Source organism: Homo sapiens, chromosome 22 (assembly GCF_000001405.40).
Source record: "Homo sapiens chromosome 22, GRCh38.p14 Primary Assembly".
Classification (NCBI taxonomy): Eukaryota; Metazoa; Chordata; class Mammalia; order Primates; family Hominidae; genus Homo; species Homo sapiens.
Genome location: NC_000022.11, coordinates 44,408,445 through 44,469,392, shown reverse-complemented (window position 1 = coordinate 44,469,392; position 60,948 = coordinate 44,408,445). Strand labels below are relative to the sequence as shown.

General features: G+C 49.7%; 1 long non-coding RNA gene and 1 pseudogene across 1 annotated transcript, besides 6 other annotated features; one reads left to right on the top strand and one right to left on the bottom strand.

Moving 5' to 3' along the window:
• Positions 13,657-13,806: an enhancer, noted in NCBI's record as "active region_19211". NCBI's record gives its function as "activates an Ori minimal core promoter by ATAC-STARR-seq in GM12878 lymphoblastoid cells {active_cell/tissue: GM12878}" and the evidence as "EXISTENCE:reporter gene assay evidence [ECO:0000049][PMID:35858748]".
• Positions 19,347-20,546: an enhancer, noted in NCBI's record as "MED14-independent group 3 enhancer chr22:44844727-44845926 (GRCh37/hg19 assembly coordinates)". NCBI's record gives its function as "activates an origin of replication core promoter dependent on BRD2, BRD4, P300/CBP and CDK7 cofactors, and independent of MED14, by STARR-seq in HCT116 cells {active_cell/tissue: HCT116}" and the evidence as "EXISTENCE:reporter gene assay evidence [ECO:0000049][PMID:35650434]".
• Positions 19,739-19,878: an enhancer, noted in NCBI's record as "active region_19210". NCBI's record gives its function as "activates an Ori minimal core promoter by ATAC-STARR-seq in GM12878 lymphoblastoid cells {active_cell/tissue: GM12878}" and the evidence as "EXISTENCE:reporter gene assay evidence [ECO:0000049][PMID:35858748]".
• Positions 20,726-21,389: an enhancer, noted in NCBI's record as "H3K4me1 hESC enhancer chr22:44843884-44844547 (GRCh37/hg19 assembly coordinates)". NCBI's record gives its function as "activates a minimal SCP1, AML or CMV promoter by ChIP-STARR-seq in naive H9 embryonic stem cells {active_cell/tissue: H9 hESC(naive)}" and the evidence as "EXISTENCE:reporter gene assay evidence [ECO:0000049][PMID:30033119]".
• Positions 24,007-24,736: an enhancer, noted in NCBI's record as "H3K4me1 hESC enhancer chr22:44840537-44841266 (GRCh37/hg19 assembly coordinates)". NCBI's record gives its function as "activates a minimal SCP1, AML or CMV promoter by ChIP-STARR-seq in primed H9 embryonic stem cells {active_cell/tissue: H9 hESC(primed)}" and the evidence as "EXISTENCE:reporter gene assay evidence [ECO:0000049][PMID:30033119]".
• Positions 24,605-26,066, bottom strand: LINC01656 (long intergenic non-protein coding RNA 1656). Its single transcript, NR_109966.1, has 3 exons — positions 25,992-26,066; positions 25,602-25,751; positions 24,605-25,009 (listed from the first exon to the last, which is right to left on the bottom strand). It is a non-coding gene; the product is annotated as a long intergenic non-protein coding RNA 1656 (long non-coding RNA).
• Positions 24,737-25,466: an enhancer, noted in NCBI's record as "H3K4me1 hESC enhancer chr22:44839807-44840536 (GRCh37/hg19 assembly coordinates)". NCBI's record gives its function as "activates a minimal SCP1, AML or CMV promoter by ChIP-STARR-seq in naive and primed H9 embryonic stem cells {active_cell/tissue: H9 hESC(naive and primed)}" and the evidence as "EXISTENCE:reporter gene assay evidence [ECO:0000049][PMID:30033119]".
• Positions 54,579-55,908, top strand: SKP1P4 (S-phase kinase associated protein 1 pseudogene 4; annotated as a pseudogene).

The window sequence follows — 60,948 nt, the reverse complement described above, 5'->3', positions numbered from 1 at the left end:
ACTCCGGCCTGGCTACAGAGCAAGACTCCGTCTCAAAAACAAACAAACAAACAAACAAACACCAAATAGAAAGGGGAAAATAATAAAGATGAGCTTAGAAATTAATGAAATAGAAAAAAGTAAGAGAAAATTAATGAAATCAGCAATTAATTCTTTGAAAACACTTAAGAGACAAGGAGTCACTTGTTTGAGTCTCTTTCCCTAGAGACTCTCAGCACAAATGATGATCTCATGCATGTATCTGTGATAGCCAGATAGAGTCAAGTGCTTAGGACAAGTATTCCAGGCCAGAGGAAGGTGGAGGGAGGTTTAACACTGGAAGAGAAGTCTGTGATGGAAGCAGAGCCTGGAGGGTTTATAATGGGTTCTGCAACCATCACCATAGTTAATTGGCATTTATAATACCAATTATAAATAATTGGTATTAATTCTTTCTTAAATGTTTGGAAGTGAAGCCATCTGGACCAAGGCTCGTCTTTGTGGGATTTTTTTTTAAATTACCAATTTAATCTCTTTATTTATTTGCTCAGATTTTCTATTTTTCCTTGAGTCAGTTTTGGTAGTTTGTGTCTTTCTAAGAAATTATCCATTTCATCTAAGTCATCTAATTTATTGGCATATGATTGTTCATAGTATTTAAATGGCATCTTTGAAGATAAGAGAAGTGGCTACGCACAAGCTAAGGAGTATAGGTGGCCTCTGGAAGCTGTGAAAAGCAAAGAAATGGGTGCATTTCTAGAGCCTCTGGAGGGAGCATGGCCCCGCTGACACCCTGATTCAGCCCAGTGTAACCCATTTTGGTCTTCTGGCCTCCAGATTGTAAAATAATAAATATGTGTTGTTTTAAGCCACCAAGTTGGTGATAAATGGTTGTAGCAGCTATAGGAAACTAAATAGAGGCTATCAGGAAAAACTGTAGCAATTTAATTGAAACTTTACATAAAATGGATAAACTTCTAGAAAAACACATGCTCCAAAATTGGCACAAGAAAAAGAAAATCTGGATAATCTTATAACCATTGACTTTTAACTAAAAACCTTCCCACAAAGAAAACTCCAAGTCCAGATGGCTTCACCAGAGAATCCTGCCCTGCAAATAACACTTCTAATACACAACCTCTTCTAGAGAAAGAAAAAAAGGGAAGATTACCTGATCCATTTTAGGAGGCCAATTTAATTTGATATGAAAAAGAGAAGAGGGTAGACAACACAAGAAAGAAAAATTACAGGCAACCTCACGCAAAACACAGATGCAAAAATTCTAAACAAAACATTAGAAAAGTGACCCACCTACAAGGTAGATTTAACATTGTAAACTCAAATGTTACTTGCCACATTAACAGTTGAAGGAGAAAAAGTAAATGTTCATTTCGATAGATGCAGAAAAAACATTTGACAAAGCCCAAACTCCATTTACGAAAAAAGAAACTCTTAGAAAACTAGAAATATAGGCTGAGCACAGTGGTTCACGCCTGTAATCCCAGCACTTTGGGAGGCCGAGACTTTGGGAGGCTGAGGCAAGTGGGTGACCTGAAGTCAGGAGTTAGAGACCAGCCTGGCCAACAGGCAAAACTCCGTCTGTATTAAAAATACAAAAATTAGCTGGGCTTGGGGGCGCGTGCTTATATTCCCAGCTAGTCAGGAGGCTGAGGCACGAGAATCGCTTGAACTGGAGAGGCAGAGGTTGCAGGGAGCCACGATCATGCCACTGCCCTCCAGTCTGGGTGACAGAGTGAGACCCTGTCTCAAAATGATAAAAAAATAAAGAAAAAGAAAAAAAAAGAAAAAATTTAATCTGATAAATGGTAGCTACAAAAACTATAGAAGACATGTATTTATTGGTAAAATGCTGAAAACCTTCCTTTTAAAATTGGCAGCTAGATAAAGATACCTGCTCCCCCACTTCTCTTCAGCATTGGACTGAAAATCAAGCCTTACTGTAAGGCAATACAAAGAAATGAGGTCATAAGGATTGGAAATGAGGAAACAGATTCATCATTATTTACAGAGAATTTGCTCATGCATGTAGCAAGTCTAGAGATTCTACAGGTACATTATTGGAATTCATTAGAGAGTCTAGTAAGTCAATATACAAAAGTGAGTTGTATTTTTGTATACTAGAAACAAACAGCAAATGGAAATTTAAAAGATGCCATTTAAATACTATGAACAATCATATGCCAGTAAATTCGATGACTTAGATGAAATGGATAATTTCTTAGAAAGACACAAACTACCAAAACTGACTCAAGGAGAAATAGAAAATCTGAACAGATAAATAAAGAGATTAAATTAGTAACTTTTTTTTTTTTTTTTAAAAGAAAACAACTTTCCACAAAGAAGAGCATTGGTCCAAATTGCTTCACTGCCAAACATTTAAGAAAGAATTAATATCAATTATTTATGAGTTATTCCAGAAAAATCAAAGAAGAGGGAAAACTTTCACAACTCATTCTATGAGGCTACTATTTTCCTGATGCCAAAACCAGACAAAGACATTACAAAACTACAGACTAATATCTTTTATGAATATAGATACAAAAAGTCTGCAATAAAATACTAGCAAATAGAATCCAACAAGGATTGTCCACCATGACCATTTGGAATTTATCCCTATAGGCAAGGTTGATTTAACACCCAGAAACAATTAGTATAATACACCATATCAGTACAGCAGTAAACCACATGACCATCTCAATAGATGCAGAAAAAGCATTTGACAGGCCTGGCGTGGTGGTTCACGTGTGTAATCGCAGCAATTTGGGAGGCCGAGGCGGGCGGATCATGAGGTCAGGAGATCGAGATCATCCTGGGTAACACGGTGAAACCCCATCTCTACCAAAAATACAAAAAATTAGCCGGGCGTGGTGGCGGGCGCCTGTAGTCCAGCTACTCGGGAGGCTGAGGCAGGAGAATGGCGTGAACCTGGGAGGCGGAGGTTGCAGTGAGCCGAGATCGTGCCACTGCACTCCAGCCTGGGTGACAGAGAGAGACTCCGTCTCAAAAAAAAAAAAAAAGCTTTTGACAAAATTCAACACTCTTTCATGATAAAAATACTCAGACTAGGATTAGAGTTCACCCTCACTGCTTCTGTTCAACATTGTACTGGGAGTTCTAGCCAGGACAGTTAGGCAATAAAAGAGGAATCTGCATTGGAAAGGAAAAGGTAAAATTATTTTTATTTGCAGATTACATAACCTTTTGTGCAGAAAATCCTAAGCAATTCACACACACGAAAAGTAGAACTAAGAAATGAGTTTAGAAAGTTTCAGAACACAAGATCAATATGCAAAAATATATTATATTTTTATACAATAGCAATGAGCAATCTGAAATGAAATTAAGAAAATTTACTTACAATAGCACTAAAAGGAACAAAATACTTACAGATACACTTAACAAAGAAGTAAAAAATATATATTCTGAAAGCTATAAAACATTGTTGAAAGAAATTAAAGAAAATCTAAATAAATGGAAACATATCCCATGTTCATGGATCAGAGTAATTAATATTGTTAATATAATTAATTTATATAATCACAATAATTTTTATTATTGTTTATATTTGCAATATTTATTATTAATAAATTAATAATTAATTTATATTAATAATTAATAATTAATTTAATTTATTATTTATATTTATATCTATATTTTTATATAATAATTTATATTGTTTTATACTCCCAAAATGATCTATAAATTCATTGTAATCACTGCCAAAATCCAGGCTTGCTTCTTTGCACAAATTGACAATCTGACCCAATAATTTATATAGACACTAAGGGATCCAGGATATGTAAAACACTCTTGGAAATAAAGAGCAGAGTTAGAGGATTCACACTTCCTTATTTCAAAATTTACTATAAAGCTACAGTACTCAAAGCAGTGTGGTATTGACATAAGAATAGACATATATATCAATGAAATAGAATTGAGAATCCAGAAATGAATCTTCACATTTATAGTCAATTGATTTTTGACAAAGATGTTAAGACCATTAAATGGGGAAAATAGTCTTTTCAACAAATGGTGCTAAGACACCTGACTATCTACATGCAAGGGAGTGAAGCTGGACCACTATTTCATGCCATATAAAAAATTAACTCAAAATGGGTCAGACCTAAGAGCTAAAACTATAAGTCTCTTAGAAGGAAATCTGGGGGTAAATCTTTGGTTTCTTAAATATTCAGGTAGAAGGCTGGACTCAACTCCAGAAGTGGGGCTTAGACTCTGGACCAGATTGAAGACTAGCTGAACCAAGGAAGAGGCAAAAGCACTCTTAAGTCTCCATAAGACACACCCACCAATGCCATGTCAGCTTACTATTGCCATGGCAAGACTGGAAGTTACTGCCCCTTTCTATGTCAATGATCCAGAAGTTACCATCCTTTTCCTAGAAATTTCTGCATAACCTGACCCTTAATTTGCATGTAATTAAAAGTGGGTATAACTATGACTGCAGAACTACACCTGAGCTGCTACTCTGGGCACATTGCCTATGGGGTGGTCCTGCTCCGCAGGGAGTAGTACCTCTGCTGCTGCCATACACTGCCACTTCAATAAGTGTTGATGTCTAACATCACTGGCTCACAGTTGAATTCTTTCTTAGGTGAAGTCAAGAACCCTCCCAGGCTAAGTCCCAATTTTAGAGCTTGCCTGCCCTGCATCACCAGCAGTTTGAGAGGCCAAGGTGGGAGGATCGCTTGAGGCTAGGTGTTCGAGACCAGCCTGGGCAACACAGAAAGACCGTACAGCTACCAAAAAAAAAAGTTATATATATAATATTTTTTAAAGAATAATGCTTCTATGTGGCCAGGCACAGTGACTCATGCCTGTAATCTCAGCACTTTGGGAGGCTGGGGTTGGCAGATTGCTTGAGCCTAGGAGTTCAAGACCAGCCTGGGCAACATGGTGAAACCCTGTCTCTACAAAAAATGCAATAATTAGCTAAGCATGGTGGTGTGTGCCTGTAGTCCAAGCTACTTGAGAGGCTGAGGAGGGAGAATCACTTGAGCCTGGGAGGTTGAGGCTGCAGTGAGCTGTGATCACGCCTCTGCACTCCAGCCTGGCTGATACAGCAAGACCTTGCCTCAAAAATAAAAGAATAATACTGCTAGGAACATTTGTGTACTAGTTTTTATGTGGACATGTTTTCACTGCTGTTAGGTGTATTCCTAGGAATGGAATTGCTGAGTCATATGGTAACTCTATGCTTAACCTTTTGAGGAACGATTAAATTGTCTTCCAAAGTGGCTGCACCATTTTACATTTTGCAGTGAATGAGGGTTCTAATTTCTCTACATCCTCACTAACACTTGTTATCTGTCTTTTGATGATAGCTATTCTATAGCTATTCTATAACCACATAGAAGCATTATTCTTTAAAAAATATTATATACATAACTTTTATAATATTATATATTAACATCTCATTGTATTTTGATTTATATTTCCTTGATGGCTAATAATGTTGAGCATCTTTTTGTATGCTTATTGGCTCTTCATATATTTTATTCAGAGAAATATCTATTCAAATCCTTTGCCTACTTTTAGTTGGTTTGTCTTTGTATTATTGAGTTGCAAGAGTTTTTTTATATGTTCTAGATACAAATCTCTTATCATATAGATGGTGTGCAAAAATTTTCTCCGATTCTGTGAGTTGTCTTTCCACTTTCTTGATGGTGTCCTTTGAAGCACAAACATTTTTCATCTTGCTGAAGTTCATTATATATATATGTCATGTGAGCAGTGTAGGAGAAATTGCCCCTGCTCAGATGCCCTGACTTACGTGCTCAGGACAAATTCCCAGAGGTAGACTTTCTGGGTTGAAAGGCATGCATGCTCCTACGAGTTTCTGCAGCTGTCATTAGTGTTCAGGAAGATGTGAATGGCTTTGTTTTCTACAGGCTGAAGGGGCACAGAATTGGCGTCCCATCCCAGTCTGATACTCTCTGAGCTTCTTGGGGCAGCTTCTGTCTGCCTCCAGGGCCTAGAGAGAGAAGGAACATGGCTGCATTTCTGTCCTGAGTTGAAGTTGTTTGCTGATGACCCCAGCTCCTGGGACCTGCCTCACTGCCCTATGCCAGTGCAGGGTCAACTCCACACGCAGGGGCCCAGGTGGGTGGTGGCCCAGGCATAGACCTTTTTCCAGCCCAGTTTTCCCTCCATATGAAACTGTCCCTTTCTCTAGGAATGTCCCAGAATCAAGGAGCATGCTGTGTTGAAGGAGAACTTCAGGGTGCAATTCATCCCTTTGGTGGCTTTAAAAATAGACCAGCCATTATGCAGGTAATATGTTAATGTCAGGATTAGCATAATATGGTAATTGGCTCAGAGGCCACCGGGCCCACCTCATCTTTGGAGAGTCAAACCGAAGTATATTTAAAGCAAAGAGTTTGCTCCCTGGCAAGGCTCTCCTTCAAGTAAACCCACAAGGAGGGAGGAAGAGCAGAGGTCCCAGAGATGGCTGAGAGAGAGCATCTCAGAGAGGAAGCCATGCAGGCAGAACAATCCAGCACCAGCTGCCGGTGCCAGAATTGTGCATTCATAAATGCAAATGGATCCGCCCGGGACCTGGAGTGGCGGGCAGGAGATAAATGGAAAATTTTGGAATATAATTAACGTAATGGTAGTCCTCCGGCCCCGCAGAGTTCAATTTGCAGAAGCAATGTTTCAATCCTGGGCTGTTTATCACACCATGGAGGCCGGTTACGCAGAGATAACAGAAAAGCTGTTGTGTGGTCTGAGCGGTGATTTGTCTTGGAGAGGATCCTGATGGTGATGTTTAAGGAAACGTTATTACCAAGACATGTTGGGGAAAATGAGCGGGTCCGGTTGGATGACTGGCCTCCAAGCACTCTTGATAAGACTGACAGTCTTGGTGAGCCTGTGAAATTGCCAGACCCCAGATTTCACCCCAGAAGCAGGAGTTGGTGGGCTGAGAAGCCCAGGCTGGGGATTCTGTGGCCTCCTCTCAGGTGACCCAGCTGCTGTATGCGACCCTGGGGGGGAAAGAACTCTGTGTCTTTGGAGGTAACCGAAGACAGAATAAAGGCTTGGAGGTGGTAGTGGATGCTGCCAGTTGCCTAACTAATAGCTACTCTCCCTGATTTTGGTCAGAGTTGCGATATGCCCATTTAGAGCACTGGTTCTCCCAGCCTCCTTTGCAGTTAGAGGTGGCCTGATGGCACTGTTACGGTAAAAAAGATGTGAGTGACAGTCACTAGGGATGGCTTTTAGAAAAGCTTTGTAAAAGGACCAGAGCCAGCTGCCATTTTCCTTTTTTGGAACTTTGTGTTATAAAAAAATTCCTGCCTGGAATGCAGAGGTAGTGTTTTGGTCTTAGCACCTATTTTGTGACCATGGGGATCAAAGTCACAGGCAGAGGATGATGGAGTGACAGGAGGGAGGGAGCCTTGGCACTGATGACATTGTTGGACTGAACCAGCTGAATGTGATCTCTGGGCTTTTCCATGAGACAAAACTCCTTACTTGCTTAAGCTGCTGGACTCTGTGATGCTAACTGGCCCAGCGTGATCCTGCATGTCTCTGGAGCTCAGGAGAGATGCTGGACGTGCCACTCTGGTAGTTATCCCCACGCAGGTAAGAAATGAAGCCCTGCCAAGCATGAGTCCTCCTGGGGTGAGGAGAAGGGCATCCAGAGAAAGCCCAGGACATCAGCATTAGAGAGAGGCAGGTTGAAGAACCAGAGCCCTCCTAAGAGTGAGGAGGGACAGAAGAATTTGGAGAACAAGGTGTTACAGAAGTCAAGGGTCTCCAGTTTTTTCAGCCACTCCTGGCATACTCTCCCAGATAAATAAAAGGTACTTCACCTGCAATGGCCCCTAAGTGGAATCCATCCTCTACCCTCAGACCTCCTCTTCCGCCTCTACTGTCCATCCAAGTAATGGCTTCGTCACGCACCTACATCCCTTCTCCCTCAAACACCCTCCCTTGTGAAGCTCTTCCCTCTCCCCTCCATTCTATCTCGATCTCTATCTCTAACTCTATCTCTGTCTCTGTCTCTGTGTCATAGTCTAAGCTTCTAGTATGTCCTGCCTAGACCATTTCATTGTGTCCTGCCTGGACCATCATGTCCTGCTTGGACCTTCATTGAATGTCAATACATGTTCCATCCAGCCTTTCTGTGCATGCCGACATGGCTTTCCAAAAATCTTTATGTTACTCCTTTGCTTAAAACCCTTCAGTGCCTTCCCTGCTGCCCCCACCACCCCCAATAATCTGCTTGGCATGGACTGAAGGCTCTTTATTATCTGGCCCCGCCCCATCCCTGTTTAGCTGATACTGTAGGCATTTCAGATGATTCTGTTGCCTAAGTGAGTCGTGTTCTTCTAGCATTCTGAGGCTTTGCTATTTCCTCTTCCTGGAATGCCTTTCCCCTGGCCCTAGTGGTGAGCTCCTGCTTATCCCTAGCGAGCCTTGTCAAGCTCTTCTTCTTTGAAGCCTGGGTTCTGGGGTCAGAATTAATTTCAATTTCACTTTCATTACTATGGCACTTCACTTGAACCCAGTGAATTGAGAAACTCAGCATACTGCACATCCACACCCACATCCCTCACCAGAATGTGGGCTCCTTGATATCAAGAACCATGTCTGAGTTAAAGTACTCAACACAAGGCTTGGCTTGGTGTTTCGTGAGTCATTGTGGGATGGTGGATGGATGGATGGTTGAGTGACTGGATGGATGGATGGATGGGTAGGTGGATGGATTGGTGAATGAATGAGTGGATGGATGAAAGATGAGTGGGTAGATGGATGGATGAGGGGGTGGGTGGATGTTTGAGTATGTGGGTGGGTGGATGAGTAGGTGGATGTATGGATGGGTGGGTGGATGAATGGATGAGTGGGTGGGTGATGAGTGGGTGGGTGAGTGGGTGGATAGACGGGTAGATGTATGAACGAGTGAAAGGGTGGATGAGTGGGTGGATGGGTGGATGAGGGGGTGGGTGGATGGTTGAGTAGGTGGATGTATGGGTGGGTGGGTGAATGGATGAGGGGGTGGGTAGATGGATGGATGAGTGAGTGGATGACTACATGGGTTGATGAGTCCAGTGGATTCATGAATGGACAGGTGGATGGATGGGTGGGTAGGTGGATGGGTGTGAGAATGGAAGGACAGATGGATGGATAGGTAGGTGGATGGAAGGATGGATGAGTGAGTAGCAGGGTAGATGGGTGGGTGGGCGAATGGATGGGTGGACGGCTGGATGGATAGATGGATGAATTACTGGGTGCATTCACTTGTTCTTTCCTCTGCCTTACCTGTCTTCATAGCCCTTAGCACCATCTGCATCATGAACATTTACTTATTTTTTTACATATTATCCACTTTACCAAACTAGAATGTGAATTTCATGAAGAGAGAAACTTGTTGAAGACTACTTTCTCAAAGCCGAAAATTGTTTCAGACACATAGCAACTGCTCAATAATAGCCAATTAACAAAGAAATGAGGCAGAGGCCTGGAAGGAGGGTCCAGGTCTTCTTTCACCACGCCCAGGCCACCTTACATGCTCTAATGTGGTGTCTTCTTCCATTGAAATAAAGGGACACAAAAAGGGATGCCTAGACTCAGGGCCAGTCCAGGTCCAAATGGGGAACAAGATTTGCCCTTGAGCGACCGGAATCTTGGGCAAGTGTGTTACATGCTGTATTTCTGACTCAGAGCATGAGGGAGAATAGAGGAACAAGAGGTGGGATGCAGCTTGTATGAAAGGAAACTTCTGAATGGGCACAGGGAAGGCTTCCTAAAGGAGGAGGTACCTGAATTGGGCTTGGAAGGATATTTAGGATGAAGATGGCAGATGCAGGCATGGAGGGACAGAGGTGAGTGGAGTTGGGAAAGAAGGCAGGGGCCAGTTTGGCCTTAGGGAAGGGTGCAGTGGATGGAGGGATGGGCAGGAAACAGTTGGGGAAAGTAGATTGGGAGCAAGCCTACTTGTAATATCTGAGAAATGACCTAGAAGAGGTATCTAGGGGCACTGAAAAAATAGGCCAACACAGGTGGTGCTCTTGGTAGGGCCTTGTATCATAGGGCTTGCAGATCCTAGCAGCAGGTGTGTGCCTGGGGCTGCCCACAGGGTGTAGCTCAGAGGCGGACATGTGACCCAAACTGGCCAATCAGGGTCTTCTCTGAGACACTCTCTCTCTCTCACTTCCTGGAGCAAGACAGTCTCTGAGCCTGTCAAGGGTGAGACGCCGTTGAACCAACTTCCCAGTCAGTGAAGATGAGAAGAAAAGCCAGGAAAGCCCACATGCCACATGGGGCACCTGGAAGACTGGCTTCGTGGGTGCAGAGGTAATGCCAGCTTCTGAGTTGTGGGCAAAAGCCAGAATGAGAGTGAGGTGCCTCTTGGGCTCGTGTGAAGGGAAATTTCTACAAGGTCACTGGGGAAGACTTCATAGAGGAGGTGGTGTCTGAACTGGGCCTGGAAGGATATGTAGGATGAAGATGGGCAGATGCAGGCATGGGGTCCACCAGCCCTCATCCCTTGGGAATAGAGCACCTGGCTGACGGTCCCTGGAGCTCATGCAGAAGCTGGAGCCTTTGGGGGCTTGGTAGGAAGACGTGAGCATGTGGGGCACACTGAACATGGAGAAGAGAAAATGCAGCAGCTTTGCTCAGAGAGGCTCTTTCCACCAGGGCCCGCGGGCCGATCGCCCAGGGCTTGGCAGAGCTGTGGCAGCACTCCTACGCCAGCTCAGGTGCAGGAGCAGGGCTGGGGGTGGAACCAGGAGAGTGAGGTCAAGGCTAGAGGGACGGTGCCTGGCCGTCCTCACACCTCAGCTGCCAGAGGTGGCCTGGGGACCCACTCCAAAGCCCCTGGGTGTAGCCCGCCTGGAGCAGAGCCCTGCAGCTGCCCTGGGCCCACATGGCTGGTTGCTAAGAGACCAGAGCCTGGAGGCCGACAGCCAAATTTCAGGCTGTGACTGAGTAAGGACCCTGGCTTTTGCCTGTGGCTCATGGAGTCTTTAGAAACTGAATTCTCAGACAGCCACCTGAGGTTGAGGGGAGCAGGGCCTAGAGAAATCCCACAGCTGGGAGATAGGGTAGCTCGAGCTCAGCCCTCCCATCCTGCCTTGGAGCCAGTCCAGATGGGCCCAGAGGAGGTGGCACAGGGAGATGCTCCCAGTGGGCACACTAGCTCCCCAGGGCTCCCTGAGCTGCAGGAGGGATGTCTCCGATGTCACCCGGACCGTGCTTATCCTCCTCCCACCATGCTTAACCTCCCTGTGTGCCAACACATGCACACACGTGCATGCACACACCCCACGCAGACACCAGACATACACACAGCACACTCGTCACTCACACGCCACACACCCATGCACACACACACGCCACACCACATACTACACGTGGTTGCAGTCACACCAGATATAGATGCATGTTCCAAGATATCACTTTTTCTCTCCTCCAGGCTTCCTTCTGCCTTTTTCTAGAAAATCTCTAAGGTCCTGCATTAAATGTCAGATCACGGGAAAGGCTGTCCCTGAACTCGTTCAGCCGGGGGACTCTGTGATCCCTTACAGAGCACGGCCTATGGTGCAATTGTTGGTTGAGGGACTGAATGCACCTTACACTGTAAACTCCTTCGGGTCAGGAGCTGAAGCTTCTTTGTGGATTATAGCCAGTACGTAACTCAAGACAGGCTTTCACCAAATGCTTATTAAATTAAGAGGCCAGGCATGGTGGCTCACGCCTGTAATCCTAGCACTTTGAGAGGCTGAGATGGGAGGATCACCTGAGGTCAGGATTTCAAGACCAGCCTGGCCAACATGGTAAAACCCCGTCTCTACTAAAAATACAAAAACTAGCCAGGCGTGGTGGCGGGCGCCTGTAATCCCAGCTACTCAGGAGGCTGAGGCAGGAGAATCACTTGAACGCAGGAGGCAGGGGTTGCAGTGAGCCGAGATTGTGGCACTTCACTCCACCCTGGGCGACAGAGCGAGACTCTGTCTCAAAAAAAAAAAAAAAAAAAAAAAAAAAGGAATGAAGAGTTGAATGAATGAGTGACAAAAAAACAGAACCAAGATTTGTTAAGTGCTGGGCCAGAGCCCTTTCTTCTGTCTCTCTCTTTTGAAAGGGTAAGGATATTTTACTCATTCTGCTTACGTTTAATGCATTTTGTTATTTTAGCTCAAACATAATTGCCTTTTCAGCATTTTTCTTCAAAATGATGATTTAGGGTCATCCAAATCTCAGTGCACATAGTGATAATATTTCTATATGATTTCCATTCAAAGTGAAGAATTTAAAATTTGGGGATGCTTTCAATAAGATCTAGTGAACAAAAGGAGCTTTTGCCCAAGATGATATCTTTTAAAATGTGCTCTATAAAGTTGCTTGGGGTCTAGGAGAACTAGATGATGGGGCTTTTCTAGGAACATCTGCGGACAGGCTTCCAGGCCCTTCCCAGAGTCTCTGCCCATCCAGGCCTTCTCCCCGGGTCCCTGAGGCCTCCACCACCTCCCCTCCAGCTTGCATCCCCCTCTACAACTATCTGAAGGGTCCCGACCAACATCTGCACCTCCCCTACCAGGCTTTACTCCCAGCCTTCTTTTTGAACAGGAAGGCATCTCGAAACTCAGTGTCCCAGGAATAAACTGTTCGTATGTACCCTCTGAGCCTCTGGAAAGAGGCTCATCTGAATCTTCAGGAGCAGGTTGAACAGCATCAGGAAGCAACAGATGTTTCAGCCCTGTCTAGGGCTCCATCATTCTAGGTGCAGAACATCTAGGCCCTCTCCAGCCAGGGTTTTTTCCTGGACTGAGAGCTGATTATTTTATTTTATTTTATTATTTTATTTTTTTGAGGCAGAGTCTCACTCTGTTGCCCAGTCTGGAGTGCAATGGTGCGATCTCGGCTCACTGCAGCCTCTGCCTCCCTGGTTCAAGTGATACTCCTGCCTCAGCCTCCTGAGTAGCTGGGATTACAGGCACCTGCCACCACGCCTGGCTAATTTTTTTGTATTTTTAGTAGAGACGGGGTTTCACCATGTTGGTCAGGCTGGTCTCGAACTCCTGACTTCAGGTGATCTGCCCATCTTGGTCTCCCAAAGTGCTGGGATTACAGGCATGAGCCACTGTGCCTGGACTGCTTATTTCTAAACCTAAATTTAAGCTTTCATTCTCTCCCTCCATTTCACTCTCTGCCCTGAGTGTGGGTCATGGTCGTCTTAAGATTAAAAACCAATGATCGAGTGGATGAGTCAAAAATGCTGGACTGATGTCTTGATTTGACTTCCCACTCTGCCACCAGTGGTAAGTCAGGTTTCTCATCTGAGCCTCTGTTTGCTCACCCTGTAAAGTGGGAAAATCCTATGACCCTATTTTTGTAAAGATAAGTCAAGAAAATGAACTGCTATTAGTGGAGGGCTTCATGACCATGAGAACTACAGAACCTGAAGAAAAGCATCCAAATAGTCCGGGTATTCATGCACGGTAAACCCCTGGAGGCACGTTCCTCTGTGACCGTGCATGCGTGTGCACACATACGAAGGTGACTGGCTCTCCCGCGACTCACAGAGGTGACTCCGGCAGAAACACAACGCCAGCACAGCAGGTCCTGGGGTGTGATGGTACCTCCTCCTGGGTGTCAAGTGGAGACCAGAAGTGCAGAGGACCAACCTCCTAAAGGCAGAAGAAAATGGCAAGTGGCCAATCGTTATATGTTGAGGCTACCATTGCATGTTCTGGGTTTACCACCTCTGTTTACCAGCCCGGTAGCCCTGGGCCTATCACTTAATATTCTTGTGCCACAGTTTCTTATCTTCAAAATCTGGATAATAATGGTAGCCACCTGCTCAGGATGTTTTCAGTTGCAAAGAACAGGAAACCACAAGAACCCAAATGGGCTTTTAAAGTAAATGTCAAGATGACATTCGTTTGCTAAACCGAAAGGCTCAGGTGAAGTGTGACTCAGCCGTTCAATGATGTAACAGAATATCTACTTTTGTTTTTTGCTTTCCCTCTACTTTCCTTTCTATGACATCAGATTCATCCTAAAGCTGGCTCCCTTTAGAGTCCAAAGAGGTCTGCCAGTGGCTCCCAGGCCTGCATGCCTCCTCATTAACATCCTTTGAGAGAGACAGAGTTTCGTTGTCTCATGCAAATATCACTACAGGTCCAAGTCATTCCTCAGAGGCTGGTATTACTCTTATCGGACCAATCTCAGTCCACCCCCAAATTGGAACCAATTACTAGGCCAGGGGATGGAATACACTGACTGGTTCAGATCAGATCACATGCTCCAGCCCTGGGACTGAGAGTAGAGCCAGTTTACTTGGACATCGAAACGGACATAGGGGACGGTGGGAAGGGAGAATAATGCTAGGAGGTGACGATTATTTATTATAGTCCTCACAGCCCTTGGCTACCCAAGGTTCATACAGATCCTTCCTCTTCCCATGAACATTCAAAGTTGCCTACATCCATATAAACACAAAGAAGACAACCAAAATCTCTTCCAGCCTTCCAGGGACTGCCTTCATCTCCCAGTTCAAGATCTCATTCCAGGAATATTTACAGTCCTTCCATCAAATCTGGATGGAAGTTATCATAGTACAGGGAAAGAATAATAAAGAGAAATTAGCTCACAGGACCGAGATGTCCAGCAGGAGAGAGGCTCCTGGTGTGGTTTGGTTTAGAGGTTCTCAATGGCATTGGTGCTCCAGATGTTCCTCTGTAATTCTCTCATATCAATCCTTCACCAAGCAGGGGCTTTTCCCCAGTGGGGTTTCCTTATAGCTGCCAACAGCTCCCAGAGTTACTTGGGCCCTTGTCCCTGTACCATGGTAGCAAGAAGGCAGTCAAGTTTTGAGTCATTGCAAATCGGCCAGCATAGACTTTTGAGGTTGCAAGCAACAGAAATGCAACCCTAGCTTAAAAGAAAAGGGAAGTTATTTGTGGTCCGTGTGCCTGGGATGGGGAGGACACTGGATGTCCCATAGCAAGGGTGACAGGGCTCAGGCCACTTCAGCAAGGTTCTAAGGGGCAGCCCCATTGCTGTCGTGGATGGGCAGCACCCTCTGCCTTCCCCTGCCCTCCCTGAGCTGTGGCTCCTCAGTAAGGAGTTGGACACACAAACCCTCAGGTCCCGGAATCGAGGGGACCCTGAAGGGCATCCACACACCCGAGTATCATGGTACAGCAACACACGTGCCCCCATGAAGGGACAGTCTAGACTCCCCAGCCTCCCATCCAAGGCCAGCAGAAGCGCTTTTGCCAACATGCAGCCGGCTCCGCATGTTACCTTCTCAACCCAATTAAAGGTGGCTCTAGGGAGCGAGCTCGGAGCTGATAAATGTGCAGAAAGCAAACTGGACGCAACCGGAAGGCAAAATCTTTCCCATCACATAGACCAACTGTGCTCTGGTGGTCACATGGGATCTTTCCCATCACATGGACCCAATTAGCCGAGCCTGTGCTGTGGTGGTCACATGGGGAGCTCACAGGCTGTGGGAATCCGGAGCTTGCAGTGCAGTGATGCTGTGGTCCCCAGGCATGGCCACTTGCCCTGACATAGCCTGAGTCTCCTTCACAGAGGTTTGGGTTGTGATTTTAATATAGAGGAATTGTCCTGGGCCCACATGATAATACCTGCCCTATTAAAATGCTTTTTGTCCCTGACACCTGGATGAGGCCCGAGGACAGGTGTGTGGGCAGGAAAAGTTCAGAAAGGAGCTGAGATTGAGCGAGGCCCTACTGCATACCAGGACTGCCATTCCCTGCCTCACCGCCATCGCCACAGTGCGGCCCTGTTATCCCCACATTCGTTTTCCTACGTGTGTGTTGGGGGAGGGATTTGGACTCTAAACGCCCCCTCCCCTAAATCTGGAATTGGAAATTGCAGACATGGGGTGGGAAGGTGGGGGCCCAATGAATAACTGATGGATGAATCAATGCCATTTTGAAACCTGCATTTCAACTTGACAATATATTTGCATCGATCAGGTTGATTTCAACGATGCTGCAGGAACAAACTGTCAAAGTCCCAGTGGCTTCAGTCAAACATGTGTTTCTGCCCAAGCAAAGTCCACGACAGGTGCAGGTGATTCCCCAGAGCCACAGTCTCCCAGGGATGGCTCAGCTGCCCCAGCTGACTGGAGCACCAACATCCCGGAGCAGCAAGTCGGGAGTGCGGGGCCACCCTGTCCGTTACAGTGGAAAGGGGTAGGCAGAGTGGTCCTTAATGCTTCTCCCTGGAGGTGACTCATCACTTCTGCAGACAGAGCAGGTCATAGGGTCACCCCTGATTTCAAAGGAGTGTGCACCTGGAGTGAGAGGAGAACCAGAAGTCCTGGTTCTTTCTTCCCCAGTGCTGGTGGGCTCTCTTCTCCAGCATCACCTAAAAACTTGTTTGTCTTGGGCTTGGCCTCTATCCTAGAACCTTCTGCTTCTCTGAGGCAGCCCCTCTGTCTGGTCTGTGTGGATGAGTGATTTCATAATATCTGATAAGCTCTTATCTGAGCCCTGATGAATTGGAATGGGGCAGACAAGGAAGAGTAGGTCCGGCTGTTCTGGGGCATAACAGTATCGGCCGTGGGCACTGCAGGGTGGACAGGGGCACCCTTCTCTCTGTGACTCCTTCAACCCAACCAGTGGTGGGAAGGACCATATATCCTGTGCCAGAGACTTGTTCCAGGTGCAAGTGTGCAGCAGGCACCAGGGAGCTGCCCCCGACCCACCCTCTCAACTCATTCACCTGGCAAATCGTGCCTTCTCAACCCAATTAAAGGCAGCTTCAGGGAGAGAGCTTGCAGCTGACAAATTTGTAGAAAGCAAACCGGACAACAACCGGAAAGCAAAATCTTTCCCATCACACAGACCCACATTGAGGCTCAGCCCCCAAGACCTCTCTTGACCCCCTGTACACCCCTACGGAGAGGCCTCTCCATTTTTCTTGATGAGGAAACAAAGCTCAGAGGAAAGTCACTTACAGAGCCAGAAGGAACAGAGCTAGGAGGCTGGAATAGGCCATTTGCATTGCTATAAAGGAATGTGAATACCCAAGACTGGGTGATTTCTGAAGAAAGGTTTATTTGGCTCACAGTCCTGTAGGCTGTACAAGCAGCATGGAGCCGGCATCTGCTTCTGGGGAGGCCTCAGGAAACTTACAATCATGGCGGAAGGCAAAGCAGGAGCCGGCGAATCACATGGAGAGAGTGAGCAATAGAGAGGGAGGTCCCACTCATTTAAACAACCAGACCTGTGTGAACTCAGAGCAAGAACTCACTCATTACTGCGAGGAAGGCACCAGGCCATTCACGAGAGGCCCACCCCTGTGCCCTACACACCTCCCACCAGGCCCCACCTCCAACACTGGGGATCACATTCCAACATGAGATTTGAAGGGGACACACATCAAAACCATATCAGAGGCCAACCCCCCAGCTTGACTCTGGGTCCTGAGTGCCCCCCACTCCCCTTGGCTTGGCTTCCTGCTTGGTGGAATGGAAGAATTGTAAGAGTTAAAGAAAGAGGAGGCCAGGCGTGGTGGCTCACGCCTGTAATCCCAGCACTTTGGGAGGCCAAGGCAGGTGGATCATGAGGTCAGGAGTTCAAGACCAGCCTGGCCAATATGGTGAAATGCCATCTTTACTAAAAATACAAAAAATTAGCTGGGTGTGGTGGCAGGTGCCTATAGTTCCAGCTATTCAGGAGGCTGAGGCAGAAGAATCACTTGAACCCGGGAGGTGGAGGTTGCAGTGAGCTGAGATCATGCCACTGCACTCTAGCATGGGCGACAGAGTGAGAAGCAAGCAAGCAAGAAAGAAAGAAGGAAAGAAAGAAGGAAAGAAGGAAAGAAGGAAGGAAGGAAAGAAGGAAGGAAGGAAGGAAGGGATGTCATTTTTGGTTTATGGTCATGCTGACCTTGGCCGTTAGGCTGATGCCCTTTGGATTTAGGCAGTTTTTGATCAAGGTGCTCGTCCAAGATGGCAATGCTCCTACTCTGTCAAGAATGACCTCCCCAGCCTGAATCTTGTGTGTGCCAGTTATGAGTCACCTATTGCTGTATAACAAATCACCCCTAAGCTTAAATCAATAGCATCCATGGTCTCGCTGTTTCTGGGGTCAGGCATCTGGGGGCTCAGAAGGGTTTCCTGGCTCAGGGTCTCCCACAGGTTGCCGGACTGTGGTGCACACAGAGCGCTTGGCAAACATGCCGTGAAGGCATGAACAAGCAGCCTGCAGGCTGGGGGCAGTAGGTGCAGAGGGTACAGGCGAGGCCTTTCAGGTGCACAGTGTCTGGCATAGATCAGACACAAAAATATATTGAATGAATGAATGAATGAACAATCAGGACAGATCTCCATTTTCATATTACTACTTCGTCCTGGGCAAGTTATTTCACCTCTTTGGGACTCAGTTTTCTCATCAGTAAAATGGGGATAATCATGCCTGTCTCATAAGAATCCATGTTTAAATAGCAAGTCTAGAAGAGTGTCCAGCATATAACAGGTACCCAGGATGTCTCTTTGGTTTAATCCACCCGAAGAGGTTGACTTCCTCCTTTTGATTCAGTGATTGGCTTGGCGGCGACTTTCCAGAATGGAATTCCTTATAAGGGGCCTTCCCAGATTGGAATTGCACGGCGATCTCGAAGCTTGCAGACATGGAGCGGTTGCCACCAGGGCATGGCTCCTGTCATCCCGCAGCCTGGGAAAGGCCACATAGAGGCTGTCTCTTTGGCCTGGTGGCAACTGTGACTCACCGTCACCATCCCGACCCCACCCTCAGAGCAGGTGGCCTTCCCTCCAGGACTTGGGAGGGGCCGCTGGACAGGATGGCATGGACAGTCCCAGCTAAGGCTGCTCAGACTGGACTCTGAGACCCTGCACACTGATCAACCTGTGGGTGAGCCTGGTGGATCCTGTCCCATCTAGTCTGTCGCTGGCTGAGCCGAGGCTTCACATGTGCCATGCCATGCCCTTCCTGAGCTTCAGTTTCCTGATGTGCGATGTGTGCAGGGGATGAAACAGACCAGGCAGTCCCCCTGGGACCTCATAGCTCTTGGTGACCATTCCACTCATGCTGGTGGCGGCCGGTTCCACGGTCCGGATGCTACCCCCAGTTTATGGGCTCTTTCCTGGTCTTTTTTGCTCTGTCTGCTGCCCTGGCTGGTGCATTCTGACTCTGTAGATGGCCGGGCTGAGGGTGACACCAGGCCCCAGTGTGCTGAGGCTATGAACACCCAGCCTTGCTTGCGTCCTGGGTTTGGGATGTAAAGGATTCCCAGTCTGCTAAAGCCACACCCTCCACAGCCACCCCAAAGCCGAGCCTTTGCTTTCAGGATTCCTGTAATCCTCATGCAGCATGGGCAGCCCTGGCACCTGTGCCCGCATGCTCAGGGAGGAGGGATGGCCCCACAGCACCGGGGGTTCTTCCAGATTCAACAATGGACGGACCCCACACAATGCCCTAAAAGGCAGGGTTATTGGTGGCAAGGACCTGACATTTCCTGGGCGCCTTCTCCAAGCCAGGCTCTGGGCCAGGCACTGGGCAGGGATGTGGGCCCATCCAGCCCTGCCTTGAGCACGGCCTGGTCCCTCAGGGGAGACAGACATGCAGAGAAAGAGCCTCCAGCGTGGGGGGGCTACATGCACCCATGTAGCAGATCTGTTCTGCAGGCGACCCTGGGGTTTCAAAGGAAGCATGGTTGATTCGGATCATGCTCCAGGAACCCTGAAAGGAGGGAGCATTTAATAGACAAAGATGCCGAAGCTCAGAGAATGAATCAGCAGTTCAGAGAATGAGTCAGGAATTTCCAAACTAAGCCAGTTTCACAGACACCCCAGGCCTGGGCAGCACGCACAGCAGGCATGTGATTTCCCCTTTTCCGGGTCTGCAGGTTGACTGTGGTTCCGCTGATCCCAACTGGCTTTGCCCGGGTGACTCAACCTCGGCCTGTGTGCGGTCGACAGGGACGGGTCTGGGTCAGCTCCTGGCCCAGGCTGCTCCAGCCGATCTCGGGGCCGATCACCGGAGTGCAAACCTCAAGGGCACTCTTAAGGCCTTTGGTCACATGGCATTCACTTGATTCCATTGGCCAAAGTAAGTGACTTACCAGGATGGACAGGGTGCGGAGTGCCCTCTAACCACGCGGGAAGGAGGTCCTGTACTTCATCACCCAGTGGTGGAGCAGGAATTTGAACCCAAGCCTGACTCAGAAGGCCTTGGCACCATCGGCCTCTCATCTGAGGTCATGTGCAAGGGCCCTGGCTCGGGGATCCATGGATGACTGCCCTTCTGCCCACCGTCTCTCAGAGGCATTGCTGACAGGTCAGGGGGCGGGTAGACTGGAGCAACAGAAAGCACGGGGCTGACCCTCAAACACAGTCGGTACTACGGGTCCCTGCGAGGCTCTGGCCTGACTTTGTATGGAGGCTGTCCCACGCCCCTGTGTGGCTTGGGTTCCTGACCTCTTTGAACCTCATTCTACACTTCTGTAGCGTGGGGATCACAGTCCTACTTAGGTTATTGGGCTGTGCTGAGAATTAAGTAGGATAACACGTGGCAGCCTTTTTGAAACAGCTTTTGCCATCCTGCAGGGCTTCATAACTCCCCAGCTGGGTCCAGCCTTGACATTTACATAGAACTGTCTTATCCATAAAATTGCACCTGGTTCCCACAACAGCCCTCTGGGGAGGTATTCCTTTCTCCATTATGCAAATAATGAGATTTCGGCTCAGAGAGTATGAATCATTAGCCAAAGACGTGGCTCTGGCAGCAACAGCCCCCAGGCCTGTCTTACCCCGAGAGGGGATGCCCCATCTCCACCCCAGCCAACAGAGCGGAGGGCACATGCGTGCAGAGGAGGGGCAACAGTGTCCTCTTCTTCAAGGAGTCCAGCTCAGTCTGCAGGGCCACACATCCACACGACTTGGACGCCCTCCATGTCCTGGGGAACGTGTGAGTCAGAATGCCTGGGAGACGAGAATGCAGGCCAGGGCTCCCTGGGAGTCCGGACGGCAGGGCTGTCTGCATGGGCGGTGAAGTACGGTGCCTGCAACCACTTTGTTCATTCATTTTTTTCATTCATTCAGATGTCCACGGAGCATGGCCCCTGTGCCTGGTCCAAAGCCAGGGTCTCAGGAGTTATATCAGACAGGGACCCTGTACCCGGCCAGCTATCGGAACCTTAGCACAAATGAGACCTCAGAGCACAGCGTCCTCACAAGTAGTCATCAGTCTCAACTCACCTTCCCACCAGTGATGGGGGGGCTCACTCCCTTGCAAACCAGCCCCTCCCAGGACTAGACACCTCTGCTGTGAAAACATTCTTTTCTTTTTCCTCCCCTCCCCTCCCCTCCCCTCCCCTCCCCTCCCCTTCCCTTCCCTTCCCTCTTTTTTTTCTTTTCTTTTTTTAAAAAAGTGTGGCTGGCCACGGTGGCTCATGCCTGTAATCCCAGCACTTTGGGAGGCCGAGGTGGGCAGATCACGAGGTCAGGAGATCGAGACCATCCTGGCTAACACAGTGAAACCCCGTCTCTACTAAAAATACAAAAACTTTAGCCAGGTGTGGTGGCGGGCACCTGTAGTCCCAGCTACTGGGGAGGCTGAGGCAGGAGAATGGCGTGAACCCGGGAGGTGGAGCTTGCAGTGAGCCGAGATTGCGCCACTGCACTCCAGCCTGGGCGACAGAGCGAGACTCCATCTCAAAAACAAAAAAAAGTTTCATTGTGTTTGTTTTACTGTTACAAACAGTGCTCCCAGAAACATCTGGGATGTGTCTCCTGGTGTACATGGGCAGGAGATTCTCTAAAAAATGTTGAAGGGGCCGGGCGCGGAGGCTCACGCCTGTAATCCCAGCACTTTGGGAGGCTGAGGCGGGTGGATCACAAGGTCAGGAGTTTGAGACCCGTCTGGCCAACATAGTGAAACCCCGTCTCTACTAAAAATACAAAAATTAGCCCTGTGTGGTGGTGTGCGCCTATAATCGCAGCTACTAGGGAGGCTGAGGCAGGAGAATTGTGTGAACCCAGGAGGCTGAGGTTGCAGTACTCCAGCCCGAGCGACAGTTCGAGACTCCATCTCAAAAGAAAACAAAAAAAAAAATGTTGAAGGGAACTAACTACGAGTGCTCATCTTCACATTTACTAGATAATGCCAAATTGTTTTCAAAGTAATCACACCAATTTACACAATGACCATTTTATTAATTTCTACAAATTCTATTTGATTCTATTTCAAATCTTCTTGGTTATTTTATTTTATTTATTTTTTAGAAACAGAGTCTTGCTCCATTGCCCAGGCTGGAGTATGTGGTGTGATCACGGCTCACTGCAGCCTCAAACTCCTGGGCTCAAGCAATCTTCCCACCTCAGCCTCCCAGGCAACTGGGACTACAGGCAAGCACCACTATGCCCTATTAATTTTGAAATTTTTTATGGAGATGAGGTCTTGACATGTGGTCCAGACTGGTCTTGAACTGCTAGCCTCAAGTGATCCTCCCGCCTCAGCTTTCCAAAGTGCTGGGATTACTGGCGTGAGCCACCATGCCTGGTCCATTTTTAGAATCTCTTGTTCCCAACTCATATTTTGAACTCTCCTCTTTTTTGTGTCTTTAATTGTAGTAAACAGACTTATTTTACATTCCTCATCTGATAATTCTGCTATCTGGGGACTCTGTGGATCTGATTCAGCTAGGTGAGGTTTGTGCTGGTTCTTACTCATGGTGCCCTGTTTCCTCGTGTGTTTAGTGACTCTCAGCTGTAAGATGCTCCTGTGGTTGGAATGTCACCTTAATTGCTCCAGGGGGATTTGCATTTGTTTGTGAGAAGTCTAGAGAAAGCCATTTTCATCTAAATTCTCAGCCTGAGGTTTTTGCACACAGAACTGGAAGTGTCAATTGTCCCTATGAACTTGTTTGAGGGCTGGCTTGTGGTCATAAATCTTCAGGGGTAATTTTCCCATGCCATTTATGAAAGTCTTGGTAATACACCAGGGCACAAACTAGACCCATTCCTTGCCATCCTAGGTTTCCAAGGCTCATTTCAGGTCACCATGGTTAGCTGGTGACAGACACAGAGGCTTTCATGAGCATCTGAATGATGGCAGTACGGCTTACCATTTATTGCATCTGAACCTTAGTGGGTGCTGGGCATATGATACTCACTTATTTGTCAGCACAATAATCCTATGAAGTAGGTATAAGTATTATCCTGTCCATTTTACAGATGAAGAAACTGAAGTTAAAAAGGGATATCTTTATCCTCAAGGATATCTTGCCCAAGATCCCCCAGCTGGCCGGCCTGCGTACATGGGCGCTCTTGGACTCTGGGCCTTCTGCACTGAGCTTTTGTGGGTTTGGTGTTTATTTCTGTTATTGTTATATTTTTCTGGCACCATCAGGGGCTTGAGTCCCCGCTGCGCGATCGTTTGCTGCAGTCCCCGGTTCAGACCGCACAAAGCCCCTCCCTGGCGGAGCATGCTTGTCCCTCACCGTGTCGATGAGTCGTGACTCATGCTACCTTTGCTCTGAATTTAGAGGCAGGGAAAGGCGAGGGAGGAGGAACACCTCGAGCAAAATGCCATTTCGTGTTGGCAGCCAGGCAAGGCAGCCTCTGTCTGCCCAACCGATAGACAGCGGTGGAGTTCTGGGTACAAGCTAAGGATAAAGTTAACATGGGCAGGGGGGAAAAATGCCCTCTTCCAGAACAGACAGCTGGGTCCCAGCAATTCATGCTCCCTGGCTTCCTCCACTGCATGCCATTTGCACGTCCTGGCTGGAGACACGCTTACTCCAGCCTCTCCTGGGGTCAAAGAGGGGGTCATCTGCCTGGCGCGCTGCCTGACACAGAGCAACATCAGGGGCTAATCAGGGGCCGGCAGGTCATTGGCCTAAAATTCTCCTGAGCAGCAGGGTTCCTGAGTGTCTCACCCTGTGCACCTGGAGCCAGTGTGACAAACGGGCCCCTCGGCTATGCCGCCCTCCCACCTCAGCCCACACAGCCTGCCGTCCCTCAGCCTCTGATTCCCGTGCCCGGGGCTGGGTGGTGCTGGGGACACAGAGGAGCCAGCCCCCTGCACTGCCTTTTGGGAGTTCCACAGTCTGGTGGGAACTCGGGCACAGACAGAGATAGTGCAGCTGTAGTGTGGGAGCTCCGTCTGGAAGAGGGCAAGGAGGGCTTCCTGGAGGGGGTGTCAAAGAATAGGTAGCATGAGTAGAAGGAGTAGATTCTCTCTCCCTCTGAACCTGGTTAATTCCTTCCTGACCTTCAGATCCCGGCTCAAACATCACCTCCTCCAGGAAGCCTTCCCTGATCTCACCCACCTGGAATTCACTGTAACAGATGGAAGGGCCCTGCCCCTCTTCTTCCAGGCCCCACTAGCCTGAGCTCCAGGAGGCAGGGACCACATGAGCTTCAGCCCCTGGAGACCCCCCTAGCATCCAGCAGGAGGCAGCATACCGATTATGGGTGCAGGCTCCGTCACTGCCTAACAGCATGGCAAGGAGCTTAGCCTCTCTGGGCCTCTGTTTCCTCTCCTGTAAGATGGGGTTACAAGAGGGCCACCCCCTAGGCCTATTGTGAGACTTCATGGGTAACAGAGGTTGAGGCTGGAGGATAAGGCAAGTGTCTGAAACACGTTAGCGATGTTTATTTACTAGACTAGTGCCTGGCTCAGAGCATGGGCTCTGTAGACACTGGTAGAATACATGCACGGTGCCTTGCTCACTTCATTTATTTATGATCTTCCTCCCTCCCTGGTCTGTGGGCCCTGCGAGAGCAGGGCCGGTGCATTCTCGGTGCCCAGCACAGCCGGCCTGTCATCAGTGCTGCGGGAGGGACAGGAGGGGTACCTGCAGTGAGGCACAGGCCACGCCCCCTGCACGCCGACTGGGTTAATCCTCTACGGCTCAGGGTCCTGCAGGTGACCAAGGTGGAGCTGGGATTTGAAGCCGAGCCTCTGACTCCCAAAGCCAGACGGGTCTAGGTTGTTCTGCTCATTCCAAGCCGGGCCACCGCCTGTATCAGGTTCTCCTGCAATGTTGACGTCAGAAGCCTCTTCATTTACTTGGGGGCCATTACATTAGCAGTGAGGATAACATTACTAAGGTGCACCAAGGGCGGGCCGTGTTCCCTTAGCCTGGCTTTGTTTAAGCCTCCCAGTAATCTGGGGAGAAAAAGTAGGAGAAGGACCGGAATCTTCCATGCAGTGGGCACCCGCCACCCACCAGTCTCCATGAAGATGCCCCATCACCCCCAGGATCTCATTGGAGGCTCACAAAGCGGTTTGTCTGACTACTACTGGAAGCCTGGAAGCACTCACAATACCAGGGCTTGGAAAGCAGCCGACAGAATCATGCATGTGCATGTACACACATGCATGTGTGTGAGTGTGTGTGCACACATGAGCACATATGTGCATGTGTCTGTGTGTGTGCATATGTGCGTGTATGTGCGCAGACACCACCAGCCTCCCTTTGCAGGGGTGCAGTACTGGAGGACCGAGAGGGGCCACACATGCATGCGGCTGGTGGGGGCTGAGCTGAGCATTTCTGTCACTTTCTCCTTCTGGTGACTGTTCCCCTCCCCAGAACAGGAGTCTGGCTCCAGGTACAGCTAGGCCCACCTTGCTTCTCACTGGGGACTGGGACTAGTCAGCCTTGGAGTAACATGACAGGCTCCAGGGTTCCAGTTCCTCGCCATCCTGGCCCCGCAGAGAGACTTCAACTCCAGGAGGATTCTGGACTTTTCTGACAACCCCGGAGACAGCACCTTCCTTCCACAGCCCCAAGAACAGAAAAAAAAAATAGCGCAGACAAAAAAAATAGTTCAGAGAGCCAGTTTCCCCAGCAGGATTCTAAAGGGAAGTTTCATGGCCACCACCGGGGAAGGGAGTTCCTTCCTCCAGGACTGGCCTGAGGCCCTTTCCCCTGCCCTCCCTGCTCCCACCACCTCCCTCTCACTCCCTGCCGCCCTCTGCCTCTTGTATCTCCTCAGCTACCCCTTTCCTTCCTACCCGCCCTTCCCCAGGAGTGGGTGACAGTCCTGGTGGCTGTGTCCTCTGGGCTTGCTGGGCCCACCTTCTCCTTGTGGTCCTGGTCCTGACCCTGCAGCCACCCAGGCAAAGGAGGCCGCCTCGCCCTGTCTGTCATCTAAGGGCCCTCTGGGTGGTCACGTCACCCTGTCACCTGCCTCCAGACCGAGGCCACACAGTGCAGGGTCATGTTTCAGTTCTCATCTCCCAGCGAAATTATCTCAATTTCTTGGAGCCTGCTCCAGAATTGCTTTTCTCTAAACCCTCATTACCGAGAACACAGTCTTAGATGCTATGTACTTCTCAGGCGTCCTCAAAGAAGCCCCTGAATTACATGCGAGCTGCCCCTGGCAGGTCCCCACTCAGGGCGGCCACTTTGCTGTCAACAGCAGAGCTGGCGAGAGGAGGTGCCTGGTGGCTCAGGGACCAGAACGTGCGGCTCTCAGATAAATTGAGTTTTGCAACTGAACTGTCTAATTCCTCGAGGAAATTGTCAAACCATGTCCACGGAAATCCTGGTAAATCTTAGAAGTGGCTGCTAGAGGCTAAAAGTCAGAGACACCAAAGGTTATTAGGAAAATTACTCCTCCTGGTGCTGGGGGTGTTGGGGAGAGGCACAGTTTGAAGCAAGGGCTGATGGCTGCGGAGGAGGCATGGCTGGGGGAGGGCAGGGGCTGGAGGCTGTGGCCTGTTCTGTGGGGCCATTGTGGCTGGCATTTCCCAGGGTGTGGCTCCCAGGCCTGTCCATCACACCTGCCCCCCCAGTGCTGCTGGTCCCATTTGCTCTCCCTCCTATGGTAATTCAGAACAAATAGAGCTGAACCCAGCAGGTTCCTCCCGATGCCAACCCTGCTGGCATATCATCTCTGCCACTCAGGAGGCAAGATCTCCAGGCATGTGGAGGTGCTGGGGCCTGGACCCCAGGGTGCAGAACTGACCGTTAACAAGAAAGAACCGCCAGGAGGGGACACCAAGGCATGAGGATCCGGGAGTCCCCAGGATGGGAGGAGGGAGGTGCTGGGCCCTGGGATGGAGAGAGACTGACCCCCCACCCACTCCCATCTCAGCAATGTCTACGCGCCCGCATCATGCTCAGGGGTCCCCAGACTAAGGAAGCCCCGCCCACACTCCTCGCATTGTGCCTCTGCCTCTCTCAGCCGGGCCTCTGGGAGTGTTGTCTACACTCCCCGTCCACCCTACCTCACCCATAGGGAAGGCTTCGCTTCCGTCACTCACTGAGGTGGCTATGGCCAAGGTTGAAGGCCACAGTGACTCCTGGACCCCTGGAGACCCATCTCATCCCCTTGTCCCCTCAGCAGTGTTTGCCCTCTTTGGCCCAGAGCCCCCACCACGCCCTCTGAGGGCCGTGGCCAGCTCTAAAGCCCTGAGAGGGTTGCAGAGTGCTGGGGTCTGGGGGGCCCCTGGCCATGTCCTTGAGGCTGCTCAGAGCCCCAGTCTCTGCCCCTGCACAGCGGGAAGCTGAGCTGGGGAGGCTGTGAGAGCAGATTTTCATGGAGAGGCACGAGGGAGGAAGATGGGGCGGCCCCCGCCCTGGCCCCAGGCTCATTCTCCTGGGGGCTCCCTCTGCAGCTCCCCAGGGCCTTGCACACTTGGCCTCAGGCCACTCAATGCAGCTGAGTCTCACAGGCCCCTCTGGGATGGTGGTGCTGGAAGTCAGGGTGCTGGGGCAGCAGGGAGGGGGCTCGGGGCCAGACAGCTGACTCTTGATGGGGGCCGCAAGGCCTCTGCCCCGATAGCACATGCCTGGCCTGGCCCTGGGCTCGTGGTGCACAGAGCCACCTGATGTGCCCTGGCCGCAGATGCAACCTCTGCCCTTGGGAGCGTCTGCTGACCTGACGCCAGACAGTTCCATCCCCAGGGCCTGTCACCAGGTGTGCAGGGCTCCAGGAGGGACAGAGGCCAGCTCGGGCTCCTGCAGTTCTCACCAGGACCACTCCCACACAGAGCACTGTCCTAGGAGTCCACTGTAAGCCCGCTCCCAGGCCCCTGGGACTTGGGCCTGCTCTCCTGGGCGACCCTTCCTCCTGCCCTTGAGGAGGGAGAGTCAGATGCAGGTTGGAAGAGGCTCTTACAGGGCTGTAAACATCCCTTTCCCATGTCCACAGTGGCGAGCAGGACCATGGAACGGGAGGGCCAGTGTCCAGCGTGTTTGAAGCGCAGAACCAGCTACGCACCATAGGGCCGGTCCCTGCCCTCTTGAAGCCCGAGCCAGAGTCTGCTGTGGGTGGTATGGAAACCAGGGCCCCCACCTTCATCCCCATTCTCCCCCGACAAAGCTGCGGCTAGAGGGACAGGGAGCGGATGGCAGAGAGGAAGGGAAGTCTAAGGACCACAGTGGCTTCAAATCTTGTCCTTAGGGCCCCAAGTCCCCCACAGAGGCCTCGGGGATCCTTACAGCCCAGTCTGTGCACAGGATGCTGGGAGGGGCTTTCTGGGACCACCCAGGGCTGCACTTGGGCCTTCTGGTTGTCTGCCACAGTGGCAGTGGGGGGACAGGAATGTGGGACTCTGGGGCCCTGAGGGCTGCTAAAGACTTGGGAGGGCAACCTCAGTCATGCACCAGGTGCAGGGAGGGTGGCCTTCCAGCCAGGTCAAAGCTGATTAAGCCAAGGCAAGTCTCTTCCCATGTCTTCCAGCAGCCTCTGGTGCTAAACCCACCCAGCTGCGTTCCTGAAAGCTTGTGGACTGAGTGGAATCTCCCATGCCTCCAGGCCTTGCCCGCCTTCCCCAGCACCATTGTTGGGAGATTTGTCTCAGCTGAGCCTCTGCGCCTACATTCCAGCCCAGAGAGGGATGGTGAACTCAGCAGGCCTGAGGGTGCTTTTCCGACCCTAGGAGAGGCGCGGAGAGGGGAACTTCCCAGGCGGCTCTGACCTCCGGATGCGTTTCTCCAGGTACATCTCATAGGACACTTGGGGAACATCGCCCCAGGCCCTGGGGTGTCTCTTCCTGTGAGACTGATGCATTCTGGCGGGTCAAGCTGAAAGGTCCTGTGTCTGCTGGGAGTGGCCTCCAGTGGGCCTCGGTCAGGAGAAATTGCTCTATCTGTGTGATTTCTCTCTCCACCCTGCCCAAAACCACATATGTCAGAGACCAGCTAGGCCGGACCTGGGTCTGATTGCTAGTGTGAGCGTCCCCACACTTTGTGGGAAAACCTTGGGGCACCCCAAGCCCCAGCCTCTTGCCTGGTCCCCAGAGAGATACATTCTAGATCTTCTCTTCAGGCACCCCTGGGTCCTGGCAGAAAGTTTGTTGAGAAGACAGCGCCGGGTTGTTTCTGCCAACATCTTGGTTCATCACCCCCACCCCACACGACCACTCACCTCCCTCCCCGCCCAGCCTCCCCTGTGGTGAGGGGCTTGGAGTAGGACAGGAGGCCAGACCTTGCTCCCAGGGGGTTCACATCCCCAAGAGAATCGATGCATCCTCTGAGCCCCTGCAGATCCAGGTGTGCTGGATCCTAGCGGAGACCACGAGAGGTGAGGGAGGCTGAGAGCTCCACTGCGGAGCTGAGACAGGCTTGGAAGGAGAAGCGGACCCAGCTGGTGCTGGCAGGGTAGGGGGTGAGGGAGGAAGGAGGGTCGTGGCCAGGGGTGTGGGGGGAGATCCTGGGCTCTGTGCAGGTGCACAGGGTGGGCATATGGCTGTGGCTCATGCGGGAAGAATCGTCTCTTGGGAAAGGCAAGGCCTGTCTGCCTTTCCCCACGTGGGCAGAGCCAGCCCCTGCCCTGCTTCACAACCTCACCCCTCGTTCCTCCCCTCACCGGAGCCTTCAGCCCTGCACCTCGGCTCTGTCCCACAAATCGCTGTCGAAACCCCTAGGGCCAGTATGGTCCTATCCCCTCCATCCTCACACGCACTCCAGGTCCCACAGCCAGTGGTCTCTAATAAACACTGGCCCTGAAGCCCAGCGTCTGGGTTCAAATCCTGGGCTCTGCCTCCTGTAGGCTCTGTGGCCCTGGGCAGGCTGAGGACTTCTCCAGCTAGCCTCGGTTTCCTCACCTGGAGAACTGGGGTGATGGCGTCGAATTGCCGTGTGGATTAAAGGAGGATGCTGAGGACCTAGAGTTGTGCCTGCCACAGAGAAGGTCTCCACGTGGGCTACCTTTGGCATCGCCATGACACAGATGGAGAAACTGAGGCACGGAGTGTTCTAGAGTTCACCCAACGTCACATAGTGAGTAAACAGCAGAGCTGGGGTCAGCACCCCACACTCTGGCTCTGGCATTCGTGTTCCATGCTCTGGCACGACCCAGCCTCTGACCCAGGTATCCTGTGGGCATTACAGTGACAAGGACTCTGTCAAAGTGGGCATCAGGCATCACCACGCATGAGATCCCTCACTCAGCCGGTGTCTCCCAAGCACCTCCTGCGTGCCGGCCCCGCGAGGGCATCAGACATGGAGCAGCCCACGTGACAGGCAGAGCCCCTGCCTCTTGGGAGTTCGAGTGTCCACGGGTGGAGGGGAAGGCGGGAAACAGAAGACAGGGAGCAGGTCACCAGGTGTACAGATGGGGGGTCATGAGGACCTCCCAGATAATAGGGATGATGAGGACAGTGAGGTGGGTGACGGGGCATGCTGAGGCCTCTCTGAGGAGGGGATGTTGTTGATGGAGCGTGGAGAGGCATTCCAGCTGCAAAGGCAGGGGCGGGGCCGGAGGGCGGCAGGACCAAGCAGGAGAGGCAGGGAGGCCCGGCCCAGCCTGGGCTCAGACTTCGGTCCCGGGAAGCTTAGCTGTGGTCACCCTGGTTTTGGTTCCTCCCTCACACCTGGCTGACCCTGATGTCCTCACCAAGCACCGTCTCCCTGGAGGTGGATCCTGCCCTGTCCTCCTGGAGCCCCATACATCTATGGGCAGCCTTCATGACTGTCTCCACCTGGAGAAATGGGCAGTGCCAGTGTGTAGACATGGGTGACATTGCATGGTCCACCCCGACCAGCCTCTCAACCCTGGTCTCCTGATGTGGGTGGGGAGGGGACATTGGCTGCGGCCTCAGGGATGGCATTCTGAGCTGAGGGGCCAGTTTTCCACGGCTCAGGCTCACGGCCAGCCATCTGTCCCCAGGCCCTTCACAGGGGAGTCTCTCCTGTTCCCCATGCAGCCCCTCCTGTCCCCCTGACCCTTGTTCTTGCTCCTTGGCGCCCCCCAGCCCCAGGACCTGGCCGAGGCACTTAGAGCCAGGCCTTCACTGCACGGCCCTCTGGCTGCAGGACGGGCGAATTGCCATCTGCGACCCGCTCTGTGCCTTGTCACTTCCAGTTTAGCAAGGCCCCAGGTGAGGGGCTGCCCGCCGCCTGCCCGTGTGCCAAGCTTCCTTTCCTTTCCTCCCAAGGCTGGTCAGGCCTTGGGAGCATGGCTCCTTCCTCTGCTGCTGTCCTGAGAGGCCAGGCACTGGGCAGACATACCGGGCGCTGGGCCGTGGCTGTGCCTCTCCCACGCCATGTGACCCCAGCCAGGGACCCACCTCCCTGAGCCTCTGCCCTCTCTGCTGCAAAATGGGCCAATAGCCCAGCTCTCAGATTGCTCAGAGGTGTTCCTCCCTTCCAGATTCTCCTGACTCATCAAGCACTGCCTGGGTAACCTCGCAGAGGCCCTGCCCAGGCACTCCAGGAGGGTGGAAGGCCTGCTGGGGAGGCCTTGGTGTACCCTGGTCCCCGAGAAGCTCACAGCCCCATCCCTGACTCAGAGGCTGAGCTTTCTCCCTGGCCAGACGGGGATCTACTGAACAATCCGGGGCTGCCCAAAGGCCTGGCCAAGGACTAGAAACTTCAGGAAGTAAAGCGGGAACCCCTGAGCCCAGGGCCCACACGCCCGCCCTTGAATACCAGCTCTGACACTGACTGCCAGAGACAGCGGCCGCACACATGTGTGGGTGGGGGGTGGTCCAGTCCTGCGGTGATCCTACTCCTGCTCCCACAAGCCCCGGCTGCCCCTGGTGGGGATGAGGGCAAGAACGTGACTCAGCAAAGCCAGGCCTGCCGGAGACCACCGTGCCCACTTCTCCTCCCTTCTTGGTGAGCGCCCCTGGCAGAGGTGGTGGGGGTTGAATAAAACCTTCGGCTGACTATCCACCATGTGACCCGGTGCTGCTCAGTAAGTATCCATTATATGCCCAGCACTGGGCTGAATGCTCAGGCCCCCAGCCCTGCCAGTGCATGCAGGAGGTACTATAGCCACAGACATTTATTAAGCACTTGCTATGTGCCGCCCCTGCTCAGTCAGAGCCCTCCAGTGCCTCTCACAACAAGCCTGGAGCAAAGCTTCTGTTCTTATCCCCGGGTCACAGGGCAGGACCAGGTCTGCCGTGACTACCACGCACACTCCTGTAGCCTCCAGCATGCTCTCCAGTTTGCAGAGTCATGTAACAATGGAGCAGCATCTTCTCCTTGTCATGAACAAGATGGGATAGAGCGTCATTCATCCAGAAACAGGAAGGAAATCCCTCCACGTGCCACAGCAGGGACGGCCCTAGAGGACATTATGCAGTGTGAAATGAACCAGTCACAACAGACAAGCACTGTCCCTCCTATGAGGTCACCAGAGGAATCAAATTCATAGAGACAGAAGTAGAATGGTGGCTGCTCGGGGGTGGGGCGGGGGAATGGAGAGTTAATGCACAATGAAGACAGAGTTTCAGTTTGGGAAGGTGAAAAAATTTTGGAGATAGGCCAGGTGTGGTGGCTCACGCCTGTAATCCCAGCACGGTGAGAGGCTGAGGCGTGCAGATACCTGAGGTCAGGAGGTCAAGACCAACCTGGCCAACATGGTGAAATCCTGTCTCTTCTAAAAATACAAAAATTAGCTGGATGTGGTGATGCGTGCCTATAGTCCCAGCTCTTCGGGAGGCTGAGGCAGGAGAATTGCAGTGAGCCGAGATCGCGCCACTGCACTCTAGCCTGGATGACAGAGTGAGACTCCATCTAAAAAAAAAAGCAAAAAGTTCTGGAGATAAATGGTGATGATAGTTGCACAACAATGCAATATACATGAAGTCTATATGTAATGCTGCCGAAGTGTACTCTTATACACAGTTAAAATAGTAAATTTTTATGTTCTGTATGTTATACCACAATTCAAATAAATTTTAAAAAATGGCACCAGATTGATCAGGGGACAGGAGGGACAAGGACATTTCTTGAGGCCCTACTAAGTGCCAGGCTCTGGGGAGGTCAGGGGGTTGCCACAGCCTGACAAGGGGCAAACAGGAAACAGGTATCATGGCACAGACAGTGGCGAGGACCACATTCAATGTATTGTAGGTCTGGGAAGCTTCCAGTTGGCTTTTCCATTTATCTGAGAGAATCTGAGCAGATATTCACTAGGTTAGTGATTCAAGCTTAAAGCAAAAATGTCCAGCGACTTCTCTCTTAAGCAATTTAGTGGAGGAGTCAGAGACCGCAAGGTAGGTTATTTTATAAATGATCACGTTTAAAGACTTACCCCCGGGAATCCAGACGTACTTGATTCTCTTCATCCGAAGCAGAAAATGGCAAGAAATGGGATGCTGAGGCTACATAAATCCGGAGCCGCACCAGGCACCTTGCTTTATGTTCCCGTGCTCCTCCAAAAACCTCAGCGTCCTTGCCAAACGCCGATTCTAAGAGAGTGTTATCAATTTGAAATTCTAAGATGAGTTTATGCAAAGAAAATATTGCTTTTACCAGTTTTTGTTAAAGCACCATGTGTAATTACATTTAAAATGGAGGCTCCATCATGGGGAAGAAAAATTACCAAGCAAAGTTTGACCAGGTCTGGTTTAGTCCAACCCGGACAGGAGACCGTAGCCTTGGTGGGGACGAGACTCACCTGGGGTCCTTCAGAAGTTAGGACAAGACCTGCCACAGTGTCTCCCATTAGGATGGAGTCTAGATGACCCCATCTTTCTCTGCAGAACATATTATTATACACTCATTATCTGGGAATTTTCTAGATCTTTCATGAATCTGGTTATATTTTGAGCCCATCCCATTTCTGGGAAAGATGAGTCCTTTATGTTTACTTCCTGCTGAACTAAGAAATGCATCCTTATTTTCTGTTTCTAATTATCTGAGAGATATTGGGGAAAAACAAACAGGTGTTTTTTCTTATTCTCTCACTAAACAATCAACACAGAAGACTTCTGTGACCTCAGATGTGTGGAAGATTTTTCCCACACACCAACCAAACAAGTCTGCTCCAGTGGCCACGAGCTGAGTGTCCTCTAATTTAATTCAATTCTAGCATTATCTACCTGGAGATAGTGCCAGATCCCACAGGTTAAGGGCTCAGTCCTACAAGACTGCCTCCCACTTCTGATGCCAATCAAGCCCCAGGTTGTGACCTGTGTTTCTGACTGACCAGCTATCATTTGGGGTTTCCACAACTCCCTCTTTGGGTTCGATTAATTTGCTAGAGCTGCTCACAGAACTCAAGAAAATAATTATGTATACCCATTTATCATAAAGGATATTACAATGGATACAGATGAACAGCCAGATGAAAGAAACAAATAGGGTGAGGTATGGGAGAAGGGGTGCAGAGCTTCTAGGCATGCCACCCTCCAGGAACCTCCTTGTGTTCAGCTATCTGGAAGCTCCCCAAACCCAGTCCTGTTGGGTTTTCACTACATAGGCATGATTGATCACATCGTTGGCCATTGGTAATCAACTCAACCTTCAGTCCCTCTCCCCTGTGGAAGTAGCTTGGGGCAGCACTGAATGTCCCAGCTCTCAGATCTTGCCTTGGTCTTTCTGATGACCTACCCCATCCTCGGGGTCCCCAGCCATCAGTCACTCATTAGCATACTAAAGACGCTGTTAACCACTCTGAAGATTCCAAGGGTTTAGGGGCTATATGTCAGGAAACAGGGATGAAGACCAAATATCTATTTCTCAATATCACAAGGCGACTCCTTCTCACTGCTCTCCCCATCATCCAAGAACCAGATGACAAGGACAGGAAAATAAAGAAAGCTCCATAGCCACAAAAGCAAGGGTATGTCCTGCTTCTGCCTAGTGGGCAGATTTTAGGTAGAGTAGAGGGGAGGGCATCCACCTATTTCCTGAAGCTGTCAGGGGCCAAAAGCATGGCCTCATAGCTGGGCCTGTCATTCCAACCATCCTTAGAAGAGGAATGGAAGAGGCAGGAGGCAGGAGAAGGAGAAGGCCACATTCACAGAAGCAGAGACCAGAGTGATGAGCTTTGGAGATGGAGGAAGGGGCCATGGGCCAAGTGTAGTGGTTTCGTGGGGCTCCTGTAATGAAGTGTTCCCAACTGGGGGACTTAAAACCACAAAATTCATTATCTCGCCTATCTGAAGCCAGAAGTCCAAAATCAAGGCATTAATAAGGCTATGACCCTTCTCGAAGCTCTAGGGAGGATCCTTCCCTGCCTCTTCCAGTTTCTGGTGGCCCAGGGCATTCCGTGGCTTGTGGCCACATCACTCCAGTCTCTACTTTGCCCTCACATGGTCTTCCTCCTTCTTGTGTCTCTCTCTAAATTTCCCTTTTCTTATGAGGTCGCTAGTCTTTGGATTAGAGACCACCCTATGTCAATATGACCTCATTTTGACTTGATCACTTGATTAACTTGCAAAGACCCTATTTCCAAATAATGTCACATTTTCAGGTTCCTGGCTGTTCATAAAATTCATGGGAGGCTAGAGCCAGGCAAGGTGGTTTACACCTGTAATCCTAGCACTTTGGAAGGTCGAGGCGGGTGGATCACTTGAGGCTAGGAGTTCGAGACCAGCCTGGCTAACATGGCGAAACCCCATCTCTACTAAAGATACAAAAATTAGCTGGGCGTGGTGGCGGACACCTGTAATCCCAGCTACTTGGGAGGCTAAGGCAGGAGAATCGCTTGAACCGAAGAGGCGGAGGTTGCAGTGAGCCGAGATTTCACCATTGCTCTCCAGCCTGGGCAACAGAGTGAGACTCTGTCTCAAAAAAAAAAAAAAAAAAAAAAATTCACGGGAGGTTATTGTTTCACACTCAGCTGCACTAAGCCCCAGCAGACCAGAATGGAGTCACTCGTGCTAAGTGCTATATAGTCAAACGAAACTTTGAAAAGCACCTGTTTTCCAAGAAAACAAGAGATTCAACTGCAACAAACCAGAAGACACCCGGTTACCTGAGCCTGCATGATGAGAAAGTTCCTTCTGTTTCAGCCCTATAAAGTAACTTTGAAATGACCAGTCTGCTTTTCATTCCTTCAGCCCTTTTCTGCCTGTAAAGCCCACCCCATCTGCTCAGCTCCGTGCAACACCCACTCTGTTTTAGAGAATAAGATGTAGCCTGATTCTAGAATTGCAAATAAAAGCCAATTAGATGTTTTAAACTACGTTTATTGTGATTTTGTTTTTTCTTTTTAACAAGGTAGACCTGAATTGAGGAAGGGGTGCTATTCAAACCCAGTACACCAAGGAACGCAGGCGGCCTTTCAAAGGTGAAAAAGGCAACATAAACAGAATACATATGTAAAAAATGAAAAAAAAAAAAAGAAATGAAAGTTGAAAAAGGCAAGGAAATGGATTTTCTCCTGGAGCCTCCAGAAGGAAGCAGTCCTGCTAACACCTTGACCTTAGCTCCAGGAAACTAATTTTGGACTTTAACCTCCAGAACAGGAAGAGAATACATTCCAGTTACTTTAAGCCATGCAGTTTGTGATAGTGTCAGTTTGTGATAAAAAACAGCAGGGATACAAACCTGACACCAGGTGTGAAGACTTTTTTTCTTTCTTTCTTTTCTTTTCTTTTTATTTTTTTTTTTTTGAGACAGAGTCTCGCTCTGTCGCCAAGCTGGAGGGCAGGGGCACAATCTCGGCTGACTGCAACCTCCGCCTCCCGGGTTCAAGTGATTCTCGTGCCTCAGCCTCCAGAGTAGCTGGGACTACAGGTGCCCGCCACCATGCCCGGCTAATTTTTTGAATTTTTAGAGAGACGGGGTTTCACCATGTTAGCCAGGATGATCTCAGTCTCCTGACCTTTTGATTCACCCGCCTCGGCCTCCCAAAGTGCTGGGATTACAGGCGTGAGCCACCACGCCCGGCCAGGTGTGAAGATTTTAATGCTCCTGAAACCCGTGTTGAGTCGTGCTCTGAAAGATGGTACTTATCTGCACCCTCTCCAGCCATCGTCAACCTGGTTAGTTTCGCTGCCTGTTTGTGAGTCCTGCCTACTGTCCCGTTAGAAAAAACCTTTCTCATCCTGGAGGCACAAGTGGCCTCTGGTTGTCATTTTCATTTCCCTGATGAGGAAAGAGGATGGATTTTTGTATTTCTTCTGCTGGTCACACCCTGTTTCCCAAACTCAGCCCACGCAACCCCTGGGGCCCAGAACCCTCTCTTTCCCCTTTTACTGCACACAGGGAGTCTGGGTCCTTATATGGGAAGAGGGCTGTGCAGGTGCTGGGTGAGGGCAGGATTGGCCTCTGCTTGGGAAACAAAGTCCCCACCCCCTCCCCACTCTTTACCTCCTGGTGTCAGCTAAGTCCCTTCCTCTGGGGGCTTTTTTTTTTTTTTTTTTTTGAGACGGAGTCTTGCTCTTTCACCCAGCCTGGAGTGAAGTGGCATCATCTCAGCTCACTGCAACCTCTGCCCCCCTGGTTCAAGTGATTCTCCTGCCTCAGTCTCCCGAGTAGCTGGGATTACAGATGCCTGCATAAATACAAATTTTGTAATTTTTTTTTTTTTAGTAGAGATGGGGTTTTGCCATGTTGGCCAGGCTGGTCTCGAACTCCTGACCTCAGGTGATTCACATGCCTCAGCCTCCCAAACTGTTAGAATTAGAGGTGTGAGCCACCATGCTGGGGGCCTTCTCTAATGCACACCCTCATCTCAGAGGCCACCCCCTCACCCCCAAGCTCCATCACATGTGGCTTCCCTGCAGCTTCACTGGGGAGGGGAGTGTATTTGTCAGGTTCCCATCTCACCCCATGGTCCCCTGTGGAAGTTCCATGAGTCCCCAGCGGGAGCCACAGTGGGAAGAGAGGACCCTGTCACTCACCAACCCTGTCACTCACCAACCCAACCACTCCCTCCAACCAGGCTCACACCAGCGTCATGCAGGCTTGAACCCAAGCTCGAAGATTTTCAAATGAGAAAAGTGTTTATTCAAATTTCCTAATTGTGAATGTACTGTGGTCTGCACAGATAGAGTCTGTTGAAGAGATTTGAAACCTTGGTTTTTCACATTTCCCTGGTTCTGGGGTGGCAGGATGGAATTCTTAGATGTTTCCCTAATTCAACAGGGAGACTTCTCCCGCAATGAGCAATTCTCCTTCCTGCTCTAGGAACCAGCAGAAGCTTAGGAGCTCCTGGACCAGTCCCCAGGAGGTTACAGGGACACTGGGCTGACAAGGCCACCTCCTGGGCCACTAGGATGTGGCAGGCAGCCTGGGACCTGGGGCAGGTAGCTCCCCATTTGCTGTGGGTGGCACGGACAGTCAGTTCCCCATGCACCAAAGGCCTTTCACTTGCTACATTTCACCCGAAGGTCGAATGGTCCCAGGCAAGGAACTTGGGACCCGACTTTGAACAGTCTGTGAATAAGAAGATGTAGATACTCAGGGTGGGAGAGGACACGTGGTGTCAGCGGTCTGGCACAAGTAGGCTGAGGATGGAGAATCCCTGGCCCGGAGAGGAGGGCCCTTTTGATTTTAGCCCTCCTGGTGGGCTGGTAGGAGCACATCTGGCTTTCCCCCCCTTATGAATGTCAGAGTTGAACACTAGCATGGGCCTCTTAGATCAGCCCTTCTGTGAGAGGCATGGTTCAAGCCCTTCGGCTGTTTTTCACTGGCTGTTTCTCTTTTTCTCATGGACTCAATCAATACATCTTTTTGAGCGGCCACTCCCTGGCATGGAGCCGGCCTTCGGGAAGCTGGGAGTCTTCTGAGGAAGACACTTTCATCCTCCATGGGCAGCGGGACCCTGGCTTAGGGCTCAGGAGTGGAGGCCAGGTGGCTGAAGCTCGACTGGCTGCAGGGACCAGGAGAGGGTGTTGCAGAGGCCACTGCAGTCCGAGCAAGCAAGGGCCTGTGAGCCTGGGCAGGGAGTGGGACTCACCCTACCCCACACCCTGCTCCCCACCCACCCAGTCATAAATGTGTTGGAGGGGGAAGGAGCCATCCAAGATGATGCTGTGACTTCCGCTACAAAAATCAGGCGGGCATGGTGGCACACCCCTGTAGTCCCAGCTTCTTGGGAGGCTGAAGCACGAGAATCACTTGAACCCTGGTGGCAGTGAGCCGAGATCACACCACTGCGCTCGAGCCTGGGTGGACAGAGCAAGACTCCGTCTCAATAATAAAAAACAAAACAAAACAGAATAACGCTATAAACAAAATGCACATTTATCTTGGTGTGCCTGTTGAGTAATTCACGGAAGGGTCTCTAACAGTGGCCCTTCTCATTTGAAAGAGCGTGTGCATTTTCCCTCTTGATAGTGCTGGCCCTCCACAAGCAGAACCTATTTATCCACCATCCGAGTAACACAGACAGTACCAGATCCCCGACAGCAAACACCATCACTCTAACTGCAGGCACTCTGATGGGTGAAAACTAATGTGGTGTTTCCTTAATTTACAGTTCTCTGAGTGCTGGTGAAGTTGAACATGTTTTCTCTATGTTTTCTCCTTCAATATTTTACCCTTTTTTCTACTGTGGGTTTGTGTTTTTCTTACTGTCTTCTAGCACACGCTCCACAAAAGGAGGCTATTAAGCCTTTGTTATGCGTGTGGAAAATGCTTTCTCTTCCTCTGACATATGTCTTTTTGCTTTGTTTTCATTCCTTTGCCATATAGGAGCTTTCCACTTTTATGCAGACAATGTTGTCAGCTTCTCTATCAGGCAAACTCGAATGGCTCCCAGATGCTCAGATGGGCCTGGGGCTACTGAGCCTCTTGCCCCCTGGGCACCCACAATGACACCCACCACGACACAGGGAGCTGCCTCTCAAGGTCTCACCCCTCCCAGCAAGCAGCCCAGCGACTGACCTTCGACCGCTGATGCAGAGGGACAAAGGCCCAGCCCCCTACCTCTGTTTGGGATGCCTCTGCAGTGCCACCCCAGCCCTGGAATTCCTGCAGGACCCACTGAGTCCAGCTTTTCCCTCTGTCCAATCCTCCTTCTCTTCATTCTCCTGCAGAGGCATGGTGTCAACTTCCAGGACCTGCTGTCACAAAACATCACAAAGTGGTGGCTTAAACATCAGACTTTATTCTCTCCCAGCTCTGGAGGCCAAAGTCTGAAATTGAGGTGTCAGCACGGACTCGCTCCTGCCCGAGGCTCAGGGGAGGATCCTTCCTGCCTCTTCCAGCTGCTGGTGGCTCCTTGGCCCGTGGGCACTTCCCTCCAGTCTCCGTCATTGTCACAAGGGCTTCTGCTCTCCGTCTTCCCCCTTCTGTCCTTTATAAGGACACCTAAGGGTCTTACTTCAATTACATCTACAAAGACCCTTTTTCCCATTCACCAGTTCCAGGGGTTAGAATATGTATAGATTTTTTTTTTTTGAGACGGAGTTTCACTCCTGTTGCCCAGGCTGGATTGCAATGGTGCGATCTCGGCTCACCGAAACTTCCACCTTCCAGGTTCAAGCGAGTCTCCTACCCCAGCCTCCCGAGTAGCTGGGATTGCAGGCATGTGCCACCACACCCGGCTAATTTAGACGGGGTTTTGTCACGTTGACCAGGCTGGTCTCGAACTCCTGACCTCAGGCGATCCACCCGCCTCGGCCTCCCAAAGTGTTGGGATTACAGGTGTGAGCCACTGTGCCCGGCCTGGATAGATCTTTCTGGGGCTCACCACTCAACCTACAGCAGAGTCCAAGAGCCCCCTCCTCACCATGGCCTCCTGCTCCAAATTCCCGTCTCAGTTTCTGGGGAACCCAACCTAAGATGCTGCCCCTCATCCAAACCTCAGGGACTAAGGGACATTTGGCGAAGGGGACAGAGCCTAGCCCCCTGAGAGGAGGGTCCCAGCCCCAGGCCCTCACCTGTCTTGCTGTGTGAACTCAGGCAGGTCCCTCCTCTTCCGGGGCCTCCTAGGTTCCTGGTTTTTAGTGGAAGGATTTCTGAATACTCCTAAGGGCTTTTCTGGCCTCCCAGGATCCAGTGAGGCTCGCACACACCCGGATCATTCGGCCCTTGGGTCCTGAGTGGCGCGTGGAGCGGGACCCTCTTCCCTGGTGGGGGTAGGATTGGGGAGAGAAGTGAACCTAGGCCTGCCACCCAGAAAGCCAGCGCCTGCTTGGAGCGCCGAGATCAGTCCCCTCCTCTCCCAGCCCAGTGCTCCAGCACAGCTCTGATGTCATTCATAACTGTCACTTTCTCCCACAATGAAAGCCACCAAGCAAGAAACCAGGATTTCTTTTCTAAAATTGCCTTTCTGCGTTCTTTGACAGAGGCTGCAGTGCCTGTGCATAATGAATTAACAGTCTGCTGACTGGTGGGTCAGCTACTCCGACTGGGAGAGAAAACTCTGGAGAAAAGCAGAGGCACAGTTAGGGCTGAAAAGGTGCTTCCCCAGAAGCAAACGCCCAGACTGGCCGTTGCTAACGGACCAGAATAAATACATACAAATCCAGTGTGGGGGTAACCGGCTTTGCCAGCGGCAGAAGGGGAAGCTCCCAAGGCTCCATCCTTCTTACTGCGCATAAAGTGCAGAGCCCCAGATTAAGTCAGGCCAAAGGGAACTTTTCAGGTTTCACCAAGGTTTCTCCGGCCTCTGGGAGACCTGGAGCCAGGCGGTGCAAGCCAAAGCTACAGGGGATAAGAGTTATTTCAGGTGGTGGAATAGAAATAGCTTAGCTGAGCTTCTAATCAGTGAGGATAATGATTCCTAGATTGTAAATCAATAATGAGGACCAAAGATAGGCTTTGAAAATCCATGATTTCTCTCCGGCAATTCCCCTTCAGGGTTTTATCCTGAAGAATCATGGACGATGTGTGCAGAGCCATAGGGACAAGGCACTTCTGGATGATACGGGAAATTGGAATCAACCTCAACCACCAGCTGTGGGTGCCTGTTAAGAAAAGCATAGACCGTTTATGTGACGGGATATTACGCCATCCATAAAAATCATCTTGCACAAAAATATTATTGTTATAAGAAAAATGATGAGAACATTGAGCATGGTCCAGTGTCAGGAAGCACCACGGGTGTGTGGTGGGTGGAGGTGGACAGATAGACACAGAACTGACCAGGGCGGCCGTGGGGGGTAGGGCTTGGGGAGCACCGCGGCCTAAGGGCCCTCACCGCCCGCCAGAGCTCAAATCTGCACGCTCTTCCCTTGAGCACACTCTTGGGATACCCCAGAACAGGAGCTTCTGATTTCAGTGATTCTTATTTTTTATTTTTATTTTTTGAGACAGAGTTTAGCTCTTGTTGCCCAGGCTGGAGTGCAGTGGTGAGATCTCGGCTCACTGCAACCTTCACCTCCCGGGTTCAAGCCATTCTTCTGCCTCAGCCTCCCAAGTAGCTGGGACTACAAGCATGCACCACCATGCCAGGCTAATTCTTTTTTTTTTTTTTGTATTTTTAGTAGAGACAGGATTTCACCACGTTGGTCAGGCTGGTTTTGAACTCCTGACCTCAGGTGATCCGCCCGCCTTGGCCTCCCAAAGTGCTGGGATTATAGGCGTGAGCCACCACGCCCCGCCTGTTTTCAGTGATTCTTATTTGCATCATTGGCACTGGGGTGGGGGTGGGGAGCAACAGAACAAGATCTGGATTATAGAAATCTGAACTGCAAGCACTATCAGCGCGTACCACGTGCCAGGCCTGGCTCTAAGGCTTTACATGCTGTATCTCAACCCACTGATGATGCCACCAATGGGGAGATGCTTGTATTTTTGCATAGCACCAAGAGAGAACAACAAACGCTACCAATTAAACTGCAACACGCCGTTGATTGTCAGGTGCTCCCTGGCTTCAGAAGTGTTAAAAGATGAGTCCTGGCCAGGCGCAGTGGCTCACGCCTGTAATCCCAGCACTTTGGGAGGCAGAGGCAGGTGGATCACGAGGTCAAGAGTTCGAGACCATCCTGGCCAACATGGTGAAACCCCATCTCTACTAAAAACACAAAAATTAGCTGGGCATGGTGGCTCGTGCCTGTAGTCCAAGCTACTCACTCAGGAGGCTGAGGCAGGAGAATCACTTGAACCTGGGAGGCGGAGGTTGCAGTGAGAAGAGATTACGTCACTGCACTCCAGCCTGGTGATAGAAGACTCTGTCTCAAATAAATAAATAAATAAATAAATAAATAAATAAATAAATAAAAGAGTCCTATAACCCATTAAATAGCATCTTAGTAAATTTATGCTTCACAATGGTCCTTGGAGGCAGGAAATATTATTCCCATTGTACAGATGAGAAAACTGAGGCACAGAGGCACAGAGAAGCTAAGCAAGAAGCTAAGCCCAGCAGCTCAGGTGGCAGAGCTGGGACGCACCCAGGCCTTCGGCCTCTGCTGTTCATCCTCCCTCAAAGGGTCCCACAACTCTGGGGCAGAGAAGCAGGGGATTGAAGAAGGTGGGAGGGGGCAGAGAGGCGAGTTAAGAGCCCAGGCAGCCCCCCAGTGTCTCAGGGAAGAAAATGCTATTGCCCTTCCTCCTCACCATTCCCTTCTGTCTCCGTTCCAGCTCTAGCCTTCTCCGAAGGAGAGTCTCCCCCACCCTTTGCCAGGGGATCCCCTGTGGACAGCTGCAGGCTGCTTCACACCATGAGTAACATTTCCCTGGGATGTTTTCAGAGTCGTGAGGTTTAAGGCAGAACTGGCAAATGGCTTCCATCTCAAACACCAGCCTTCATCCATCGACAGAGGCTGCCTGGGGCTGTGTTGAGAAGGATTCCAAGGCTCAGTTGGGGCCCAGTGGGAAAGCGTTTGACAGTGTCCCCAGGGACATTCCCCAGGACAGGAGCGAGGAGGGCAGGGTTTTCTTGGCTTGGCTAGGGAAGAGCTAGGGCCTCTTAAAAAAGGGTAACCTGAGACCCCCGCAACAAACACAAGGGAAGGCGAGCGGCCTCTAGAGAATCCAGCCCATGCTCTTGGCCTCGTGAAGCCCAGTCTTCCAGCTGAGCCCAGACACTGAGAGTAGGTGAGAAGGGCGGGCCGTCCAAAGTGCCTGGGGCCCTCCCAGGGATGATGGCAGCCTGGAGCTCCTGGAACGCTTGGGGAGGAGAGACACCTGGCAGGTGCCTGCGCGTTTCCCACAGCCTACACTGTGCGGAACAGGCCAGCCCGGTCATTGTCTCACTTCTATAATTAGCCCAAAGTTCCTGCCTGCAAATAAGGAGAACAGTGTGTGTGTGAAGGTGCAGCAGCATGGCAGGGAGCTTGACTCATACCCAGCAACGTCTCCCCCGGGGAGTGGGACCCCCTCCTCATCCCTGGGTGAGTAGCCCGCTCAGCTACGATGGCTGGCCAGCTCCAAGTTGCCTGTAAGTGGCCATTGCGATTGCCCTGGTCACTGTGGCCATCAGCATTTGTTGAGCTGTGTGGGGAGCACTTGGGTACCCCTTTTCTCCTGTAATCCTTCTCCATCCCACGAGATGGGGATCACTGTTATCATCACAACATCACCATCACCGCCCAACAGGAGGAATGAGGCTCGGAGAGCAATGTGACCTCCTGAAACAGAGGTGGCATTTGAACCCAGAACCAACCGACATCCACTGCTCCCGTGCCGTCTGTGCCATCAACTCACGCTCCTCCCAGACAAAGGCCCTGGGGGTGGTCATTGCAGAAGGAACTGGCTTTGTAGAACATTCTAGAGATTGGCTTTTGGGACACATATTTTCATCTTAAGGAAGAGCTGGTATATTTTTAGGATGGGCAGACTTCCCAGGGTTCCGTCAGCCAGTCCAGGGTACCTGAGTCCACAGAGCTTCCCTCCCTCCCTTGGAAGGAGCACAGCAGAGCAGAAAGATGGAGAGAGGCCCCACCCCTGTCCCCAGGGTCTTCCCCTGGATCTGAAGGGTCTTAGACTAAGGTCAAGCTTAATAGCAGGTGAGATTTCTATTTCCTGCCTCTGGGAAGAGAGGAAAACAAATATCAATTACAGGCACAATTGTCGGTCAGAAGAAAGCCATCACTCTTGCTTTGGAGTTTACAGTTAATTAAGCCTGCAAAGAGGAACAACTCCACCAGCTACAAATCATGCCATCTCTGGGGACCCAGGTACCTGCTAGCCCAGGGGAGAGGGTCCCAGGGTGCAGAGCAGAGGAGGCTGCAAGTGCTCCTGCTGAAGCTTCTGGGCAGGTTTGCAACCCTGGTAGCACCCTAGAATCACCTGGGCTGCTCTTCAAAGTACGGCTGCCAGGCGGCTCCAGTGATATTTATGTACTTGGACAGGGGTGGGGGCGGACACCAGCACACACATTTTTTAAAGCTCCCCAGCGATTTCTCCATGCAGCCAGGGTCAACAAGCATGGATGGGTGCTGGATGCATGAGGAGCTGCCCACTGCCCACTGGTGCCAGCCCTGCCTGCTCCCCACCCACGCCCGGACTCTCTTGTCACCAGGGGGCCCACTTGAATCCCCTCAACAAACCCAAGGGAAGGTGAACGGCCTCCAGAGAATCCAGCCCACGCCCTTGGCCTCTGTGAAGCCCAGTCTTCCAGCTGAGCCCAGACACTGAGAGTAGGTGAGAAGGGCGGGCCGTCCGAAGTGCCTGGGGCCCTCCCAGGGCTGATGGCAGCCTGGAGCTCCTGGAACCCTTGGGGAGGAGAACTTAGTGCCTGCCTCGGCTTCAACCTCATGGCCTTGTTCTCTTCGATTGTCCACACCCCTCCCTAGCCCCTGCTTCCTGCTCTCCATCTTCCCAGCTTTCAGGCCCCACAGCTGAGCCTCTTGCTTTGTTTCCTCCATCCTGGGCCCACGGGTGGGAGCAGGAGTAAACCTTCTGATAGACACAGTCCATTCAGGAAAGAGTGTTGTTTAGCTCCATCTGGAGGGACAAAAAACAAGAACATGGAGGGAGGGGGAGGCTGAGGGAAGGGGGCCGCACAACAGGTAGCCGAGGGGTGCAGGAGGGAGCCCCACCTGCTCTTTCAAGGAAAATGATTCTTCATGAAGGAGATGGTGACCAAGTACCTACAGGTGCCCAGCAGACGCAAGGGGGTGGGAGGGGCCAACTGAAGGCCAGTGTGTGCCAGGCCCTGCACCAGGCCTGGGGAACGCTGCAGGGGAGAAGACAGGCCTGCCTCTGCCTCACAGGAAGGGCGTTCTGTTCAGGGAGACTAAGAGTAAACAAATCAACCTGCTCATGAGCAAGGTCAAATGAGAGAGCCACAGGCATTGGAAAGAAAACTGGTGCTGGGAAAACCAGTGAGGACTGTGAGCTCGGTTATGAGGATGTGGGAGAGACACTCCCTGAGGAGGATGGGGAGGGGAGTGGAGACCCTAATAGCTGGCAGGAAACAGCCAGGCAGAGACCTGGGGGCGGAACGTTCTGGCGGAGGGAAAAAGTGCCAAGTCCTAGAGGCGGGAAAGAGCTTGATGCATGCGAGAGAAAAAAGCAAGGCCTTTGTGGCTGGAGGAGAATGAAAGTGGGGAGTGGAAGGCGAAGTCTGAGAGGTAAGCAGGGACTGGATTATGCAGAGCCTTGAAGACTGAATGAGGAATGTGAGCGTTCCTCTGCACATAACCAGAGGCCAGGGAATGGTTAAGGGTGAGAAATGAAGCCACTTGGGACTTCCACATTTGGCCAAGGCAGAGTAGCTGGCCCTTCTGTAAGTCAACAACTATACAATTAAGTCTGGGTGTGGTGGCTCATGCCTATAATCCCAGCACTTTGGGAGGCCGAGGCGGGTGGATCACCTCAGGTCAGGAGTTCGAGACCAGCCAGGCCAATATGGCGAAACCACATCTCTACTTTAAAAAATGCAAAATGTAGCTGGGCATGGTGGTGCGCATCTGTGGTCCCAGCTACTGGAGAGGCTGAGGCAGGGGGATTGCTTAAACCCGGGAGGCGGAGGTTGCAGTGAGCCGAGATCATGCCATTGCACTTCAGCCTGGAGGACAGAGTGAGACTGTCTCAGAAGCAAAACAAAACAAAACAAAAACAAAAACAAAAGAAAACAAAAAAACTATGCAATTAAATTAAGTGCACGAGGCAACTCCTTGGAAGCAGTGGGCAGCAGGCAGTGCAAGACTGCGATGCCTGAGAGAAGGAAAGCCCGCAGAGGCGCCTGCAATCAACGACCAGCTCCTGTCCGGGCAGAATTTTCTGACCACAGCACAGAGACCTGGAGTCCAAACACAGCTCAGTGGCCATGGTGAGCGGACAAGACAGGCATTAGGGGTGGCTGGGATAGAATCAGGCAATCAGAGAGGTGGAAACTGTGTTGACAGGGAACCCTAGGAGTCAATGTGGGGGTTTGCTGTTGAGTTCATCGTGGAGGGATGAGCTGTACATGCTCGGAGAAAGAAGACCAAGACTTTCAGAGAGCAGACACTATGGGATTGAAAGCAAAATGGAACCGCCAGAGGTTTAAGCTGAGCTAGGGAGAGAATGCTCCTGGTGAATATTGAAATTCCAGCCTTGCCAGAGTAGAGAAATCTTAACACCTTTGATAACACTCCTGGCATCCAGCTGAGACCCTAAAAAGGTTATGCCTAAGAATGACACAATGGACTTTGGGGACTCAGAGGGGAAGGGATGGGAAGGGGGTGAGGGATAAAAGACTATAAATTGGGTGCAGTGTATACAGCTCAGGTGATGCAAAATCTCACAAATCGCCACTAAAGAACTGACTCATGTCACCAAACACCACCTGTTCCCCAATAACCTACAGAAATAAAAAAATTTAAAAAAACATAAATAGTATAGCAAGCCAGCATCATAATAAATGGTATTCTAATGTTAGAAAAAAAAGGCTATGCCTTAGGAGTAAGGACAACAGCCTAGTATACTTATTTATACTAAACCTCCCCCAGCAAAACCTAAGGGGCTTTTTGAAAAGATCTGCAGGGAAAACAGAATTAAGAGAGAACTCCTGCCAAACCAAAGGGGTCAAGGAAACACATAGTCTTTCTACCATCCACACGACCAAAGTGTGAAGACAAGCCTATATAAGTTCAAAGTGGTCAGCTAGTAATTTAACTGCCTGATAAAATAAGAAACACTTTTTAGAGGAAGATAACAAAATCCAGGATCTCTACAATAGGTTATACACAATGCCAACCACTCAATAAAAAAAATCACTTGGAACAAAATCACGTGGAACAAAAAGAAACAGAAACATGTGATTGACAGTCAAGGAAAAAAGCAGTCAATAGAAACTAAACTTGAGATGGCTCTGATATTGTGCTTAGTAGACAAAGACTCTAAAATAACCATTATAAATATGTCCAAAGAATTAAAGAAAAAAAGTCTTTGAGAAACTAAAGGATATTGTATTAATGAATGAACAAGTAGGAAACTCAGCAGAAGAATAAAAACTATTAAAAATGCAAATTCTAGAACTAAAAAGTACAATAATTTTGATGAAAAATTCACTCGATGGGCTTCACAATATATTAGAGATGACAGAAACAAAAAAGACAGGGACCATGAGAAAAGATCCATAAAAATTATTCAAACTTCAGAACAGAGATGAAAAAAACATGAAGAAACATGAACAGGGTAGATAAAGGGCAGTCTTTTCAACAACAGCACAAGAGTAATACACACCATATGCATATTGCATGTGCAATATGCCCGTGTTAAAAAAAAGAACTTAGACACAGACCTTAGACCTTGTATAATAATAAATCAAAATATATCATAGATCTACTTGGAAAATAGAAAACTATAAAACTTCTTGAAGAAAACATAGAATAAAATCTACATAATCTTGGGGTTGGTGATGAAGTTTTTAATACAACACCTTGCTCTAGCAAGAATACAGAGCAACAGGTGTTCACATTCATTGCTGGTGAATCTGGGATTTGCATTCATTGCTGGGAATGCAAAACGGTACAGCCACTTTGCAAGACAATTTGACAGTTTCTTACGAAGCCAAACACAAGCTTACCATACTATTCAGCAATTGCTCTCCTAGGTACACTCAAGGGATTTGAAAAGTTATGCCAATGCAAAAACCTGTATGCAACTATTTATAGCAGGATTATTCATAACTGTCAAAAAAACCCCATGAACCTATAGTTGAATGGCTAAATTGTGGCACATCCTTACAATGTAATATTATTCAGCAATACAAAGAAATGAGTTATCAAGTTATAAAAAGACATGGATGAATCTTAAATGCATATTGCTAAGTAAAAGAAGCAAGTCTGAAGAGGTTGCCTCTTAAATGATTCCAATTATATGACATTCAAAAAAAGGCAAAACTATAGAAATCTTAACTAGATCAGGGGTTGCCAGGGGTTTGAGATGTAGGTGAGGGGGTTGAATAGGTGAAGAAAAGGGTAATTCTTCAGATGGTAAAACTATTCTGTATGAGAGCTTAATGGTGAACATGAGATACTAAGCATTTGTCAGAATGCATCAAACTTTACACACAAAGAGTAAATCTTAATGTACGCAAATGTTAAAAATCTACGTAAGAGGTGGTGGAATCCCAGAAAGGAATACAGAATGTGCCAAAAGAATTTAACTGCCTTACAAATGTGTGACGTGACCTCACTGAAGGGGACTGGGAGAAGGTGCAGATGTAAGTAACTTTGGAGATGAGTGCAGTCTATAAGACTAAAGGCACAAGAAACTGTACATAAGCACTGTGCTCTAGTTGATAAAGTCATTTCTCACAAGACCATGAGTAACAATTCTGAAACCATGATGCAAGAAAACTGGAACTCAACAATGTAGTGGATGGATGGTGGGTAGTGGGAGCCCAGTTTCTTACTGTCAGAGTGTCAGATTACAGGCAAGGAAAGGGAGGGAGCTACAGTGATTCATGTGGAAAGGAATTAGAGTTGTAGACATCAGTGTGAACTCATATTTAGGTTAAAATAAATACAGATGCTACCTATAGCTATACGTATATACATAGGTCAGTATATACAAATATATCTCTTTGCTCTGTCCATGTCAAAGACATTCACCATGTTTTTTTATAACTTGATAATTCATTTCTTTCTATTGCTGAATAATATTCCATTGTAAGGACATGCCACAGTTTAGCCATTTGCCTATTGTTTCATGTTTTTGACAATTATCAATAATGCTGCTATAAATTGTTGCATGCAGGTTTTTACATTGACATAAGTTTTCAAATCCCTTGAGTGTGCCCAGGAGGGCAATTGCTGGATGGTATGGTAAGCTTGTGTTTGGCTTTGTAAGAAACTGCCAAACTGTCTTCCCAAGTGGCTGTGCCATTTTGCATTCCCACCAGCAAGGAATGTGAACACCTGTTGCTCTGTATTCTTGCCAGAGCAAGGTGTTGTATTTAAAAATTCATCACCAATCCCCGTCAGCTTAGAGGTCCTGGAGGTGATAATACCCCAGTGGAAATGAGCACACTGAATACTGAAGTCTGAGTTCCTAATATCCTTCTCAAATAAAGAAACAAGGACTCCTTGGAGAAATGCTGATTCTAGGACTGGGGTAGGGAATACACAAGATAAGCCAGGAGCATCTCCTAGTGCCAGAAAGTAAGAAAATGTTAAAGAGACACAGGAGCCCACTGGAGGAGCTGGCAAAGATGGAATAATTTGGGCACCAAAATAAATGAAGCAGCATTGGCTATATGATTATAAGCAAGTATAAAATAAATATACATGAATCCGTACCGATATAAATACTAATACTTATATTTAGTTGGTGCAAAAGTAATGATACCTAATATTAATAAATGATTTAATAAGTAAAGAAATGGAGAGAAAACTTAAGTCTCCCATGCAGAAGATTTTCAAATACTTTATGTAGATATTCCATATTTAAGGAGGTAGGACGAAACTCCCTACTGTTTAAGTGCGGAGGTACGTAGCAGCTTTCTTCCAGAGTATAGTATGGAAACGAGGGGAAAGAGTAAGTTTACAGTGAGAAACCGGACCACCACCACCTTGGTCAGGGATTGGGCTCAGCCTCAACAGTGATATGCCATGTTGGGAGGATGTCCCCTTGATATGATGTGATGAGAATGGCATTTCACCTTTGTGGGCTTCCTCCTCAAAACCCAAAACCCCACTCTAATCCTGAGAAAAACCCTTTTGAAAATCCCAATTAAAAAATACAAAATACCTGAGCAGTGACCCTTAAAACTGGCAAGTCGCTAGGCGTGGTGGCTCACGCCTGTAATTCCAGCACTTTGGGAGGCTGAGGCGGGCGGATCACGAGGTCAGGAGTTCGAGACCAGCCCGTCCAACACGGCAAAACCCTGTCTTTACTAAAAATACAAAAAAAATTAGCTGGGTATGGTGGTGCATACCTGTAGTCCCAGCTACTCGGGAGGCTGAGGCAGGAGAATCGCTTGAACACAGGAGGCAGAGGTTGCAGTGAGCTGAGATCGCACCAGTGCACTCCAGCCTGGGTGACAGAGCGAGACTCTGTCTCAAAACAAACAAACAAACAAGAAACCCCCAGCAAGTCATCAAATACAAGGTAGCTCTGAGAAACTGTCATGACCAAGAGGAGCCCAAGGAGATACGGCTGCTAATTATAACGTGGTGTCCTGGATGCCATCCTGGAAGAGAAAAATGACTTCAGGAAATCTGAATAAAGTATGAACTTTAGTTAATAACAATGCATCAGTGTTCATTAATTATGACAAATGTCCTATACTAAGAGACTAATAACAGGGGAAAGTGGATATGAGTGCTATGGGAACTCTCTGTACTCTCTTTGGAATAATTCTGTGAATCTAAAACTGTCTAAAATTTATTTAAAAAAATTAACAGAGACTTAAGGGACAATACCAAACAGTCTGATAAATTAGTCATGAGAGTCATGAAGACTTAGATTAGGGGAGAGAAATCTTTGAAGAAGTAACGGGTGAAAGTTTGTCAACATTGATGAAAAATACTCATGAAACTGTAAAATCAAGTAGAATGCATAGAAGGAAAAAACACGCTTTGTCACATCATATTCAAGCTTCTAAAAACCAAATAAAAAGATAAAATTTTAAAAGCAGCCAGAAAATAAGTCACATCACATACAGGAAAACGCAATAAGAATATTCATGATGGATTTTTTTTTTTTTTTTTGAGAGGGAATCTCGCTCTGTTGCCCAGGCTGGAGTGCAATGGTACGATCTCAGCTCACTGCAACCTCCTCCTCCCAGGTTCAAGTGATTCTTCTGTCTCAGCCTCCCAAGTAGCTGGGATTACATGCTCCCGTCACAACGCCCAGCTAATTTTTGTATTTTTAGTAGAGACGGGGTTTCCCCATGTTGGCCAGGCTGGTCTCAAACTCTTGACCTCAGGTGATCCATCCACCTCAGCCTCCCAAAGTGCTGGGATTACAGGTGTGAGCCACTGTGCCCAGCCATGATGGGCTTCTTAAGCAGAAACAATGAAAAACAGAAAGAAAGGGATGATATTTTTAAAGTTCTGAAATAAAAAAAAACTGTCAATCTAGATTTCTATAATCAGTAAAAGCATTCTTCAAAAATGAGAGTTAAATAAAGAAGTCTTTAAATAAATGGAAGTGAAGAGAATTACAGCAAAACTACAATTTAAAAAAATGCTGTAGGATGTCTTTTGGGTCAAAACTTAGAGACAGAGGAATGAATGAAGAGTACCAGAAATGGCAAATAAATGGGTAAAGATAAGGGGCTCGCTCTTGTTTTTTATCTTTACTTAAAAGACATCTTACTATATGTATTAGCCCATTTTTATGCTGCTGATAAAGACATACCCAAGAGTGGGTAATTTGTAAAGGAAAAGAGGATTAATGGACTCACAGTTCCACGTGGCTGTGGAGGCATCACAATCATGGTGGGAGGTGAAAGGCACGTCTTACATGGTGGCAGACAAGAGAGAATGAGAACCAAGTGAAAGGATTTCCCCTTATGAAACCATCAGATCTCACGAGACTTATTCACTACCCTGAGAACAGTATGGGGGAAACCACCCCCATGATTCAGTTACCTCCCACCAGGTCCCTCCCAAACACATGGGAATTATGGGAGCTACAATTCAAGATGAGATTTGGGTGGGGACACAGCCAAACCATATCACTATATGATCAAAATTAAGTGTAAGGTAGGGCTTATAACATATGTGAAAATAAATGTATGAAAACTATTGCTGAGGGTCAGGTAAGTGAAATTATACCATTGTATTTGCGAAATGAGAAGTGTAAAGCAAAAAGAGGAAGTAGAAATCGTGAAATTCAGGTGTGAAGGATGAAAAGGGATGCTAAATAAACTTTGATAAGTTAAGGATGCATATTGTTACCCTCAGAAAAACCACTTAAAAATAAAATCAGTATAGGAATTGCTAAGAAGCCAATAGCAGAAATAAAATGGAGCACTAAAAATATCTAATTAACCTAAAAGTAGGCAAAAAGGAGCAATGGGGAACAGAAAGCAGGGGAACAAATAAAAAACAAATAACAAGGTGGTAGACTGAAACCCAGTCATATTAATATTACATGAAATATACATGGACCAAATGCCTCAATTAAACAGCAGAGATTGTTGGACTGGATAAAAAAAAAGCATGACCCAATTATATACTGCCTACAAGATATTCATTTTAAATAAAAAGGTTGAAGGTAAAGGTCAGGAAAAGATAAAACATGCAAACAATATTTTTTAAAAATCCGGTGTGGCTATATTAAGGACACAGTAGACTTTAAAGCAAAAAGTATTACCAGAGATAAAGAAGGACACTTCATAATGATAAAAGAGTTCATTTAACAAGTAAATATACCTAAATATGTATGCATTTAATAACAGAGCATCAAAATATACTTAGCAAAAACTGATAAAAGTAAGGGTAGAAATAGACAAATCCACAGTCATAGTTAGAAATTTTAATACTCCTGTCAGCAATTGATAGTACAATAGACAGAATATCAACAAAGTTATAGGTATTTGAACAGCACACTCAAACAACTTGATTTAATTGGTATTTATATAACACCCCATCCAACAATAGCAAAGAACACATTTTTTAAGTGCACTTGGAACATTCACCATGATGGGCCATATTCCGAGCCATAAAACAAATCTCAATAAATTCCAAAGGATTGAAATAATAAGTATGCTTTCTGACCATAACAGAATTAAGTTAGAAGTCAACAACAAAAATGGTATCTAGAAAGTCACCATGTGTTTGGAAATTGGTAAATACACTTCTAAATAACCTAAGAGTCAAAGCAGAAATCACAAAGGAAACTAAGATATATTTCTAACTGAATAAAAAACTACCACCTATCAAAATGTGGGGGATGCTGCAGTACTTAGAATAAAATTTCTTTCGTACATGCCTATATTTAAAAAGAAGACAGGTTTAAAATTGGTCATCAAAATTTCCACCATAAGAAGCTAAGAAAAAGAAGTGCAAACAAAATCCAAAATAAGTAGAAGAGGAAAGACGTAAGTACACATTGAGAGTGGCCTTGTTCTTGTGTTGACATTGCCCTATTCTGCCATCCTCCACCATCTCCTTGAGACCAGACATCGTGCCTTCAGGAAAGTTCCAGAGTTCTGAGGGAGAGATACTTGAAGGTGATGTGGAAATTGTCAAGCAATCAAGACCATGTGACTATCAAGACCACGTCGTAGGCCGGGCATGGTGACTCATGCCTCTAATCCCAGCACTTTGGGAGGCCGAGGCAGGCAGATCACCTGAAGTCAGGAGTTCAAGACCAGCCTGGCCAACATGGTGAAACCCCGTCTCTATTAAAAATACAAAAATTAGCCAGGTGTGGGGGCAGGTGCCTGTAATTCCGGCGACTCGGGAGGCTGAGGCAGGAATATCACTTGAACTCAGGAGGTGGAGGTTGCAGTGAGCCAAGATAATGCCACTGCACTCCAGCCTGGATGACAGAGTGAGACCCCGTCTCAAAAAGAAAAAAAAAAAAAAAAGAAAAGAAAAAGCCCGGGCACAGTGGCTTACGCCTGTAAACTGGAAAACACTCAAGAAACTGTAAAATCAAGTAGAATGCATAGAAGGAAAAGACACACTTTGTCACATCATATTCAAGCTTCTAAAAACCAAATAAAAAGATAAAATTTTAGAAGCAGCCAGAAAATAAGTCACATCACATACAGAAAAACACAATAAGAATATTCATGATGGACATTTTTTTTTTTTTTTTGAGAGGGAATCTCAAAAAAAATCCCAGCACTTTGGGAGACCGAGGCGGGCAGATCACGAGGTCAGGAGATCGAGGCCATCCTGGCTAACACGATGAAACTCCGTCTCTACTAAAAATACAAAAAATTAACCAGGTGTGGTGATGGGCACCTGTAGTCCCAGCTACTCAGGAGGCTGAGGCAGGAGAATGGCGTGAACCCGGGAGGCAGAGCTTGCAGTGAGCCAAGATCGCACCACTGCAGTCCAGCCTGGGGGACACTGCGAGACCCCGTCTCAAAGAAAACAAAACAAAACAAAAATAAAACCTACTTTGGAAGATTTGGAAAGAAATTAGGAGGGAGATGATGGCTCAGTTCCTCTCCTAAATGTTAATGCAGCAATATTTTAAAAGGTCACTCAGGGGTGCACCCACCCCAAGGATACCCTCCTCCTCCTCCTCCTGAGGGGATGAGAGCTAAGAAAAGTGAACAGACCATTTCTGTGGGGACCAAGAATCCCTGAAAGTTGACCAAAGAAATGCTTTTTGAACTTATTCTGGCTGTAAACTACTTGGACTCAAAAGTTTGCTTGATGCTACATGTGACTACTGCCCACATGATCAAGGGGAAAACTGGAGATTCTCAAGACCTTCAATATCAAAAACAAACAGGAAGAAGCCTGAGTGTGCAAAGAGAACAGTGGTGTAAGGAGCAGTGAAATGCATCTGACACGAACACTGTGAGGATGGTTCCGAATACCAGCCGCACAGCTCTGTCATTGCGAATGTTAGACACACCACGGGCAGGTGCAGCAGCAGATCAGTCGTGACGGCAGGACACTGTCTTCATTGCGTGTGTAGTTTTGAGTACAGATTCCAAACCTATGTCTGAGTTTCCTCTCGTATCGTCAAAAGTTTCTTTTTTCTTTGCTCTAAATACAACGGAACTGTGGCTTCTTTACAGAAAGGGGCACCTTGGGTTTCCCTCTTTTTCTAAAGTGGTTTCTGCCTAGTATCTTGTCCAGATCACCTGAGCGACCTTTTAAAAGTTGGCATTGTAAATAAAACAACTTGCAAAAAGTTGGGATTACAGGCAGCTGACACGACGCCCGGCTAATTTTTGTATTTTTAGTAGAGACAGGGTTTCATCATGTTGACCAGGCTGGTCTCAAACTCCTGACCTCAGGTGATCCACCTGCCTTGGCCTCCCAAAGTGCTGGGATTACAGGCGTGAGCCACTGTGCCTGGTCTAACATAGATCTTAAACAACACTGAGACCATCCTACATGGACAGTCTGTAATCTATTCATTTGGCGTCAAGTTGTAACATTTTCCCCTGATGTTAAATATTACTCAGAAATCAGTATGCGATGGCTGCACGGCATGGCATCGTGTGACAGCCACGATTCGCTTAACCCTTTTTAGGAGATTCATTCCTGTGACCAGGAAGCAGGAACGGAGGGCGCTGGGAGCCCGGAGTAAGCAGTGGACCTGCTCGGGGAGTGTCCATCCCGACGGGAGAGACCAGGTCAAGCAAGTTGGGGTCACGGAAGCACATCAGTTCTCCAGGACTAGTGCTCCGGAATCAGGGACTGTGAGAGACAACCAGGGAGGGGTGACCTGCTTAGACAGGGCATGGGGCGGTGCTGGGTGCTCTGGAGGGACGTGCTCCCCCGGCCTCGCCAGCTATTCCTGCAGGACAGGTCCTAGCAGGGACCACTGGCTGGGCCGGGTCAGCTGCCCAGGGATGGACAGTCCTGGGTGAGGAGTGAGAGCCGACGCTGCTCTGCTTCCAAGGAGCCCCAGAGGCTGGGGAGGCCCTGGGGAGGTTCACATCTGCCTCCATGCGGGGAGAGACCTCTGAGCTTTGTCCCTGCTGTCCCAGCATCCAGGCAGCCGGCCTCCTATTCCCCAGGAGAGGAGCAAGGGGGCCATTCCCAGTCCGCAGCCCTGTTGGGGCCCTGAGAGACCGGCCCACCAGTGCCCAGAGGTCAGAGGAGGCGGGTCTGGGCTTGGGAGGCCCTGTGGGATCTTGGCAGGCAGAGAAGTGGAAGGAACGGAGGAAGGTGGCTTCTCAGGCACGGGGGGAGCACCGGCCAAGTGGGTAGTGGGGAGGCCCAGAGTCCAGCAGCTGCACCCAGGCTTGCGTGTCTGGGGAGGACAGCCCGGCCCAGGCTCTTTCTGCACTGAAGCTGGAACCCACCAGGGTCGGGTTGCTCTGTTAGCTCCAGCACACGGAGCAAACACACAAAGATTAGCAAACTTCTTTCCGGTGAGCTGAGTCAAAGCGGATGAGCAAACACGGGCGCCCTGTGAGTCTGGCGTCTTCACCTGTGAGAAGGCAGACAAGCCCCTCACTGGCCCCGGAGGAGGAATCACTGTTTGGTTTGAGAGGCGAGAGTGAGGCCCAGCGGGGTCAGGAGAAGGGCCCGGGCGCCCCAGGCATGGGGGAAATGCCCAGGAGAAACAGCCAGAACCAGGGAGGAGCCTTCCTGGCACACTGGAGAGCTTCCTCGGGAAGGCAGACGCGTTCGCAGAGGGCCTGGCCCACGGGGGTCGGCTGGCAGGAGCGAGGAGCAGAGATCGCAGGAGCCACGGTGGTGGGTGAGCCCTGAACTATACATCAGACTCGGAAAACGGCAGCGTTGCAGGGGACATTCAGCTAACCGTGAGGCCTGATGAGGGCGTGGTAAGGGAATGAGTTTTGGAAACAGAATGACCCAGGGGAACCATGGTGCTACTGTCTTTTGTTGGGGGGCCCTGGAAAGGCCACCTCACCCTTCTAGACCTCGGGCTTCCCATCTGCCAAATGGGCGTATTCCAGGGCCTTCGCAGGTTATTAGAAGCCGGAAGCGAGCCTGTATGTGGGATGGGTGTCTGCTCCCTTACTTACTAAATCATTCTTGAGCACCTACTATGTGCATCTCCTATGGAGTAGCCCCTGGGGGTGACAGTGGTGCCCTCGCGAAGCCTCAGCCCAGCCGGGGAGAAGCACAGAGTGGACGGTGGTGGCCATTCTTCCTTCCAGTCCATTCTTTGATTCCAGCCCTGCTCTAGACAGGCAGACCCTCTGTCTTTTTTATCTTCCAGAAAAGGAAACTGAGGCAGCCTAGGGAGGGGAAGCACCTTGCCCAAGCTGACTCACAGGCCTGGCTCCTGGGTCAGGTGCTGCCCACAGCAGGAGGGCCTGGGAGACCCCCGGTCCAGCCCTGTGCTTCTCAGGGGAGAATGCTGAGAATCACATTGCTTAAGTGCCTCGCTCCTTGTCCTCCAGAACAGTCCCAGTGAGCAACAACTCAGGGCGGGCACGGGCGAGTTTGAGAGCTGGAAATCTCAGCTGGGATCCTGGCATCTGGGGAAGGGCCGGGCTCTATAAATAAACCACTCGCCTAAGCCCGGGAGCAGGCAGGAGCCTGGAGAGCTAGAGCTGCTGCCTGCCACTCCCCACAGATGACGGTGGCGCAGCCGGAGGGCCCCCCTCTCAGGCAGCTGGCCCCTGGGATGGGCTGGCAGCAGGTGGCAGCCAAGAATATTTGACCCCCTGCTCCAGAGGGCACCCCACCTCCACAGGCACACACACATCTATGCCCTGAGCTGGGACGAGCTGCACAGAGCGGGCTGGGGGCTGCTCCCTGGAAAAGAGGCAGCAGGTCCCTGGGACGCCTGGAGCCGCTTCTCCCGGTGCCAGCCTTGCCCTCTGCGTACTGGACAGCAACAAGCCCAGGCACAGGTAAGAGATGCCTCCTTGTGCCCCTGAAGGGCCTGCTCTCTTGGAGAAGGGATGCGGGCCGAGGGGTGGGAAAGAGGCTTTGGGAGGAGGCAGGAGCCCCAGCTCCCTTGGTTTCTTGCATCTTCCCTCAGCTCTAAGAATCCTGGCACAGGCATTGAGCTCTCCTCGCTCTCCGGCTCCCTCTCCATGCCCCCAGCCTGGCGGGGAACAGCCTGCCCTTTTCATTCTGGAATACTTTCTTCCTCCGTCAAAACATTGGAGTCCTGTTGGCTTAATGAGATGCTGGCCCCAGGATAATGGGTTAGCAGGAACCAGGTGGAAAAGTTTTGCTGCCCTGGGTTGCAAGGAGCCCATGCCTTTGGGAGGAGAAAGGCCTCCGCTTCCTGCTCCGGAGTCTGGGTGGGGCAAGGCCAGAAGGCACTGGGCTTCTGACCCTGTGGAGGGTGGACTGCAGTTCTTCTCGGGAGCACTGGCTGGGGAAGATTCTCTTTGCAAGATGGGGAGAAATCCAAGGAGACGGTCTCCTGGGTGGGTCTCTAGTTCCCCAGTTCTGTGTCACACTTCCAGGCTCACCAAAGAAACTCGTTTTGGTGAGCGCTGCTTTGGGAGTCGAGCCAGGCCCGATGGACTCAAGGTAGAATGAGGGGACTCGCCTTGGGAGCTCGGTTCATTTGTCTTCGTGCTCAGAGGGGCTGTCAGGCCTGGCTTTCTGCCTAAAGAGCTTTCTGTGTCTGATCCCAGGAAAGGGTATTCACCTGCAGGAGAAGCAGTTAGAGCAATTGTGCAGGATGCCGGGGAGATGGCCTCTGTGGAGGGGCCTGCTGGCGGCTTTCACCCGCCCCGGTTCGCAGAGGAAGGCTGGTGCTGGGGGGAGGCCAGAGAGGATTTGGGGCCAGCCTTTCCACGGCACACAGCTCAGGAATCACTGGGGGAGTGGGATTAGCCATGATGGATTTTTCTCGGCCTGAGGGCGAGCTGGCATCAGCCGCAGCCAACTCCTGCAGCAGGCTGGCTTGGCTGAGCACAGGTGTGAGGGCTGCTGGGCTCAGCAGGGCCAGACTTCGTCTGGGCTGCTCTCTACTGTGGCAGGTCAGGAAACACCAGGCGGCCAGTGCTGGGTCTGGAACGGAGCACACAGTTCCTGCAAATGCTACCCAGGACCCTGAGGCTGCCCAGGGCCAGGTGTCCACCCCACCTCCCTCGCCGTCCACTCTGGTCGCGTCCCAGGAGCTGGTTTCCTTGACTTTCTCTCCCCTGTGTCTTCAAGGAACCCTGCCCAGGAGCCACCCTGTGAACCTGCCCCAGGAAACCCACCCCACTTCCAGCTTTGGTTTAACTTCCAGTCCTTCCATGTGGCCTGTGTCACTAGGACCAGGAATTGAATCACTGCCATCATTGGGACTGAAATTCCTACCCAGGCTCCTGCTGCGCGCTCCACAGCCGTGTGAATCTTGGCAGAACACTGGGCTCCTCTAACCTCAGTCTGCTCGTGGATACAATGGCCGCAATGCTTCCTTCCTTACTGGGCTGTGGGAGGATGGACAGATCACATGTGGGAAGCGGGACAGGGATGAGGGATGTGGCAGCCCTTGCGCTGTATACATCATGATAATGTCTTCTTCTGATTACTTCCCAGCATGGGACCTGGCACACAGTAGGTGTGCAACAATGCTTATTGAATTCATACATTTGCATGCACACACACACACACACACACACACACACATACACACATGTCAGGCGACCTACAAGGGTTATGTGGGCACCACCGCCCTAGCTCCAACTCATCCCAACCCCGTCTGCCTAGGACAGTGGCCGTGATGCCCGCAGAAGCAGCCTCCGCACCCCCATTTCTGGTGCCGCCTCTGCCCTGCGGAATCCTGGCCGACACCACAGGCGGATGGATTTTGGTCCATGGCACTTGATCACTTCCATACAATGGGGAGAGCCTGCTGAGGGCAGAGCTGAGGCAAGCATGGCTGTAAATCATCAAAACCACCACCATCAGGCGCTGGTCTTGGTCT